The sequence below is a fragment of the Phascolarctos cinereus genome, unplaced genomic scaffold (assembly GCF_003287225.1).
Source record: "Phascolarctos cinereus isolate Bilbo 61053 unplaced genomic scaffold, phaCin_HiC Scaffold_9;HRSCAF=440, whole genome shotgun sequence".
Lineage (NCBI taxonomy): Eukaryota > Metazoa > Chordata > Mammalia > Diprotodontia > Phascolarctidae > Phascolarctos > Phascolarctos cinereus.
The window spans coordinates 42239690-42291033 of record NW_027556402.1 but is presented as its reverse complement, the minus strand read 5'-3'; the positions used below and the strand labels follow the sequence as shown (position 1 = coordinate 42291033).

The window sequence follows — 51344 nt, the reverse complement described above, 5'->3', positions numbered from 1 at the left end:
TTAAATGGTCACAAGCACAAAAAGAGTTCTTGCAAGAACTTAAAAAGGATTGTAAAAACCAAATAAAAGTGATTGAGGAAAAATTAGAAAAAATTCCATAGAGTAATCATAATTATTTTATAATTACAATTTTATCTCGAGTTTTATAATTGTACTCATAGTAAAATCTTATGTTTTATAATTATATAATATACATGTTAACTTGGAGCTTGGGGATAAATTATCATTGTAGTAATTGTAAGCACATAATGAATAAATCTGAAAGAATGTTCTAAGTAATATGTTAAATTACTCTAAGGGTTCATAACACATTTTTTGTTTGTTTTTCAAAGGGATTTGTAGAACAAAAAACATTGGGAATTATTGCACTACATGATAGCTGAGATCCATTCCAACTTTCAAATGTGTGAATTCTTTACTAAAGATTATTTTTGTGTTTTAGCGTGGTGTTGATCATAATAATAATAGCTATCAATTATAGGGTGCCTACTATGTGTCAGGCCCTATGCTAAGTGCTTTACAAATATTATCTCAGTCGACCCTTACAAGAACCCTAGAAGGTAGGTGATATAATTATCCCCATTTTATAGATGAGGAAACTGAGGCAAAGAGAAGTGAAGTGACTTGGTCAGGAACAGAAAGCTAGTAAGTGTCTGAGGTCACATTTGAACTCAGGTCTTCTTGATCTCAGGTCCAGATATCCAGCCTGTGCCACCTAGCTGCAATCATTATTTGAAATATTCATTATTTATTATTGGACTATTAATTAGATCTTGCTAATCTAAGAAAGTCTAATCGATGAATGTCAATTTTAATAAATTCCATATATATCTTATCAAAATAAAAAAATATTCATTGTTAAATTTGTGCTTGTAGTTTTTGTTGTTGAAGAACAAAATTGTTGAACAAAGGTTTGTTTATGAAACAAACCATTCCTTTTACCTAGACACCTGTGACCACAAAATAATACAGTTATCATTCTGATGTATACATAAAAAGCCAATTCTTTTTCCCACTTACGGAATTGAAGAATTTTGGTTAATTGGCCATAATTAATTAATAAATGGCCTTCATTGGCATTTCAGTCCAAACCAGAACCAGAAAGTATCTCTTCTCCAACATACTTGAGACCTTTTTCTTGCTATGAAGGTAGCATCACACCAAAGCAACAACCCAGCGTCATACATGGAGACAGTTGCAAATACTTTGAATTTTTTGGCCACACTTGCATTTGGGATTGAAGGACCATTACTAGTGCTATTCTTTTTTCAAACTAAAGTTTTCTAATTGGGAGGGAAGAAATAATAAAAATTCCTATCCAGTGACCACTGGGAAAAAAAAGCATTAGCATAAAAGAATTGGAAATTGAGGGGATGTCCATAAATAGAGGAATGGCTGAACAAGTTGTGGTATATGAATGTAATGGAATACTATTGTGCTGTAAGAAATGACGAACGGGTGGATTTCAGAAAAACCTGGAAAGACTTACGTGAACTGATGCTGAGTGAAGTGGGCAGAACCAGGAGAACATCGTACACAGTAATAGCAACATTGTGTGATGACCAACTTTGATACTTAGCTCTCCTCAGCAATACAATGATCCAAGACAATTCCAGAAGACTCATGATAGAAAATGCTATCCACATCCAGAGAAAAGACTATGGAATCTTAATGCAGATGGGAGCATGTTATTTTCTCTTTTTTTTTCTTATTTTATTTTTCATGGTTTTCCCTTTTGTTCTGATTCTTCTTTCACAACATGACTAATGTGGAAATATGTTTGTTATGATTGTACATGTATAGCCTATATTATATTTCATGCCATCTTGGGGAAGGGGAAGGGAGGGAGAGAGAAATCTCATAAAGTGAATGTTGAAAACTATCTTTATATGTAATTAAGAAAAATAAAATACTATTAAGTGGGGGGAAAGCATTAGCACAGAAAGATTGGTATGATTATATAAAATAAGGGTTTTTTTTAAATTTAAAATTACCTTTTTTTTAAATTTTAACATGTTTTTAAAACTTTGAGTTACAAATTTTCTCCCTTTCTCCGTCCCCACCCACCCTCATTGAAAAGGAAAGCGTCTCGATACAGGTTATAGGTGTGTAGTCATGCTAAACACTTTCATAGTAGTCCTGTTGTGAAAAACTAAGTACATTTCCCTTCATCCTATCCTACCCCCCATTTATTCTATTCTCTCTTTTGACCCTGTCGGTCCTCAGAAGTGTTTGCTTCTGATTATCCCTTCCCCTCTATCAATGCCCTGCTCTCTTGTCCCCTTCCCCCCTTATTTTACTGTAGGGTAAGATAGATTTCTATACCCCATTGTGTATGTTATTCCCTCCTTAAGCCAAATCAGATGAGAATAAGATTCACTCATTCCCTCTCACCTTTCCCCTACTTCCCCTCCACTGTAAACCTTTTCTCATCTGTTTCATGTGAAATAATTTACCCCATTCCACCTCTCCCTTTCTCCTTCTCCCTGTATAATCCTCTCTCAACCCTTAATTTTATAAATTAAGTTTTTAATCCATATATGACGATAAAAAAACTTGATATCTATGAACTAATTTATTGATCATCCTTTGTCCTGTTTTTTCCTTTTTCTTAATTAATGACATATGTGCCCATTCTGAATTCCACTAGATGGCAGCACTCAAGCAAGTTTAGAATCTTGAGAATACCTTTTTTTAAGCAAAAAGAAACCCAAACACTGGAGCAAAACTACAAATCCCGGCATGCACTTTGGAATCTTGTTTTCCTCCTGGGCAAAGATTGTAGCAGCTTATTTGCTAGTCAGTGCAGTTTATTTGCCTTACATGTGTGATTTGCCTTCGTGTGGTTTTAAGTGGAAATTTGTGGGAGAAAGTGATCCAAAGATTAAGAGGTAAGTTTGCATTACTTTTTTACTTTACCTGTTGTCCAGTTATTAACCTTTCAGGCTGAATGGGCATTGTAATGCTGTGTTAGATCTCTAGGGTTCTAGGCCTAAGCGAAATAACTTGTTTTCTCTTGTGCCAATGGAGCAGATTTTATCCATTGTGCAATAATGTGACATAACCTGAGCTGAGCCTTTACTACTAAGGGTATGTACCATCGATGTATGTTGGCTTCCTGTCTCATTCCCCAAACAACTAAAGAACCAAAGCTTTCCTGCTAGCTTTTCAAGTCTCCAGCTGCAAGCCACGTTTCCAGATAACCTAATGTCCTACTTCATCGAGCAGCCTAAGGGAGTCTGAAGAGGGCTCCTTCAACTTCCATTCCCATATTCCTACAGTTTCTTGACATCATTAACCATTCTCTTCTTATCCTTCCATCTTGGAAGAAAAGATTTTTTATTAGCTAAAGTCATTCTTAGAGGCATTCACCTTTGAGTCAGGATAACCTGAGTTCAAATTTGACCTTAGACACTTACTAGCTGTGGGACCCTGGTCAAGTCACTTAACCCTATCACCTCCAAAAACCAAACAAAAATAAATGAAGTAATCCTAAATTCTATACCTTTGATCTCATCCTCTCCCTCCTACTCCAAGACCTTATATGCTGGCCATGGGCATCTCAAGGGTGGGCAGGATGAAATATGTAATGCAAAATACATTGCTTTAGATAGTGCAAAGTGTTACCAGAGGTTTTGCCCCAGCAATCAGCCCTTCTCTCATGCTTATTCATTCCCTTGCCCCTCCACTGGCCACCTCCCATGATGGGGGATGGAGCCCAAGCCGAGATCTTTGCCCCTTGCCCCAAAGGGAATCTGGCTCCCCAGCCCTTCATCTCCCTTTGAAAGCCCTAGCCCCACCTTTAGATCTCATTCAGACTCCTTTCAAACTTCTTCCTTTCAGTTCCCTTCATTATCTATTCTAGTTGTTTATTTAATCTCTCAGACATTCTGATTGGAATTCTCACCTAGACCCTTTTACCAGCCCCTCCTCTGGTCACCCAAAGTTACTTTAGTGTATGTAAGATCCACCCTGGCCCCCATTTAAACGCTGAGGCTCTCATGCTCAAAAAAGGCTGAGACTTTCTCTTGCTCCCTCTCCCTAAGGCGCTACTAATGTTCAGATTCCTTAAGACTCTGGCCTGTATGGTTTATCTATGGTTTATTTCTCTGGCTGAAAGGTTTGGGTGAATTCATTCAGGCAGGGCGTGCATTGTAATCTCGGGGGTCCCAGCACTCCTAAACCTCTAGACCTCATCACCATCAGCTTATTTGTTCCCTTCTTTTCAGAGTCCAACTCTTCATGACCCAATTTGGGGTTTTCTTGTAGAGGATACTGGAATGATTTGCCATTTCCTTCTCCAGCTCATTTTACAGATGAGGCAACCAAGGCAGACAGGGGTTAAGTAAGTTACCCAAGGTCACCTAGGTAGTTAAGTGTCTGAGGTCAGATTTGAACTTAGGTCTTGGTGACTCCAGGCCAGCCACCTTGCGCCCTGACCCTAACCTCTCTTCTAAACTCTAGACTCCTATCCCTATGTACAAAGTTCCCTGGTGCCTCAAACCAAACTCTGCATCTTTTCCCCATAACTGGTGCCTCTGCCTAATCCATCACCTTGTGTTTCTTCTTAATCCTTAACACCCCTCCCCCAAAGTGTTAAAGTCCTATTTATCCATTACTGTGAACTCTGTTCTCCTCCAGGAAACTCCCTGATTCCTCCCTAAGCTCTCAAGGTAATGACTTTCCTTCACATAGGCCTTTGTTTGCACCATTTGAAGCCTATTATCTTCCATCTGTACCACCCTCCCACCCTGGAGCTGCCCTATAAAACCTGGGAGCAGGGGAGCTATTCCTCCTGGTGTAGAAACCAGTTGTTGAAACAGCTTTGGGAGAAAAACCTAAGAAGCAGGGGCAGGTAAGGACTGATGGCCTTGGGGCAGTAGGGTGGTTTGGGCTGGGGTCCTCTGACTCTTTTTTTCTAATTAATTAATTTATTTTTAGTTCTCAACATTCACTTCCACAAGATTTTGAGTTTTAAATTTTCTCCCCCTCCCTTTCTTCCCCCCCTCCCAAGAATCTGATATAGGTTCTGCTTATACATTCATATTAAGCATATTTTCACTTAGAACTAATAGGAGGAACCATAAGAAAGATGAAACAAAACAGAAGAAAATTAAAGAGCAAATAGTATGCCTCTATCTGCATTCACACTCTATAGTTCTTTTTCTGGATGTGGATAGCATTTCGTCATGAGTCTTTTGGAGTTGTCTTAGATCCTTGCATTGCTAAGAAGAGCTAAGTCTATCAAAGTCAATCATCACACAATGTGGCTGTTACTATGTATGATGTTCTCCTGGTTCTGTTTACCTCACTCTGCATCAGTTCATATAAGTCCAGGTTTTTCTGAAGTTCACCTGCTCGTTATTTCTTATAGCACAATAGTATTCCATCACATTCATATACCACAACTTGTTCAAACTGATGGGCATCCCTTCAATCCCCACAAAAAGAGCTGCTATAAATATTTTTGCACATGTGGGTCCTTTTCCTGTTTTTATGATCTCTTTGGTATTCTCTGACTATTTTTACCTTGGGGTTGTGAGGGAAGGGGTTGGTGGGCAATTCTTGGGACAAGGTAGCTCAGAGGATGAGTCTTATAAACGTCCTTGGGTTATTTCTCTGCAGCTACAAATGTGATAGAGTTTTTCTTCAGAGCTTATGCATGGATCTAAGCACAGAGAGCCAGCGGTGGTGCAGTGGATAGAGCACTAGGCCTGGAGTCAGGAGGACCTGAGTTCAAATCCAGCCTTGGACACTTCCTAGCTATGTGACTCTGGGCAAATCACTTCACCTCTGTTTGCCTCAGTTTCCTCATCTGCAAAATGGGGAAAATAATAGCACCTACCTGTGAGTGATCTGGGGACAAAGAGCGCCCTAGGATTAAAAATAATATTAAAGGTTACTTTCCCAGGCCCCTGAGGGGGTTTGAGGCTCATTCTGTAGCCCATCCTGTACCAAAAGAATAATTGCCTTTGTTTCTCTTACCCTGTGTTCCTTATCCTGTCATTCATCTTCCTCATCTTGTTTGTTCTTATCCTGTCCCTAATCTCCAACCCCCATAAAAAATCCTAAAAATATATCATCATTCTACAGGCTGTAAAGTTTTCTGTCTGTAGAGGCCTGGGTCTTTTCCTATATCGGCAGCCTTTGTTTAGCTCCTTGCTAACCTCAGGCCCTGAAGCTTTCACGAAATAAGGCTCCCAATGGCTACAGAGAAGGTCTAAGTGAATTCTTTCACACCTGAATCAGCTCTCCCAACTCTAAACCTCAACATGAGGAGGTAAGATTTGTGAGGATCAGTTGGAATAATACTTGTAAAGCGCTTAATACAGTGTCTGGCACAAAGGAGGTGCTATATGATATTGTTATTATTACCTGTGTGATTTGGGGCAAGTCACTTAGCTTCTGTTGGCCTAGTTTCCTCAACTGTAAAATGAGGATGATAATAGCACCTATCTTCTGTGGTTATGAGGATCAGATAAGATAATATTTATAAAGCTAGGCTTAATACAGGTATGGTGCCTGCACTCAATAAATAAATGCTTGTTTTCTTCCTACTCTCACAGATCTCACCAGGCAGGGAAGTTTTTGGTGGGAATGCCTAGAACAGGGGTGGGGTACCTGTGCCCTAGAGGGTCACACCTCTGGCCTAGAGCATTAGTTCTACACAGGGATAAAGCCTCAGTTCTTACAGAAGGGCTTTGGATAGAATCATCTACTCAGAGTGTATGCCATGTTGCCTTTATATTCACCTGTGTCTTAATGTCTCTAGATCATCCTGCAGACTGCGCCATGGGTCGACTTGATGGCAAGGTCATCGTTTTGACTGCTGCTGCACAAGGAATTGGTCGGGCAGCTGCTTTAGTAAGTTTCATATAATAGTGGTAATAATAGCTAGCATTTGTATAGCACTTTAAGGTTAACAAAGCACTCCATAAATATTTCATTTTATCCTCCCAATAATCCTGGGAGGTAGGTTTTATTATTATTATTTCCATTTTACAGTGATGCTGGCCTCCTGGCTGTTTCGTGAACAAGACACTCTTCTCTCCCAACTTCAGGCATTTTCTCTGGCCATCTCATATACCTGGAATGCTGTCCCTCCTTTGCTGGGAACACAGAGCTCCCTGGTTTCCTTTAAGTCCCAACTAAAATCCCACCTTCCACAGGAACCCTTCCCCTACCCCTCTTCATTTCAGCTCTTTCCTTTTTATTTCCTAGTTACCGTGTATATATATCTTGCTTTGTGTGTATTTGTTTGCCTATTATCTCCCCCATTAGATCGCAATCCTTGGAGGCAGGGACTGTCTTTTGCCTCTTTTTTGTATCCCTAGCACTTAGCACAGTGTCTGGCAAATAGTAGGTGCTTAATAAATGTTTATTGAATTAAATTTACAGATGAGGAAACAGAGAGAAGTTAAGTGACTTAAGGTCACCCAGCTAAGTGTATGAGGCGGGATTTGAACTCAGGTCTTCCTGACTCCTAGTTCAATACTATCCACTGTGTCTCTTAGCTGTCTTCAATTTTTTGCTTCTTATATCACAGTCATGTCCCAAGATATAGCCATATCTTATTTCAACTCCCTTTCCTTAAAGAGTTATGCAAGACTAAACAATAAAATAACCACAGCTAACATTCTACACTCAGATTTCCCATTTCTTTACCAGGAGGAAGTTGGTTTCATCTCCAGCTATTTGCTAGGACCAAGCAAGATTGGGCACTCTTTCAGGATGTTTTTGTTTGTTACTGTAGTTGATATGTATATCATTCTCCTAGCTCTGCCCTTCTTCACTCTGCATCAGTTCATAAAAGTCTTCCCAAGTTACATCTATTCATGATCATATTTCTATTTCTTATTATTTTCATCATGTTGATATTATACTCTATGGAATGAATCTCAGTCCTCCAAATAACTCTAATTACAGGCATACCGTATCCCTCCTAAATAAAATAAAATTGCCCCAACTGACATCTCACAATAAAATCAATAGAAAGTTAGAGCCATGCCTTTCATAATGTCATGAAACTTCATTGTACAAATCAGTCACAGATAGTCAGCAAAATATCTTTTAGTCCTTTGAATGTCAGTCTCCTATCACCATATTATTTATTGAAGTGATTAAAATTATTCTTAGGAAACTAATAGCCCCTATAAAAATTTTACCTGAGATGTTTGTGTTCTAATGTGATTTGAGTCAGGATTGCCTATGTGATCATGAGTAAATCATTCTACCTCTCTTCTTTTTCCTCAAGTATAAAAGCAACTACTGACTGTAATAATGTGCTACCAATATTTGTTTTCATTAATTCTTCCATTCTTTACCAACTGCTCCCCTTAAGCCAATATGTTAAATACAACTAATAACATCCTGACTCTTTGGAGATGTGACATTTAAAAAGTTCAAGAGACATAATTTCTGGATAATTAGCCATTTTATTAATAATCATAGCATTTTAATAAAAGAAGTCAATGGCATTCTCAAATGCCAGAAGACCTTCATGATGAGTGGGCTCAGTGCTTATATGTCCTTGGAAAAGTGGGTATTCTAGAGCGGCAATCAACTCTGATTGGTTAATGCTGAGAATGGATATTACAATGGGGGTTGGGGGCTGGACCTATTCTAATGAACTTTGATTATGTCATTTATTTCTAAATTACCCCAACCTTGGGCAATCTAATCAAAGAATTTATCCCTACCCAAACCTGAGTAGAACAAAATGGGATTAAGTCCTTGTACGGTTGGGTAGGGGTTTGACCAAGACTGAGAAGAGTTAATTCAATCTCATTATCAGTAATGTCCTTCAAAAGAGTGAACTTTGAAATAAAGACCATAGAAAAAGGGGACAACTCTGGAATTAATTTATTATTATTTATATTAAATTAAATAAATATTGATTAAGTTATTATTAATAATTTCTCTCAGAGATGTGGAGATAGGTTTTGACATGTTTATTAGATTAATTTTTTATTTTGGAAAGTCACCACTACTTTGCCTGAGCTTGTCTGTGTAAAATGAGAGTAAAATATTGGCCTTTAGAGCCATTTTGAGTTCAAGTGAGATTATGTAAATTAGCCAGGGGTGAATGTGGCTTTGCCCCAGGGTGCCAGAGGGAAAAGGAGGATAGGGAAAGAATTCCTCTAGCAGTAGTAAGTATCAGTCCACGTTGTTGACTTGCATGATTTTGTCTTACCACTATCTTCCCAAACCCTGTGCATAGTCCAGTCAGCACTAGTTTTACCAGGATGGGGGTGGCGATGGAGGTGGGGTGGAGGTACTACCTGTCTTTATCCCATCTCCTGGCATGACTTCACATACTGATTTTACCATCTTCTGGGGTACCAATACATTCTGTTCCCCTAATATCATCCCACCCCTCCTACCCTAGTCAGGGTATTCTGTGTTTGCCACCATTGGTGATCTCCAAATAAAGTTACCCTGAGTACCATCATTTCAAACTGTGATTCTAGTTAATGGGACTAGAGAGCTATGAGAAGATGAAACTCATGACTGCATTCTAATTTATATCATCTTTGCCCTGATCACACACTGATTTTATCATTGTGGAGAGCTCTAGGTGTGAAAATTCCCTTCACTGATGCAGCCAAGCAATTTTTCTGTAATTTACAGTTTGAGAACTTTCTGAGAAATTAAGGGACTAGCTAGTATGTGTCCAAGACAGAACTTGAACTCAGGTCTTCCTTACTCCAAGGCTTGGCCGCTATTGACTTTGCCACAGTAGTTCTCAGATATACGCATGATCATATGCACCTATAAAAATGATGAAACAACAGAGTTTTGATGTATGTGAAGGTTCTTCTGAGCTCTAAAGGGAAGGTCATTCCATGAATTCTTTCACCTGTTGCTTGAAATGTAGTCACCTGCGATGGCTCCGGAGGAGAAAGTGAACTAATGACTTTGCATAGCTGCATAGCTCTCCCTCACTCAAATCCAATTCAACTTCAAGTCATGTCATCCTCTCCCTGATGTCATGGTCCTCTTCAAGAGCAAAGGACAAACCACACAAATACCCACAACACACATAGTCACCTGCTCAGAAGGAAAATTGCTTGGAAGTTATTTACTGAGGATATCAGTGATTTCAAAAGGCCTTGATAATAGAGTAAGCCAATATGGAAAAACCAAAGTCCGTTATCCATATCTAACTTTTTCTTCTTAGTTCAACTGAAAATGAAATTTTCTCCAGCCTACAATCATTTGCAGTTTTTTTTTCTTTAGAAAAGCTGCAATAACAAAAAACTAAGGTCTTTCTTGGGAAAAAGGATTTCAGCTGGAAGTCAAACTTAAACTCATTTCATTAAGATTGTTGCTTCCCCATCAGCTGAAGTGGCCTGCTTTGTTATTCATAAAAGAGTGTGACATTGGTCACTGAAGAGAAGACCAGAGAGAAATGATTATTAAGTAACCAATTATTGGAGAAATCTAGGTTTGTTTGTTTTCTCCCTTCCTAGATCTTCCGTTTCTAGTAGGCCAAACCAGTGTTTGAAGGATACTGCTTTTGGATGAGATTTTTGGATGAAATTTTAGATCCTCAGTGGGAATTTTTGCCCTACCCAACTAGAAAAACTAACCAAGAATTTAATCTAAAGTCAATTCCAGCCCATTGTGTTCCACTCAGCCAGGTTTGAATAGAGATAGATTCTTTGTCTAGATTGCCTGAGGCTGGGGGTCTTCTAGGAGAGAGTGATCTGTCCTCTAACCCCTTACTAGAATAGGTCCACCTCTCATTATAATATTCATTTTTCTCATTAATTGTTAACTAATCAGAATTGATTGTCACCCTTAGGAACACCTACTCTTTCGAGGGCATATAAGTGTTAAGGGTGAATGGGTTCCGTGAGGGGTCTTGGGCATTTGAGAGTGCCACTAACCCTTTTATTAATTATAGCTAGCATGATTAATAAAATGATTAATTACTCAGAAACTGTTTCTTGAATTTTTTATATGTCACAAACCCTTTCAGTCTTGCGGGAAGTGGCCATGGAAGGAATACAATAACATATTTATGGATACTTGCTGACTTGAATCCAGGAGTTTTAATAGATTAAGTGACTTTGTTAACTCCAAACTATATTTTAACTTATTATAATCTTTTCCTTGTTGAAGATTTCCTATTAATGTTATCTCAGATTTTCCAGGGGCAGAAATGTCCGAGGACATAGCGGGACTATGCTGGTTTAGACATCTCTCTCCATCTTCTTCTGTCTCAATGAATCAGTGGACATTTAATAAGCACCTACTGTGCGCCAGGGACTGTGCTAAGCTCTTTGTCTCTCTGTTTTTTATCTGTCTATGCTACAAAATGCTTGGATATTTAGAATAATGTTAAATTAATAAAAATTGTTTTTGGGAGATTTATGATTAAAATGCAGAATGCATTATTAATATTTGTTTTTCTTCCACATTTGAAAAAGAGTTTAGCAGGGAGCTAGGGATCAGGGCAACCCTAGTGGCGATTGTCTTCTGATAGCTTAGAGAAATAAAATTGAAAATGAAATACAATGGGGTAGAGTTATGTCCATTCATGCAGGCAATTATTTGTGTATTGTGTCTAGGCCTTTGCCAAAGAAGGGGCCAAAGTCATAGCAACAGATATCAATGAATCCAAACTTCAAGAGCTAAATGAGCATCCAGGTAAGTACTGCCCAACACTGACCATCCTGAGTGTGTGTTTAAAAGTTTCTAACCTTTTGTTTTTTCCCTAAGGCTAAAAGTCATAGTAGTGCTAAAAGAATAATTTCAAGAGGCCATCCTGTCCAATCGCTTCATTTTACAGATAAGTAAACTGAGGCCCAGGAAGATTAAGCTCAAAGTCACTTGTAAGTAGTAGAAGCCTAATTTGAACCCACGTCCTCCGACTCTAGAGCAGCACTCTTTACATTTCATCAGACTATGTTTGTGTATTTGGATATGAATTGATATTAGGTACTTTATCAACTTTATGGGAAGCCAGGTGGCATAGTGTATAGAGTTCCCATCCTGGAGTCAGGAAGAATCATCTTCCTGAGTTCAAATCTGGTCTCAGACTTACTAGCTGTGTGATCCTGGGCAGGTCATTTAACCCTGTTTGCCTGTTTCCTCATCTGTCAAATGGGCTGGAGAAGGAAATGGCAAACTGCTCCAGTATCTTTGCCAAGAAAACCCCAATGGGGTCATGAAGAGTCAGACATGACTGAAATAACCAAACAACAACTTTATCAACTCATGATAATATCTTTCAATTTTATTTTTTGTCCCCCTTTCCACATGTCTCATAGTATAACAAACTCAGAAGGATTTCTAAACTCTTGATCTACATTTGGATTTATTGCTTTTGATATTCTAATAAATGATCGGTAGACTGGGCTTTGAAATCTTTGCTATGGAATAATTTTTATTGGAATGGTATTTGTAACAGGATTTAACCTAAACCATTTCTTGTTTCTTAAGACATTGTCATTATGACCCTGTGAAGCCCTGGTAACAAAAACCTTCAGACACTTTTTTTTTGTTGGCATTTATAAAAGATTTAGAAAGTGCTTTACAAATATTGCCTCATTTGAGCCTCACAACAACCCTGGGAGAAAAGTGATCCCCATTTTATAGATAAGGAAACTGAGGCAGACAGAGGTCAAGGAACTTGTCAGGGCCACCCAGGTAGTAAGTGTCTGAGGTCAGATTTAAACCCAGGTCTTCATGATCCCAGATTTGACACTCTATATCCTGCACCACTGAGCAGCCACTATGTCACCTAGCTATACAAATACATTTTGTGACTAACTTAAATAGTGTACAGTTTAATATCATTTCTAGTCATCTTAGCATTAGCAATGTACACTCTATCCTTCATAGTCAACAATAATGATTATAGCCCATATTCCTATATAACTCATTTTCGAGCCCTATTTTAGTTTGATTACCCAACAACCTGTGGGGCATGTAGTCTAAGTATCATTAGCCCCATTTTCCAGATGAGGAAGATGGAGTTCAGAGAAATTAAATGTCTCGTCCAAGGCCCATTTGGCAGAGCCAAGACTCAAAACTGTGTCTACTGAGTCCTAGAATGGGGCTTTATCCATGACACTGCTGCGCAAAAGGGTATGGGTGTGAGTTTTCAGTTAGTTATGTGTGTTGCTCTCTTCCCCCACTCCCCATATCTTTTGTTCAGACAGATGTTTTAATAAGACAGCAAGCCTAGAACAAACTAGGGCTGTGGAACACAGGGAAATAGAAGAGGCTTATTTGGTAATTAAATATATGACTTTGGTCTTTAATTAGAAGAGTCCTTTAATGAAGCTAACCAGCCATGGAATGACTAAAAGGCTCATTTAGTATACTTGTTTTCAAAGGTTTGCATCCAATCCAATAAGAGCTTATTAAATGCTTATGTAGCACTTAGCACAGTGCCAGGCACATAGTAGGTGCAAAGATAATGGAGTGGTTTGCCATTTCATCTCCAGCTCATTTGACAGATGAGGAAACTGAGGCAAACAAGGTTAAGTGACTTGCCCAAGGTCACACAGCCAGTATCTGAGGCCATATTTGAACTCATGTCTTCCTGATAGATCCAGTGCTCTATCCACTGTGCCACCTAGCTGCCCCTAGGTGGGCAGGGTACATGAAGCAAACTGGAGTCCAGGTTCCCCACCCTGAACTAGACTGTACTAAACTTTCATTCTAAATGAATTAGAAGCAAAGAAATTTTGCTGAAGTAATCCAAAGAAAAACAAGACTTTCTGGAGCAAATATTTTTTTTAATCCCTTCATCTACTAGTCTTTTTATTCTCCCTACCTCGTAAAAATCAAATCTAGATCTCTTCGAATATAATTCAGATGGCTTTTTAAAGATAGCTGGTTTTTCATTTCTGTGTAATTTAGAGTCCATCACACTGTTTCCTTCTCCTAAGTGCCTTCTATACTTCCCCTCCTCCTACTTTCTTCTTAACTTTTGACATTCTGGCTTCTGAACTAATTAACTGAAAGTGCTCTCTCCAAAGTCTAATTGTTCAACCTAATGCCTTTTCTCAATCTTCATTCTTCTTGACCTCTTCGTTATCTGACACTATTGACTGCTCTGTCTTCTAGAGGTACTCTAATGCTCTCTTCTCTAGGCTTTCATGACTGCTCTCTCTCTCTCTTGATTCTCCTCATACCTGTCTGACTGCTCCTTCTCGGTCTCCTTTGCCGGATCATCAACAAAGTCATGCCCAGTAACTGTCTTTATATCCCAAAGGTTTGGGGACTTTTCCCCAGATTCTCTTCTCTTATTTTCTGTATATATTTTGATAAATTTTGTGTCCTGGTTTTTTGTTTCATAGGCATTCAAACTCGAGTTCTTGATATAACAAAAAAGGAACAAATTGAGAAGTTCTCCAAGGAAATTGAGAGACTCGATGTTCTTTTTAATGTTGCTGGGTAATTCAGTCTTCCTTGACTTCCCCTAAATTCCTGAGAATTTTCTATGTTAAAATAACTTTCACTGCATGACACAATGGAAGTTTATCCTCCTGGGGGGAGAGTACTGGGGTGGGAAGTTATTTACAGAAATAACGGTGTATAAATACAAAAAGGCATCATTGAAAGGCAGGAGAGAAGAAAGGGCAAAGGAGAATAGAGAGGAAAGGGAAACAGAATAGAACAAAGAGGACTGGCCTGCTTTAGCCATGGTCAACATATCCAATATGGAGGTATGGTTAGGAGGCTGGCTAGATGGGCACTTTCTCAGAGCATTCGCATTTTACCAAAGATTCACAAGCAATCCAGCCATGGTCATTAACATGGCCTTGTTGTCTAAAGCAAATGAAAATATATATATTTGTCTAGGTATTTATTACCTGTAACTCTAATGTACTAGAGTTCTTTAAGCAAGCATCCTGGTTGCTGCCAGCCCATCCCAGGCCTTTTGACAGAGGGGACCCAAGAGAATAGTGCATTTAGAAGATTGGTTTTTTTTTGTTTTGTGTTTTTTAGGCAATTGGGGTTAAGTGACTTGCCCAAGGTCACACAGCTAGTAAGTGTCAAGTGTTTGGTCTGAGATCACATTTGAACTCAAGTTCTCCTGACTTCAGGGCCGGTACTCTAACCACTGCGCCACCTAGCTGCACCTTAGAAGATTGTGATACAGTGATTTAGAAGATTCTGTCAAAGATGTAACTGTAACAGACCTTGTGACATGAGGTCACCTTTATACCCTCGTCATAAGCTGCACTTAAAATTTTAAGCAACTTGCATCTCAGCCCAATGGACAAACTTTTCCCAGTGATTCCCATAACATAATGGAACACAAATGTGGATGTACAAGGAGGGATAACTGGACTGCCCAGCCCTGAGTTGCTCTGCCACAGTGAGGCTTCACCTGACTGTCTTGCTTTTTTGTCTCTAAACATGCCATCTTGCCAGCCCCAGGATTAAGAGCTAGTTTAGAGGGACATCGTCTTACATATCTCCATCAGGTGAGATCAGCCCATATCCTAGCTCTTTTTATAGGCCTTCCCTGACCCATACAACCCTTCCAAAAAACCTACATTTACAATTTATTTCATACAATTTAGCTCTTAATCATATATGTGTATACAAATAAAATTTAATAGTTTGATAGCTACTATATAATTTAATAGCTTAAAACTACACTAAGATTTTTGGAATACCCTGTATGTATATATATAAATTTACACAGATCTATAGCTATATCTCTGCATATATGTTTGTGTGTGTATGTGTGTGTGTATATATATATGTATGTATATATATGTGTGTGTGTATATATGTATATATACATATATATGTATATATATATATATATATATATATATATATATATATATATATATATATATATATATATATATATGGAGAGGTATCATTGTTTTGTATTGTCTATTGCTATTTCTTGTATCCTAATCTCTCCTTACCTAGCCTGAAAGTTTCTTGAAGGCGGGGACCATGTTTTATACTTCTGTACACACCATGTTCAGGTACATAGCTGACATTCAAATACTGGTAGACTAATATTCTACCTTTGGCTGTACTGTTCAGAGAACAGCAAATGGCCCATAGCTTGGAATACCATCATAAATTGATGCTTTAATTTAAGTCTTCATCTTTATAACCATATTTAAGCTTGCGATGACTTAAGGATGAATTACGATGATCATTATGTTGCATGAAAATACAATAATTGAATTTTAAAAAAAGAAAGAAGGGTATGGATTGTTTATTTTAATCACAGACATTAGACCTGGAAAGTGCCTTGGAGATCTTCTGGTCTAGCGCTTCATTTCATAGCTAGTAACTGAGTAACTGAGTCCCAGAGACCTGAAATGATTTAACCTAGTAGGTGGGGGGAGCCAGAACAAGAATCCACTTCTCAAGATTAAACTTATAAACTTATAATTTCCTGCTCAATGTTTTCCCTGTCTCAAATCTCTCTCCTCACAGCTGTCAAAGTGATTTTCCTTAAGAACGGGTTTGACTGCTCCACTCCCCTAATCAAAAACATTCATTGTCCTCCTATTAACTCTTACATCAAATACCAAATCCTTTGCCTACCGACTGAAGCTCTTCACAGACTGGTTATAGCCCATTATCCCTTTTCACATGCTCAACATTCCAGCCAGTCCCCCCATACCTCACCTCTGTCTCTTAGAATAAATAGCCAGCTGCCTTCAACATTCAGCTCTAATCCTAACTCTTAGATGACGTCTTTCCTGATCAACCTCAAGTTAGCATCCTCTTTGTCTTCATCGAAAGGTGTATGTGTGAACTCTATTTTCTTCAAAAGAATGTAAACAGGGGCAGTGAGGGTCTTTTTGTTTTCATCACTTAGCATAATACAGGTATTGATTGATTAATGTACATGACATCCAACCTGTTTCATAAATTATTCCATGACAATAAGCTGTATCTCTATCTAGACATCCATCTCTAATGATGTTAGCTAGCATTTATGTAGTGCTCTACATAAATTATCTCACATGATCCTCACAACAACCCCTGTAAGGTAGGGGCTATTAGAATTTTGATTTTACAGATGAGGAAACTGAGTCTGAAAGAGGTTAAGTAGCTTGTTTAGGGTCACCCAGGTAGCAAGTATCTGAGATGGGATTTGAACTCAGCTCTTCCTAACTCTAGGTCCAGAGCTCTATCCACTATGTCAACTAGCTGCAATTGTTAAGAACCTCAGGAATCCTGGCAAAGAGCCAGGGAATAGTAAGAATCTGAAAGAAATCCTGCCCAGCCCTGTCTTGTTTGGAAGACAGAGTTCACAAGGAGGTCTTCCAAGGTTTAAAAATGGCATTTTATGTGTATAATGGGGGGAAAAAAGAATGAGCCCTTCATTTTGTAACTATTTTTCCAGGTTCGTCCATCATGGAAGCATCCTGGAATGTGAGGAGAAAGACTGGGACTTTACCATGAATCTGAATGTCCGAAGCATGTTCTTGATGATTAAGGCATTTATTCCCAAAGTAAGCCTCCATCTGCCACTTTCCCAGCCCTGTAATTAGCATTGAATCGATATCCAAGTCCAGAAACCCACAGGGTGCACTTAATCTCTTTGCCAAGGCCAGCTCCTCTACCTATGACCTCAGTCCTGCTCCCTCCCATCTCATCATGGTGTTTACATCTTCTATCATTCCTTCTCTCTCTAATATTTAACTCCTTCTCTCTCTAATATTTAACTCTTCTTATCTATTAGCACTTTCCCCACCGTCCACAAATATATTAAGATCTTCCCTATCACATACACACAAAACCCTCCACATAGCCCTGCTGCGTCCGTAAGCCAACGTCTTATATCCTCCGCTGTCAACCTCCTTGAAAATGCTGTGTACGTTTGCTTCCTCCTCCTGTTCACCAGCTGCTCACTTTCCAATCCCTTTGTGATCTAGGTTCTGATGCCAGCAATCTACTGAAATCTCTTTCTCAAAAGTTACTAGTGATTTCAACTGCTAAATCCAGTAGTCTTTTCTTAGTTCTCGTCTTCTAACAGAATAGCCAGTGGGCCATTCCCAGAATTTAACACTCTGCCTCTAATCGCCATGTATATATTCGTCCAAGTCATTTCCCCTGCCTAGAATGCATTCCCTCTTCATCTCTATTTCTCTTAATCTTTTTTTCCCCCTTGGAGGATGTATAATCTTTTCTAGGAAGTATTTGCTGATGTCCTCAGTTATCAGTGTTCTCTTTCTCAAATACCATGTATTCCCTTCTCTGTGTACATTTTATATCATCGCCCAGCCCCAATTAAAATATAGCCTCCTTAAGGACAGAGACTTTTCCCCCCGTCTTTATAACCCCAGTTCATGGCACAGTATTTCACACATAGTAAGTCCTTGCTAAATGTTGTGCTGAGTTGAAATGGAAGTATCAGATCCAGCAAAATACAAGCCCTAGAGGCAGAGACCTTTTTCATTTTTATCTTTGTATTCTGGTAGTTAAATTCCTTGCCATACAGTAGGTGATTAATAAATGTTTCCATTCATACTTCTGTTATTTTAAAAATGCATTTTCTATCTTGCTGATCTCCTTACACATCATATTAGTGATACCACTGGGCAAGCTGGCTAGCAATGGTTTCATATACATGCCATTCCTTTCCCTTAGAAGTCAGGTGAGAAGCTATAAAATTGCTTTCCGCTGTTGACCGATAATTAAAAAATAAAATGTGTCCTTACAAAATGCACCTTTTGTAGCTAGGGCATTTTTAATCTCCAGAGTAGAATATATATCACATTATAGTTATCTGATTTTGCAGATGCTTGCCCAGAAATCTGGCACCATTATCAACATGTCTTCTGTGGCTTCCAGCATCAAAGGTAAATCTGTTGTCAATTTTCAGGGAATCACACTTCTTATTATAAAAGGTACTGATAGGGGCAACTAGGTGGTACAGTGGATAGAGCACTGGCCCTGGAGTCAGGAGGACCTGAGTTCAAATCCGACCTCAGACACATAACACTCGCTAGCTGTGTGACTATGGGCAAGTCACTTAACCCCAATTGCCTCACTAAAAAAAAAAAAAAGAAGGTGCTGGTGTATAGCCATCTCTCAGCCATGGTATTAGGAGGAGACAGATATATGGCAGAGATAACAGGCCTCTTCATGGAATGTAATCTCCTTGAGATTAGGGACCAATTCATTTCGTTTTTGTAGGCCCAACATCTAACACAGTGATAAATGATTGATTGATCACCCAGAAACCTCTTTATTATTCATAAGGGTGTTTTTTTCCTCCCTAAATATTAGAACTTTACCATGGCTATGAACAAGTTGAAAAATACTTTTTTGCCTTATCTTGCTCACCTTTTAATTGAGGTGGATGGAAATTCTGGAAGAACAGAAGTTGTGAATAACGGAAGAAAGATTAAGCAGTGATCTAAATCCACAGACTAGGAAATTCCTGAATTATTTATAATTCATTAAGCTTGTCTTTTGGAGACTTTGCATGTTCCCAAATCTATATTTGAATGCATTAATTAGTATAATAAATTAGTACAGACTAATTTAGTAACCATATCCTCTAAGTTTAAACAAATTCCTCCTTGTAAATAACCTATCTAGCCTGAGATGGCCGTTAAGTCTTTCTGACATCTCAAACATACTATTTAGTAAATGGGTACAACAGTCACATAGTTCTTGAATGGCCTGAGAACATTAACAACCTACCCCTGGCTTTTCTGACAGTCTACTAGAAACATCCTGCCCACCAAGAAATTATTGTACTAGGCCATTGGGCTTTTCCCCACTCCACATAAGGTGAGCACAGGAATTGTCTACCTCTAGCTCCCTGCCTCCCTATGAGCCTTGCCCCTTCAGGTGATGCTGCCCATGACCCGTCTCAGCTTGAGCTTCACCTGCCCCAGTCCTCATGGATTGTCAGGCCTTCAAAGTCCATGCAATCGCAGACCCTGAGCAATGGTGGAGATTCTTCTAGTACTTGGTCAATGCAATGGCTATAACCAGAGTATAAGAACTTGGAAATATCCACAAGCTCTATGCTCCAACTGATTAGAGCATTCTACCCCATGGTCAGGGGGAGGCCCACAGAATAAGGGATGGTGTGATGAGCCCTACAGGCGCTTGTTCACACCCACGAAAAAGGAATGGCACCCACTTGGTTCATGACGACAGAACACAGAACCTCATAATCATATGATCAGCACAAGGTGTTCATCTCAGATGTTCATTCCACTTATTCTATCTGGGTGGGAATTTACAAATATCTCCCATTCTGCCTCTCAGTGCATTGATAGCTCAACTTGACTGTGTGATGTCCCTTCTACCCAAGCCCTTTTCCACAATTAGCCTCATTGTATGTGTATTATCTTTTCCGTTTATGGCAGGTGGTGGTGTAGTGGATAGAGCACTGGGCCTGGAGTCAGGAAGATATGAGTTCAAATCTAGCCTCAGACACTTACTAGCTGTGTGACCTTGGACAAGTCACTTCACTCTGTCTCAGTTTCCTCAACCATAAAAAGTACTTAATACAGTGCCTGGCATGTATTGGCACTATATAAAGGCTTATTCCCTTCTCCCTATTTTCCTTTGCCTAGATCAGGCCTACACAATCTATGTCCTGCCAAAGGATTTTGGGAGGCCCCCAAAAAATGTAGAGGAAAACATCCTCCATAGACTGCCAGGAGAACCGTTGAGAAGTACTCCCATTGGAGGAACTTTTGAATTGTCATTGGTCATTCTAGTGAGGATACTATTCCCATTTTACAGATGAAGAAACTGAGTTTATATAACTTGGCCATGGTTGGACAACTGGTAAATGACTGAGCTAAAATTTTTGCCCAGGTCTCTTGAGTTTTGGAGTCCTGGTAAAGTATCTTCACCATCATTAGGAGTCCAGATGTACTGACCTTTAACTCCTGACCTATTTATTGCATCATCCCTTCCATTCGTATCATCAGTCAGATGTGCAATCTCATTAATGTGGGTGTTTCCTCCACAGATGGGGATCAAATTGTATTCATGCCTACTTCTCTTTTCTCCTTTTTTTTTTTTGGTGAGGCAGTCGGGGTTAAGTGACTTGCCCAGGGTCATACAGTAAGTGTCAAGTGTCTGAGGCTGGATTTGAACTCAGGTCCTCCTGACTCCAAGGCCAGAGCTCTATCCACCTAGATGCCCCCATGCCTACTTCTCTCTAGTGACTCCTGTTCATGTCTTCCCATAAGCTTTCCATAAGGGCAAATCTACATGCTCTTCATTGAGAGGAAGAAAGGACATCAATGGAATCTTCAGGCTAACCATGGATTAACCTTTGCTGCTTCCACACAACCTGTTTTCTTTTATACTCATACACTTCTTTGACATCCTTTAAGCCATTTCTCCTTATCTGTAAAGTGTTGTAGCTTCCTTATGAGCATCATATGTCTCCTCATTGCCCTATGTTTTCATACTACACCAAGAAATATTAAAAAGTTCCCCCTTATTGTGCCCCTCTGCCTGCCCACCCCAGGCCTACCTTGTCTACCTTTAGTCCCATCTGACTAAAGCTACAATGATCATGTGAAATGAGTGGGGGTGCTGGCTCTATTCAACACATACAGTTTGTTTTTCTAGCCCATTGCCTACTCAGCTATTCATTGCCCTCCAGCCCTGGAAACTATTAAGTTGTAAAGGGAAAGCAAGAAAGAGTACAAAAGATGGAGCAAAGGTTTATGTATTCTCTTTCTAATAAATAGCATCATGATTTTGCTTTCTTGGCCTTCTGAATATTGGTCTTCGCCTTCAGGAGTTGTCAACAGATGCGTATACAGCGCGTCCAAAGCGGCAGTGATTGGACTGACAAAATCCGTGGCCGCCGATTTCATCCACCAGGGTATCAGGTGCAACTGTGTGTGTCCGGGTAAGTGATGAGTCAGAACACTCTGCAAACTTGGAGTCTAGGCTAGGCCACAGCCTATAAAGAAATCTATATGGCCACACTTTAAAATATATTCTGTGTTGTATTATTAGTTTTTTTTAAATGATCAAAGGAAGGAACTTGTTTTAAAGGATGAAAAAGGGATTTGGCCCACTTAACAAATGTTTGGAACAGAGTTTTTATTTATTTTTTGGAATAGAGTTTTTAATAGCTATTTCCATGATCTCATCAATATGAGTATTCCCTCAACCCTGAACTTTCCATCATGACTTCTCTCATCTTTGATTTCTTCTTAGCTACTCTTTCATCCCCTACTATCTAGAACTATACTTAGGGTCTCCCCAACCACTCAAAAACTTCACTCGATTCTACTTTCTTCTAAACTGATTTCTTTATTTCTCTCCATTCTTTTCCTTCCTGATCCCCAGAGTCTTCTACTCCTTTTGCCTCCATTACTCAGCACCCATTGATTTCTCATCCTATTGCAATATGGTTTCTCACCTCAGATACTATTGAACCTGCTCTGTCACACATTGCCAATGACCTTTTTTTTTAATATGTACTTTTTTTTACTGAAAAAAATCATTCATAAATTAATAACATACAAAAATATATAAACGCATGAGTAAATAAGATAATGACAAAGGACTACTTTTGTGAAAAGTATGTGATCTGCTGTTTGTTTTTTAAAACATCTTTAGAGTTCAGTGCAAAAATGTGCCCCTGGCACCTCTTAAAAATATAAAGGACAAGTTCAAAGTACTTTTCAAAAACATGACAGTTTACCAGCTTTCTCAAGAACAGTTTCCTGCACCCTCATATGAGCTGATAAGTACGACAACCTAAAATACTACATTTTCTAGATACTAATTGAGTCCCCAAGAGACAAAGAAACAAAACCAGTCAGATTTGGCCAATCACACCCACAGCCCTCGGGGTGTGGGAATCATACCCATGGAACCAGACCCATGCAACAGCACATACTTATGTAAACCATGAAAGCTGTGGAAGTAGAAAGCAAACTAAGTTAAATGAAGAAAAAGGAAAACATGAAGCACTCTTCAGAGAGGATTTCCAGTCACAATATATAAATAGACTTTATGTTTAAAAAAAAATCTGTGCTTTCCAGAACAGCCATTTGGGGAGATTTTTTTCAGGTCCTATAGAAATCAGCGAGTTGCACACAAAGTAACTTTAAGCTGCATCAACCAAGATGCAGTTTGGAATTGGGTCTCAAAAAATAGGAGATATGCAGAGAGCACTTTCATTCTCATACTTCAGAAGCTTTCTCTGACTGTTGGTCAATATTCTCCTTTTAGCTGTGCTTTGCTCACTGACGTGTTTGTCACTGGCTGAATTTTAAGGACTTCAAATGTTTGTAATGATAAAATAACCAAAACAACTCTTCTGAAAAGAAAAAAAGAGCAAAAAGCAAAAGTGAAGAGGAACCACTGAAGCCATTGATAATTTAGGAATAAACTTGAATGACTAGTTGATTTCCAGAGCCCCAAAATCTCGATAGAGCAAAGGTGGGAAAGAGTGTCCAAGAAAGAGAGTCTGGGGCACGTGGGCAAGTTTTTGCTCTGGCTCTGGGCAGGCACAGTCAAGTTTCACACCCTCCAGGGGTGGGGGAAGTGATTAAGAAAGAGGGGCCAGAATAAAAGTCAACGTCAAAAATCAGGGCCAGGAAGGAGAAACGGAGGAGATGTTAGCTACAAAAGATAGGAAACAGACAAATCCGATATTTTGTTCCTTTTTGAAATGTCTCCCCAAAAAGCCAGAATTTCAGTGATAAATGATACACTGCAATGAAATTTGAACTAAGCCTGGCGCCTGTCCACTAAATAAGTGATTGAATATGTAAACTGTCTGCTTGAATCCCAGTCAACAGTAAAATTAAATTAAAAAAGAAAAAAGAAGAGGCAATTTACACGGCTTATTTACACTTCCTCTTTCAGAAGCCATAGTTATATATCTCTACATACCCTCCCTCTCCCCCCCCAAAGTAATTAAAAAACAAAACAAAAACTCCACCAATATAGCAGGATAGATGAGGAGCGGTTCATTTGCTCTTCCATAAAGGCAGCTGCCCTTGTAGTGGGGTTGGTTCTTTGCCTCCAGAAGCAAAGAAGATGAAGATGTCATTCAGAAGAATGAGCTCCGTGGCAGGACATCGGCCGTGTCTGATCACGGTTCTGGTCCTGGAGATTGTGGCTGAGACAGGACATAGGGATTGGAGAGGTGGAGAGAAGAGCAGCAGGACAGACCACCATCACTGGAAAAGAGAAAGCAAGTCCTGATGAGTGAGGCTCCCAAACTTGCAACACAATCCAACTAGGGCTGGAGAGCGAAGACATTTTGTGCGGGCATTTTGCAATAGCATTCTTCAAACCCTGTGATCCTTCATTAGCCCATGTATTCCTGTTCTCTTCCAGGTTGTCTTGGTGACAGGTAAAGCAAACTTATCTTCTCTCCTTTTAATATTCATTCACCTGAGCTAGCTCTGGAGTCAAGTTTACAGTTATTTTTTTGTACAAGGTGTCATATGTGATGTTCAAAAATTAGTTCAAGTTATTGAAACCATCCAGAGCTTGTCTTTCCTTTGACTTCCTCAGGAACCCATGCCTCCCTAGAAACTTCACTTTTCCTCCATGGTGGGAAGGGATAGATTTATACTTCCCAGTGTCCCCTTCTGGCTGGCTCACTGAGTAGCCTGCATTCTGTACTCTGTTCCAGAGGTCATTGTCTTCTCCACCCCAACCCCAGAATGCATTAGGAAAGCCATTAATTTTCTGAAACTGCTCTACTGTTAAGCCACTCACTCCACTAAAAAACATTATAAGGAAGCAGATACATATATTTATCCAGCTTGGTTGCAAAGTGCCTTGGCATTTGCCCACATCCGTAACAGTTACAACCATTTTCTGGTATGTGGTCCACATGGTGAAAAATCAAACAATCCCAATTCAAGTCTCTCATTGCTTCATGAAAGCCAACATTAAAAAGCATGGCATGATTGAAGGGTTGAGTACCAGCTTGTTCAATAACATAGAATGCAAACTGCAGGTGCTGGCGTCATAGAACAGGAATCAAGTGCCGGAAAAGAAGAGGGAGATGCTCATAACGGTTTCTGAATGGAATAAAGATTGCCACCTTCCAAAGAGGCATGCAATCACTGGGCTTCCAGTGACCTCCAAGTTTGATGGCAGGGTCTCTAGAGAAGATTCTGACTTCACTTGTGTTTATATCTATTGGGCCCTTCATAGAAAAGGGAGTCTTTTAGGGCAGGTATGGTTTGCAAAATATGGAAAGTCTTCAGGAAGAAAAGTTGTGGTTTGCAGAAAGGTTTCACTGTGATTCAAGTCAAGAGGATAATCTGAGTCATTTACACTGCTATTGTTACTGGCACATGCCCTCCGAGCCACCTGCTCATACCCCTGAGTACCTATTCTCATGTTGTCTCGGATCAGGATACCCTGGGCTTGCATCATGAAGAGGTAGGTGCTCATCACACCAGGAGCCACATACATGAAGTAGAGCAAGATTGTGGACAGAGAGAAGATGAGTGCAGCCAGCAGCTCCGCATGGTGCAGCCATCCTGAGTGGGGCTGGGGTTAGGGCCCAGCCAGACGGGCCACGCCACCCCTCACATCAGAGCCGTCTCCTCCATGGCCGGGCCACATGAACAGATTGGGGCACATTGATCATTTAATTACTAAATCTGATGGCCTTTTATGTGTTCATATACCTTGAAGTTTTTGACACTGTTGACCACATCTTCTTCCTGGACATTTGTCCTCCCTTGGCATCTGTGCCCTGTTGTCTCCTGGTTCAGCTTGGGTCTGACCTCAGTCTCATTTGCTGGTCCATCATCCATGTCCCATCCTTCCCATGGCTGTCTTCAACCCTTTTCTCATTCCATGCTCTTTCCTTCTATCTAATCTGTTCAGTTATTATCTTTATGCAGATGTCTCCTGATCTATATTTCTAACCCACCCTAATCTCTATGATTCTAGTCCCATATTATCAGTTGTCAGTTGGACTTCTAAATCTGGAAGTCCCAATGGCACCTCTAACTCAATGTCAAACATTTCACATTTATTTAATGCTTTAAGGTTTACCAAGCAATTTCTTGACAACAGCACAGTGAGGGAAATAGAAATATTTTTTTTGGCAGGGGGGTGGGGAGGAGGGGATTTTCTAGATCTGTGAGATTTCACTGGTGTAGTGAACTCCCTTCAACTCCAGATCAACAAAATGTTTAGAACTTATCATCTTTCTTCTGGAACCCGTCCTTTATTTAAACTTTGCTATTTCTCTTGAGAGCAGCACCATCCTCTCTGGTACCCAGGTTCTCAACTTTAGAATCATCCTCCTATTGCTTTTAGATTTCTTTGGACCTCTCCACCACCTTCCTGCCCTAGGAAACTTATCATTGGGAAACCTCATTACCCTATAAGATTTCATCAGCCTTACTTTGATCCTCACATCTCATTAGCACCCTCTCATTCCACCTTATGACTGGATGGTAGAATGATGGGCTCCTGGGACTCCATTGAAGGAGGGGGCCCAGCCCAACCTTCACCCCACTTCCTATCAGCTACACAGCTTCTGGACTTCTTTGGACTTCTCTATCATGCAAAGAGTACCTTCTCCCTGCCCTTTTAGTTTCTTTTTGTGTGTTGTCTTTCCACCTAGATTGTAAGTTCCTTGAGGGCAGCAATTGTCTTTCTTTTTATTTGTATTTGTATCCCCTTCACTTAGCACTGTGGCTGGCACAAAGTAAGTGCTTAATAAATGTTTTTGATTATTGACTATCTTAGACCCTTCCTTCTCTTTCACTGTCCCCTTACATCCAGGCAGTTGCCAAATCTTATTGATTTTTACGTCCACAATGGACCTCATCCATTACCTTCTCTCTACTGACGTGGCCACCACTCTGGTTCAGGCTCTCATCACCTCTCACCTAAACTGTTATCATAGTTTAGGTGTTATCATAACCTCCTAATCAACCTCCTGCCTCCATTCTTTCCATCCTCCAATCTCTCCACACAGCTGCCAAAAAATATTCCTAAGGAACGGGTTTGACTGCTCCCCTGCTTTAAAAAACCTTTAGCCAATACAAAGCCTATTTTTTAAGGAACTCCATATCCCCAGCCTCTCATTCCGGACTTATCTCAGATTTCTCCCTTTCACATACTCTATATTCCAGCCAAACTGGATTCTTAGCCTTTCCCTGAACCTCACATTTCATCTCCTACTTCCATTTTCCCCTCCTCCTGCCATACTCTCATTCCCTTTTGCCTAGAATATGCTTCCTCTTAAAAACTGCTTAGATGTCTCTGAAAGTCAAGACATATTAATGTGATTTGGAGGCTCTTGTTAAGTCATGACAACAAGCATTTATCATGTGGCAGGCATGGTGCTAAGAAGTACAGAGATAGGGAGGTCAGAAGCAACCTCTATACATTTCCCCTGTTCTTATGTCTCATCTTGGTGTGCCAGTAACCCCGGTTGCCTGAAATCTATACCAGTAAAGCATAAACTCTGGTAGGTTCTATCAAACAGGAAAGCCTAATCTCAGCAGCAAACTGTCTGCTATTGGAGGACCACTGAAGTCAAGAATGGAGAAGTCACGTTTTCATGTAACTCATGTTATATACAAAGCACTTTCACATTCGTTTTCTCTTTGATCCCAACAGTAGGTTTCCTCATTTTTTAAGTTAGGAAATTGACACTCAAAGAGGTTAAATGACTTCACGTGGTCCATGGTCCTATGGCTACTAATGATGGAGCCAGGTCTTCTAATACTCAGTCTAGTGAAAGGTTTGAACCTAAGGGGTTTTTTTCCCTCTTTTAATCCCATTCTAACTCAAATATTATGCAGCTTCTAAGAATAAGGTAGTTAATGTAGCTGTTGCCACCCTATCTAAGGAGGATCCTGTGATTTCATTGATATAAAGATTTCCCAGATGAGAAAATTCACTCTACCAATGTAGGTTGTCTTTCTCCAAAACTTATGGTCTTAGAGAGTTGTCTAGTAGAAGTGTCAAACTTGCACTCACAAAACTCTGGTGGGAGGTCAATCCCACTAAAATGTAATAGAGAAATGTTTAACAAAATAAATGAAAAGACAGTAGAAGACAAATAATGTTAATTTGTGGTTTTCTATGTAAGTACACAGCTTATAGGGATCTATTTTAATTTAGTTTGAGACCCCTGAGCTCTGAGAGGTTGTAACTTGCCCGGGGTCACATAGTCAGGAGGTTTTGAAACCAGGACTTAAACTCATGTCTTTCTGGCTCTCCAACTATTATGTCATACTGCCTTTCTCCTCTACTGAGGAATTCTATTTTTCTATAAAAAGCACGGGTACTTAGAGCATATGTTAGAGAGGCAGCATGTCATAACAGAAGTGCTAGATATGAAGTCAGAAGACCTGAGTTCAAATTCCAACTCTACTACATCTTAGTTGGACTTCTCTGTGCCACAGTTACTTTATCTATAAAATGAGGGAATTGTAATGAAAATATTTCTCATCCCACATGGTACCAACTAAGGTTTGTGCATAAACTAAGATTACATACATTGTTAGAAGAAGTCATTGTATCATGTGTTTTTGGTTATTTATCTTTCTCACAAGAAAAAGTATATGGGGAAGGCAGAAATAATTGGGAAATAACAGCAAAAGTTGTCATTAAAATAAAATGAGAGTGTAAGAGAGAGAGAGAGAGCGTTCTATTAATTATCCCACTCCACTTAAAAGTAATTACCTTTTTAAGGTAAGAATGCTTCTTGATTGAATTAATTGATCTAGACTGAGTGTGAATAGGGTCTGTATACCTCCTTGAAACAATCAAAGCCATTGCATTTTGGGACACTCCTATGGAACTTAGACTGAAAGGAACTCCGGTAAGTTCTACCCAACAGGAAAGACTTTGAATATAGTCTCAGCAATGTCTTCCATTGGAGGGCAAGTATAGTAAGAAGTAAAGAGGTCAAGTTTGAATGCAACTTTATTTTATATTTTACAAAGCACTGTCTCAGAACCTGGAGGCAGCTAGTTTGTACAATGGATAGAGTGTTGGAATTGGAGTCAGGAAGATGGAAGTTCAAATCCTCAGCTACTTAATAAATGTGTGACTTTTGATAGGTCATTCAACCTCTATCACTCTCAGTTTCTTCTTCATAATAATAACACCCACTCCACAGGGTTGTTATAGAAATCAAATAAGATAACATGTACAATGATTTGCAAACCTTAAAGCATTATATAAATACTAGTAGCTATAATGGTTGTAGATTCCAAGACTCTGGAAGTTTAAGGGGAAGGAAAAGAATCAGATCTGAGTCAATGTGGAAGAAAGTAGCCCAAGAGGAACAAGCTAAAAGAGAAAGAGAAGGAAGGAGACAGGTTGTGGCAGGGAGGGGAGTTATTGAAGAGGACCAGTAGTCCTCCTGGCATCTTAGAATAAATGATTCAGGTTGTTGCCCCTGCTGTGTCCACTTACTCAAGGACTGAAAGTCCGCTCATTCCCCAACTTCTGCTGGAGTGATTGTCTAGCCACAGACAATCTAATATAATCTCTTTCATTACTCAAATGTTTTCAGTGACTTGAATTTTGTCTCAATCACAAAGAGACCAATGGATTAACTAGAGATAGAAATATAAATTAAAGCAGGGAGCCTAATCTTTGTGTAAAGACTGGAATTTTCCTAACTTGGGGTTCAGGGATATTGTAGTTGAATTCATGACTTCATTTAAAATAAATATCCTAAAGCCTCAGAGAAGGGGGAACCATGTGGACCTCAGGGGCCATCATATTGCTCCTAGCCCAGCTAATGATTATTATAAGGTATTACAAGAAGATTTGGATTCATCACGTCCAACATGTCTTGTAGCTCTGAATCTATAACTTTGTGAATCTCTGTTTCTTGTAGTTATCCTTATCTAAAGAAAGCTGACCTGTGGGGCTGAGCTACTTTAAATTGGACATGCAATTGGTGGTGCTGCCAGGACAGCCAGCAGTGTATTAGTACATAGCACTTAATTTCTTTTAAACCACAGCAGATCTCACATAGCTTTGGTTAACATTTATTGATTAAAGTAGGCAGCAATGCACATACACCCCTTAAAGGGTCAGAATTCTCTGAATTTAAGCAAATTATTTTCCTTGAAGGAAGAGTTAAATTAATTGCTGTCAGTATTTAGAGTAAGAAGAGGAGCTGTAATTCATCATATTTCAAGTATCTAGGGGCATGCAACTATTTGTAGGTGCTCATTATACAGGGAAATAGGTAACAAAAGATGTTTGGAGAATGTGACTTTTATAGCAAGTGGTATTTTCGAAAGCTTTTAGATTGGTTATAATGGAATGATTCATTAAATTGGAAAACATAAGAATGAACACCTTAAAACTGAAGAGGTATAATCATGCCTGGAAAGACCTTAGAGATGTGAGTATAGAGATAACCAATTAAGGACTGTATGGAAAATACCTGAGTGGAACTGAGAATCATGTCAGTTCATTACCTGCTGTGATGTCATACAGCAGAAGTAGTGTGTTCTCTTGATTAGGATATTAAAATGAAGCCAGGGATCTGCATAGTAGTTTTCATTTAATGTTCATTTTGCACCAGCAAGCATAATCAAATATGAAAGTAACAAAGATTGGTTAGCTGTATATTGTGAGCAAGAAGGGACTATGCTAGGTACTGGAGAGGACAGAAGGATCACTTTCCTCATCTATGAGATGAGGGGGTCTTCTAGATCTAAACAGATGATTCTATAACCATACCACCTCAAGAATGCAGTGTTGACAGGCTAATGCGTGTCTTAAGTTAAATTCAAGATTATATGAGGAAACACCTATACTTGGCCTCCTATTTGTGCCAATACTAAAATGGAATCATAATGGAAAGACTGCCAGACATGAGGTCAGGAGAGGTAGGTTGCAGGGGTGAGCTGGAACCAGGTTGCAAAAGCTCATTGTTAAATTGTCAGCGTGAGCTTTAAAAAATCAGAAACTGACAAATCAGGAGTTGATTCATTTTTTGTTGGTTGTCTAGACTTAACAAAGTGATGGAGAAAAATGTTAATAATGTAGATTAAACTGAAAAGTACACCGTGCACACATTCCCCCTAACCCCCTCCCCCCAAAAAAACCTGCTAAATATTTACCAGCACATCCCTAGGCAAGTCTTTATCTTGCTCTGACACTTGACCAGCTGTTTGACTATGAGCAAATCATTTAACCTCCTGAAGTTCCAGTTCCAAGGATATTTTCAATCCCTAAATGACAAGGTTGCTGTGAGTTTTAGAATCCTTGAAGTGTTATATAAATGTGAGTTGTTTATTATCACTTCTGGCATGTGACCATTTATGGCCCTGGGTTTATCGGGAGACTAAAAACTTACCTCCTAACTCCAGGTCCAATGCAGCAGATTCCTGGGTCTGAGCTTTCATGGTCCACCTATGAAAGCTAATTCCAGTGTGGAGTAGTTAGTACAGTAGTAGTCAGCAGTCAGTAGTAGTTTTGATGTCCATCTTCCCACCCTTATTCAAGACAGATGATCAGTTTTAGAACAGTTTTGTGATATTTCCCTAAGGGTACATATTATATAGCCAATTCATGGATTTTCCCACTGGAAAAGTTTGGCGTTGTGATAGAGAGCAAAGCTCCATTCAGAAGACCAGCTTCAAGGCCCCTACAATACGCTCTGAACAAGTCTCTTCACTTCTTAGCACCCCAGACCCTTCTGTAAGATGGTGAGATGTCAACCAGGTGCTGATCTACATTGGGAGAGGGGAATTCCCTACACTGTTGAACTCTCAGGTCTGATCCAAAGGAAAAAGAGAAACCATTGCCTCTAAAATCAGATTAGATTTGTTCACTCCTTTTCAGCTGACCCTTGCCAAAGTCCTCCCCTCACGAGGGTGAATTATAGCGTTAGTCTTATAAGAACAATGGTTCATGCTGTGAGTCATGTCTTCCAATTTTATTATCCTTTTTCCAGGCCTGATTATTTCTGGCTCTAAGATCTAAAATTGTATTCAATTTCAAATGATAATGAAGTTGAACACAGTGACAGGAACTGAACTGCTAAGGTAAAAAAAATGTAAAAACCTTCTAAAATGGACGCCATTAGAGCCAAATTCATGATAACTAAACATGTTGCAGGGTTTTTGCTTAGCAAACTCTTTCTTTAATGGGAATGCAGATTTGCAAGCTAGATTACCGACATTTAAGGACTTTGAACCCTTGTCATTTGGTTAAAGGAACTGAGCATGTTTAATGTGAAGAAGTGTGACTCCGATTAGTTTTTATTTGTATGCATTTAAGGGTTTTTGTGCTCAGTTCTGGGAACCTTAGTTTAATGATATTGATAAGCCTGTCCTGGGAGGGCAACCAGGGCTGAAGGGCTTTGAACCCTTGTCGTTTGGTTAAAGGAACTGAGCATGTTTAGTGTGAAGAAGAAAAGACTGAGGGGGACAAGGCTGAAGAGGAATAGATATGCTGTACTTGGCCCCAAAGAGCAGAACCAAAAGTATTGGGTGAAAGCTGCAAGGAGGCAGAGTCAGGCTTCCTAATAATCAGAAATCCCAAAGTGGAATGGTTTGCCTTGGCAGTTGGTTGGTGCCTCCTTCTTGGAAGTTCTTTTGGGGACGAGCTGGATTAGATGGACTCTTGAGATCTTTTCCAGCTTTGAAATCCTATGCTTCTGTGTTTCTGTTTTTGAAGTATTAAGTCATCCTAATTGTTTGAGAACCTCTCAAATAAATAAGATTTTAATTAGTGTTTCCATTATTTATATGTTAGACATTTTAAAAGCATTTAAAGTTATTGAGGGATTGATTCTCATAGTATCTGAAGGATAACAAAGGCATGGAAAAACATCTTAGGCCTCATTACTATGTTTAAAAAAGTAAAAAAGCTACTAATAGAATATTATTAAATACTGTCCTATGAGCTGATTTTCCCAGCTCTATAAAAATTTTATGAGAATTATCTGCACACGCAGGGAGGACATCCCTAATAAGTATATTTGAAGGGAACAGACAAAGCGCAGTAAGCCTCATCTTTTACCATTTCCTCTCTTTACGCAGTTGATTGAAAGGTTCCGAAAATAGCAGCCCACCCCATTGTGCATATGGTTAATGTATGTTGTCTATAAGGCAAAAAATGTCTCTCTATAGTCTTTCCTCCCCCAAGGTGTCTCCAGTACTTATGTCAACATTATACAAGATTCCTTGAAAGACATAAAAACAGATAGGTAACTCGTTTGATGATCTACTGATAAAAGGGGTTGTGTACTCTCCAAAGCTGATTGCCATGGTCACAGAGGAGATCCAGTGTATAATGAAAGTGAGAGATAGATTTCTTATTCAGGGATTCTTAATCTGAGGCTCATGAACTTTAGCATTTCGTATATATATATATATATATCACTCTTTTGATATAATTGGCTTCCTTTGAAATTTTATGTATTTTATTTTATGCATTTATGCTTTCATAGAGTACTTTTGGTTCTGCTCTTTGGAGTCAAACAGAGCATATCTATTCCTCTTCTGCCTTGTCCCCCTCAGTCTTCTCTTCTTCATGCTAAACATTATTCTGGGAAGGGGGCCATAGGTTTCACTGGACTACCAAAGGAGCTCATGTCATGATAATTAGCATTTATACAGTGCTATTTGATCCCCACAACACCCCTGTGAGGTGAATGCTATTATTATCACCATTTTATAGATCAAGTAAATAAGGCTGCAGGAGGTTAAGCAACTTACATTGGGTTGGTCACACAATTAGGAAATGTCTGAAGAAGGATTTGAAATCAGGTGTGTTAGTGGTGGAGACATTCAGGTGTTCTTGTTGGAGACTATAAATGGACAATAAATTTAATCTAGAGTTGAATGGGAGAAATCAGGCAGAAAAATGTCAAGGTCATCTTTGCCAGAGGTGCCAAGTACATGCCCCCCCCCCCAGCCAGCTGAACCAGATTAAAATGGAATTGGGAAACAACAAAATAAATAAAAATACAATAAAACATAGATAACATTACACTTTAAACCTCAATGTGTTGCTTTGCAGGTATCCTTAAGTGGTTAGTGGCCTCCTTTCTATTTGATTTTGACACTTCTGGTCTTAAGATGTTGACTACAATCTTAATAAGCCTTAACAAAAGTATACCTTTTTAATACCAATATTCTTTTAACAAGTTTTATAGTTTTAAGGCTTGAAATTCTAGTCTCTGAAAAAGTGGAAATAAGTATCACCTCGTGGGCAATAGTAATAGATGATAAACAGAGAATTGCAAAGGGGAAGCAGTCGATGAATAAGCATTGATTAGGCCCCAGAGTAAAGGATATCACCAGCAGCCGGGTGGCATAGTGGATAGCACACCTCAGACTCTGTGTTTGGCCTGTGGGCAAGTATTCAAGCACTTTCAGCCTCAGTTTCCTCATCTATGAAATGGGCATGATAATATCTACATTGACCTCCCAGGGTTGTTGTTAGAACCACATGAAATAATGTATGTAAAACTCTTTGCAAATTTTAAAGCACTGTATAATGCTAGCTATCATTATTATCAAAGAAATGTATCAGCAAAAAGAAGAGGTGGTTAGGTTGCATGAGTGAGGGATAGCCCATGGGTAGACCACGTGCTCCAGTGGTAGACTCTCAATGTCAAGATCAATTGAGGATTCCCCAGCATGTTGAGTTATACTCTGACGCCCACCTTGTGATGAACTTTTGGGAGGACATGAACAAGAGTTGCATGGATGGGTTATTAATTGCATCAGTTAATCTACCTTTTATTATTGAAAGTACTTAAACGTGGTTAAAAAAGGTTTTTTGAAAAAATTTATTTTTATAGAAGTTAAAAAAAAATCAAAGTCTCTAGCCCTAGAGCTGGAAGGGACCACAGAAACTATTTCATTAAGGAGTTCTTAACCTTCTTGTGTATTACAGATCCTTTCTCAGTCTGGTGAAACCTGTGGGTTCCTTCTCAGAATGTTTTTAAATGCATAAAATAAAACAGGATTCTAAGTTAAACTAATTATATTGAAATAGTTATCAAAATATATTTTTCAATTTTTTTATTAATTTATTTTTAGTTTTCAACATTCACTTCCATAAGCTTTTGAGTTTTAAATTTTCTCCACCTCCCTCCCCAAGATGGCATGCAATCTGATATACATTCGTATTAAACATATTTTCACATTAGTCATGTTATAAAGAAGAATTAGAACCAATAGGAGGAACCACAAGAAAGAAGAAACAAAACAAAACGGAAGGGGAAAAAAAGAGCAAATAGTATGCTTTGATCTGCATTCAAACTCCATAGTTCTTCCTTTGGATGTGGATAGCATTTTCCATCATGAGACTTTTGGAGAAGTCTTATATCCTTGCACTACTAAAAAAAAAAAAGCCAAGTCTATAAAAGTTAGTCATCACACAACATGGCTGTTACTGTGTACGATGTTCTCCTGGTTCTTCTCACTTCATTCAGCATCAGCCCATACAAGTCTTTCCAGGTTTTTCTGAAGTCTGCCTGCTCAGCATTTCTTATAACACAATAGTATTCCATTACATTCATATACCACCAAAATATTTTTGAAAAACAAGTTCATGAGTCTCAGGTTAACTCCTACTCTAGTTCAACCTTCTAATTTTGGAGATGATGAAACTGAGGCCTGGGAGAGGTGGCTTGCTGAAGGTTAAACAGGAGGATTTGGATCCAGGACCAAACCCCTGATTTCAGAGCTGTTCTTTTTTCCACGGTGCCACACTGCTTCCTTTACATTTTTGAAATGCGGAGTTTTATTTACAAGTTAATGGAACTTGTGTATTAGTCTACAGAAAGTAATTGTACCTCTCAGTAAGCAACTCCCTTCCCTACCTGGTGAAACCTGTGGTCTTTATGGTCTTTATTACTTAGACTAATATTCTAGGTAGAGGCCCAGTGCCAGGCTGAGAGGTGGGTTTACTGGCTTTGCCTCTGCATCATCTCTTTCTCTCCTTTGCTTACCTCTAACCATTCTTTTCCACTCCCATCAGGGGATGATCCTTAAATCATCTTTCCTGTTCTCCAGCCTCTCTGCTTTACCATCTCTACAATTAGGCTCTCCTCCAGCAGGTGGCAGCCACTCTTTTCATGAAGGAACCAAGCCACTCACCTGGCTAGAATGGGACCAAGTCTTCAAAACTTTTAAGTGTAAACTAAAAGGTTTTTTTAGATCTATGATTCATTCAATTTTTCTTTTTTTAACTGACTCAGACATCAACTTCTTCCCGAGTAGTTTTAATTAGTGAGGTTTTATGGGAAAGAAAGGCAAAGCCTTAAAAAAAAATCTTCCGCTTAATTGTTCTCTAGTACTCATACCAATCATAACAAATGTCTGGGTATCCAGTTACCAGAAAGGTAGAGCAGGGCAACATTTACAGAGATCTGTGTAGTATGGGAATGTTTTCTTTGTGATAGCCAAGTAACTGCTGCTGTGGTCAAAGTGAAGGCTAGCCTGTCTCCTAGAAGAGAAAGTGAAGAGGTTCAGGGAAGTAATATGTCCCTTAATATAAAAACAAAACAGAAAAAAGATCTGAAGAGGGAGAAGGCAATGTTGACCTTTGTGAGGGAATGAGAGGACAGAAGAATGAAATAGAGGAGAAAGGGAATAATAATAATATTGATAATAATAGCTAACATTTATAAAATGCTTTAAAGATAGCAAAGTGCCATACATAGATTATCTCACTGATTCTCACAACAATCCTGTAGGGTAGGTGCTATTATTATTCTCATTTTACAAATGAAGAAACTGAAGCTGAGGCAGGTTCATTGACTTAGGGTCACACAGCTAAAAAAGGATTTGTGAGGCAGAATTTGAACTGGTCATTTCAAAGTATTAGATAAGTCTCTCTTCCAGGGGAGGAGGAAGCTGGACTCTCTCAGGAGTAAGCAGCTGCTTGTCCTCTAAGGAATGATGATGTGGATCTGATTGAAAGGTGTTGTCAACAGAGAGGTCACCAGTTAAGGGTTAGAGTAGAAAGGGATAATGACCCTGCAGAGACACATGGAGGCAGGAGATTGACCTGACATTAACAATTGAGGTCTGCTGTCTTGTATCCAACATGTATCAGAATCTCCCAAGACTTGTCCAACTGAATGACTACTCTCCACTTGTGAGTAGTCATGAAATCACAAATGATAATGCCCAAAGAAATCTACAGAGTATTTCTAAGGATTATGAAATATTGGGTAAGAAACTGGTTCTTAGATTTGTAGAAGTAGAATGAGTTCTAGAAACTTCAAGTTGGAAAGAAATTTGGGGGTCATATAGTCCATCCTCCAATAGGGTAAGGATTATTGGGGTCACAGGAAAGGAGCATTATAATAAATATGACTACTCTACTAACTCAGTAGTACTGTTAATGTTTAATTCCTATAATTGCCATGGTTTACAAACATATCATTCATAACTAATACTATTTAGTGCACATCTGTGGGGAAAGTCAGCCCAGGAAGGTTTGGAAACCATGCAAAAAAGGAATTCTGATGAGGAGGGGGAAAATTGTAATGATGGAGATCAGGAGTTCTTCATTTTTCTTATATCACAGACCCATTTGGCAGTCGGTTGAAGCCTGTGAGATCCCTTTTCAGAATCATGTTTTCAAATATGCAAAATAAAATATATAAGTTTATAAGAGAAAGCAATTAAATTTAAATGTTATTAAAACATTTTTTTAAAATAGGTTTATGAATCTCAGAGTAAGAACCCCTGACCTAAAGAGGCAGGGAAATCATGTCAACTTTCTTTTTTTAATACGTGCTCAGAAGATTTTAAGAAAGAGGAAGAAAGAACGTCTACAAGTATGGTATTTTCCTATAAGAATGATGTCAGGTGTATTAAAGTTCAGAATTTCTAGCTAGGAATGTGGAAGACAAACAAGGGGGGAGGGGAGAATTTTTGTTACGTTAGGGAAAAAGAAGAAAATTTCAAAAGGCATAGAAATATGCCTCTGAATAGTTGGGATGCTGATAATGGACAAAAGTGAGAATTTCATTTGTTTTTTGCTCCTGCCAAGGAAAATTATCTTTGTACTGGAAAGAACAGAAATGCCTAATAAGGAATTGAGACTGAAGGAAAGAGCGGAGAGATAATAAGGAAGCATCCAACTGCCCCTGATGAATTCCTATCACCAGGCTCAATGAATTATGTCCTAGGGCACAGAAATAATTAATGCAGGGTTTCTTAATTTTTCTTTTGTTGTGGACTCCTTTGACATTCTAGTTAAACCTATGGACCACCTTTCAGAATAATGGATCTTTAAAATTATAAATTGAAGGAAATGTTAAATTTCAATTAGAGGTTAGTGAAAATAAAAATGTCATTTTTCTGGACTCCCTTGAAATCTATGCATATCAAATTAAGAACCCCCTAACTAATGAACAAGATGGCGATCTTAAACAAGATGTGATCTTAAAAAAAACAAATGTGGAAGGATGGGAGAGACAGCTGTAGGAGTAGAGCAGAGAAAACATCTTAACTCATAAAAAAAAAAGGAGGTGAAATCGGAAAACTGTAGGCTGGTGAACTTGACTTTTGTTCTGGACAAAATTCTTATACCTATTAATTATGAAAAAAGTACTTGAATATGTCTAGAAAAGGAAGCAATCACAAAGAGAGGTAGCATGTATGGCTTCAATGAGAACTGGTCTTTTGTGTAGTTTTCTAAATTAATTTTTTTTTCACTTAGTATGTATTTACTTTCTCTTTTCACTGAAGAAAGAAAAACAAAATCCTGTAACAAATACACAGAATCAAGCAAATTGCCATATTGGCCACACCCCAAAATGCATCTCATTCTACATATTTAATACTTTACTTCTCTATCTTTATCATTGGTCCTCTGGAATCAAGGTTGATCACTGCACTGATCTTAAGTTTTTTCAAAGTTGTTTTCTCTGCCTAAACATTCCTTTCTCAATAATATTCTATCCATTCTTTTATCATAATTTGTTCAGCCATTGCCCAGTTGATGGGCACCCCCTTAGTTTCCAGTTCTTTGCAACCACAAAAAGAGCTGCTATAAATATTTTTGCATGTATGGGCCCTTTTCTTTTTCCTTTCATCTCTTCGGTGTCTAGGCCTAATAGTGGTATATTGCTGTATTGTAGTGTAGTAACTTTTGGGGCATGGTTCCAAATTTCTTTCTTTTTAAAAACTCTTATTTATTTTTCTTAATTACACGTAAACCCTGAATTTCTTTCCAGAATAGCTGGAACAATTCACAGTTCTACCAATAGTGCATTAATGTATTTCTTTTCCCTCAGTTCTTTACTATTACTTCATCACCTGTGTATTATCTAGTACTTTACCTTATTTTGAAATGTCCAACGCAGAGCCTTACAAAGTCATCCAGTCAATAGGTCCAAAACCAATATATTCTTTGAGGTTTGCTTCCCATCTATAAGCATCAGTTCTACAATAACCAGATTGCTATGTATAGTGCACAGGGACAGTTTCATAATATCACTTCAGAAATGACCAGCAGAATTTCAGGCATATCACTATAGCATCATTTAATCAACTACTCTAGATTATAAGAGTTTTATTAGGAAATTTTGATGTAAAATTATGACAACAAAAAAAAAGAAAGAAAGAAAATTAAAAGTTTTCTATGAATCCTTGCAATGCTAGACTAGATGATCTTGGTTTGACGCAAAACTCTAATCAGGCTGACTCAATTTAAAAAATATCCCAGGCAAGCCCCCCACAGGTCCCTACATGATTCTCATGGACCCCTTGCCATCTCCCCAGTTGAATGCCCTGTGTTGAACCATGGTCATTGTCTTCTGAGAATGGATATTCTTGATCTCCATCCCTGCAGGACTCCTACACCTCTCATGCTATTTTTGTGGAAGTGATAGATGCGGGCTAACTCTATATTTAACACATTGTATGACAGAAAGAGTCAAAGATCTGGGCCTAGAGCATGACAAGATCACTGATTTAGAGCTAGGGCTACAAGAGTTCCTGATGGGGGCATAAGCTGGTACCCAATCCTCCCCATTATAATCCTGGAAGACGCCAGTAGTCAGCACCTTAAACGTCAGAGCTTTGAAGTACATGTATATATGCCTGCCCTGGAAGACACCTTCAGACAGAGCAGGAAAATTTCCACAAGAAGAGAGGTACCAACCCACAGTCATCTATTTAAAGCAATAAGTGTGCATTTCCCACATCCCTGGTAGTACCCCCCAAGTCTAAAAAGAAGCTAATGGGTGAAGACTATTTCACCCTCTAAACTCTAGGTCACCACCTCTGTGGCTACTTCAGGAGCTTAATGAAGCCTTGGAACTGAAAGGAGCCCACAGTGAGAAAGAACCTGAGGGGAGCTCTCTGCATCTCAGCCAATTGAAGACCACAAGAAGAGATTCCACCCCTGTCAAGGCAAAAGACTTTTCGTAAAAAGTAAAGTTCCTGGGGTAGCTAGGTGGTGCAGTGGAGAGAGCTCTGACCTTAGAGTCAGGAGAACTTGAGTTCAAATCCAGCCTCAGACAATTGACACTTACTAGTTGTGTGACCCTGGGCAAGTCACTTAACCCTGATTGCCTCACCAAAAAGCAAACAAGCAAAATATATATATGTATGTATGTATGTGTGTGTGTGTGTGTGTATGTGTGTGTGTGTGTGTGTGTGTGTATATATATATGTATATATATATATATGTGTGTGTGTGTGTGTGTATGTATATATATATATATACACACATATATATATGTATATATATATGTGTGTGTGTGTGTGTGTGTGTATATATATATATATATATAAAGTAAAGTTTCTGACTCTGACATAAACACCTCCACCCCACAGACCCTCTGTTTCTTATTTCCCACATGCAACCTCTCCTCTGAAGTCTCACCTTTAGATATTATCACTGTTCAGCCCTCCCCCTTCTTCCAGCCTCAAAAATATTAAGGTTTTCCTTGCTAAAACAAATATATTAAGGGGGAGTAGAGCCAGAATCTTTGTTCAGTCTTCTCTCCACTAGGCCATATAAAGGCACTTATTCTCACCAGTGGAAAAGGACTTCAGAGCTTTAAATGGCTAACGTGATATTGAAGTTACATTTACCAATATTGTTTGTCAATGTCCTAACTGAGGGCTCCGCTGAATCTATCACCTTCGTTTAGGAACTGTTGATACACCTTCTCTGCATGACAGAATCCAGGCTAGCCCAGACCCCAAAAAGGTAATTATGCTTTTCTCAATAATTTTTGTTTTATATCTCTTGGCAAAACCTAGCCCTTCCCTGAATCTCTGCTACCCTCATTAACAGTGACTGAATGATCCAGTTTAGTGGCTTGGAATAAAAAGTGTAATGGAACCAAGGTTTAAGGATGCTTTTCTGCATCATGCATCATTGATCGCTGCCATGAGACCACGTATAGGCTCCTTTTACTATGCTTGCTTTGACATGATACAAAGTTCATGTACGTGTTTCAGTTTGGGTGGTTGATTATTCCTGCAAATGATCTGTGTCCACAGGCAATGGATGATTTCTTAAAGAGACAGAAGATGGGAAGACTAGCAACAGCAGAAGAAGTGGCCCTGTTGTGTGTGTACTTGGCCTCTGATGAAGTGAGTGCTTCCTCCTCCTGGGGAATGTGGCCCCCATCCCTGGCAATCTGCCCACCAAACATGATGTTTTCAGGGAACTTGCAAAGTTCATGGTACCGTAGTAACCCAAAAAGGCCAAGGAAAAGCCAGTGAACTCATTGTTTTGATTCAGGCCTTTACTTCTTCCTCACCGCTTTTCACAAAGTGAAATTAAGGATTGAAAACAATAAGGCAGTCATCACATGGTACTCCAGATGTAGAGCTGGGAAGGATCTTAGAGGTCATCAAGTCTAAACTCATTTTGCAGATGAGGAAACTGAGATTCAGAAAGTTTAAGCAACTTGTCCAGGTCACACAGTTACTAAATAACCAAGGCAGGACTTGAACTCAGATCTTGCTGCCTCCTACCTCCCGTGCTCTAACCAGTGCACCACCAAGCTGCCTCCCATGACAAGTAACAAAAATTACACAATTAACCTCTTGTGTAATAAGGACTTTGGGGTTAGCCAGTTTGAAAGAACCATTTTAATTATGCCCAGGGGATAGTTTTGGCTCAGAAGATTTATAACTTGGGGGGGGGGTCAGGATACAGTGTATGGAGTGCTTTGTTTAGGAAAATTCCACCGCTCAGTTTTCATGAATTCCAACCAGTGTGTCATCATGCATGGAAATGACTACTATTTTTCTTCCACTCTATATTGACTGCTTCCTGTCCATTTTTTCCTTAATAACTAGTATTCATTTTTTAAGTGGTATGGACCTTGGAAGAAGAAAATGATCTTGTAAGACTACAAGATTCTTTCCCTCTTTATATCACATCTTTTATTGTTAAGTGATAAGAGAACACAGCATCATCAACTATCATACTAACTCAGTGGTCAAGGAGCTAGACATGGAAAAGAAAACGTAGGCTTGAGGGGAGGGTGGGATGGTAGAATTGGTACCTCATGGCAAGGAATTACCTTATAGTATTTGGTTATCAGAAAGACTTAACACTGATTTAAGTGAAAAAGAAGAGGTCATCTGGTGTTGTAGAAAGAGGATTTGGGTTCACATTCACCATTCTGAAACTTGGTATGCAATGTTGGACAAGTTGTTGACCTCTAGGCCTCAAGTTTGTCATCTGCAAAATGAAAGGGTTAGATTCAGAGAATTTAGGGAGTCTCTAAAGTCCTCTTCAGAGTTAAATATATGATCCTGTGATCTTATATTTTCTCCAAAACTTAGATATGAAAGGAAGTGATCAGATAGATTCCTTAGAAAATTATAAATGGAATAGGCACTTTGGAGTTTTCTTCTACCTCTTCAGTACTTCAGTGACCTGTGACTTTAATAGTATGAGTATTGTCTCCATTGATGTAAATCACCACTTCTCTTTGACTAAGTAGAAGGTCTTAGTAGTAAGCTGTTAGGGCTCAAAAATTGATCACCCCACAGACAATCTGGTGTTGTGTCCAACCTTAATTAGGCAGGTCTCAGACAGGTCTATCACCAAACCCAACCCTGAAGACTTTCCAGATGAGTAGGGCCTTCAGGATTACATTCTGCTTTGAGCCTCTAAGGTCACCTCCACGTCACAGGGAGGCATCAGAGGAGAGCGCTAGCATAAGGTCACTTCTCCATAGACTATAAAAATGGATGACTACTTTATTACTAGAAGGGACAGTAGAAGCTGCATGAAGAATGGAAAGCTGGATGCTCCCCATATGTCTGGCATCCCTTTAAGATAGATCTAAAAGAATATTTTTTTTGTTTTATTTTTAGGCCACTAGGGTTAAGTGACTTGCCCAGGGTCACACAGCTAGTAAGTGTTATGTGTCTGAGGCCGGGTCTGAACTCGGGTCCTCCTGACTTCAGGGCTGGTGCTCTATCCACTGTGCCACCTAGCTGCCCCTAAAAGAATATTTTGAAAATTGGGCAGCAGTTGAATTGCATCTACAGTACAGTAGGCCTTTGAGGGAGGGTAGAAAAAAAGAATCTAGCTTGTTTACATCTCATTTATGTCTTTCTCCTGATATATGTGTCTTAAAGAAATTCTATTTTCTCAAATATGTATTCATATTATACATAATATTCTATATTATGTAATAAACATAATATCTGGCATTATAAAATATATTTTCTTAAATTGTGTAAAACTATTATTTTAGACTTAAGACCCTGTTCATATAGGGATAGGGCCTGGATTTGTGATTTCATTATTATAGATAACTTCCAGATGAAGATGCTCCCTCTACCAGTGCAAGTAAGCTCTTTCTCTGCAACTTATAATTTAGAGAGTTACCTGGCACACTGAGAAGTTAAGTGACTTACCAAGGGTCATATAGTCAGAATATGTAAAAGTTTGCATTTGAACTGATTCTTCCTAGCTTTGAAACTGGCTCTCATTAATTCAGAATTTTGATAATCAAAATATAAATGGAATGTTTTGCCATTACTTAGCAAACTCTTTGATGAGTACAAACTAATAATGAAAGTAAGTTAAGTATAAATTTAAGAGGTCCACCTTTTTACACATTCTTGGGGCCTTAAAAGATCCATTTACATACAAATCGCTAATATTCTCATTTTAAATCATGCTTCTTTAATCATAAAAGCAGTTTTACCTCATTGCCCTTTACTTTTCCCAAAGTGAAATTAAGGGTGGGAAACAATAAAGTGGTCATCACACAGATCCTAGACGTAGAGCTGGGAAGGACCTTAAAAACCATGAAGTGCAACCCATGTATTTTCAGATGAAGATGCTTGTGAGATAATACTTTGTGAGCCTAGGATGAGTTATTACACGTACTTAAAATAGACCTTTGCACACGTACATATATATGTGTGTGTATGTATGTATACATGTAGTTCCAATATAAAATCACTCTATTACTGTCCTCCCCTTATCTATTGAATAAGATGAACCTTCCAGAACTGTGCTACAGAGTACCATCCTTTCAAGTCTCAGTGGTACTTGTGAACTCAGATTTGTCACCTTGCACTAGAATGCCTCTGTTAACATTTAACAATAATAATGATAGCTAGCATTTATATAACACTTTAGGGTTTACAAAGTACTTTATATATGATTAAGTCATTAAATACATCTGTACTCCTGGAAGAGTTTGCTAAGCAGAGATAAAACATTCCATTCATGTCCAGATTATCATACTTTCTGAGTTAATGAGAGCCTGTCTCAAATTTTCTACATTTGTATATAAACATAGGAAGCCGTAGGTTTTTACAAAATCTCGGAATTTCAAGGTTGGAAGTAACCTTGGCAGCCATCAAATCCAACTCACACCAAAAAAAAGAATCCCCACTGCAGCACAGCCAATGAATCATCACCTTTGCTTGAAGACCTCCCATGAGGGAGAAGCCTCTAGCCCCAGATCCTATTCCACTTTGGAATAATTACAATTATTAGGAAGGTTTCAGGGGGCGGAGCCAAGATGGTGGAGTGAAAGCAGTGACTTGCTTGAGCTCTCCCCCAAACCCCTCCAAATACTCATAAAAAATGGCTCTAAACAAATTCTGAAGCCGCAGAACCCACAAAAAGACAGAGTGAAACAAATTTCCAGCTCAAGACAACCTGGATGATTGATCAGAAAGGGGTATCACGCTGGACTGGGAGTGCAGCACAGTGCAGCGAGGGTGCACAGGCCGTAGCAAACCTGGAGCAGGCCTCAGAGGACTGAATGGCAGGCAGCTGTGGTGGTTTCCAGACTCCTCAATTCATGAATGCCAAAGACAACTTAGAAGGTCAGTGGGAAAAGTCTGTTTCTGCAGTGCTCAGAGAGGAAGGCAGGGTTTCAGCTCCATTCCCCAAGAGCGTAGCCCTGGGTGGGAGGGCAGCTGCTTCCCTAGCTTCCGGCCCACAGACTGAGGGGGAATCCAGTGGCTGATCAGAGAGGGATTGCAGGGATCTCTTTGCCAGTGCGGAGGCAAGAATCTCTTGCTTTGCCCATGTTTAGATCTGGGTCACAGTTCTGGGCGGTGGTGCTGGGGTGAGAAGGAGCGCTGCCGTGGAGCAATTTGTAGTGACTGTGGAAAGGAACCCATCCTCACAGTTACAGGACAGAAAGGAGTAAACAAATCGCCCCTTATCATACCACCTTGGAAGAACTGAAAACTTACAGGTCCCTACAGGTATCTCTGAAAACAGCTACACAAACCCCTGAAGCTTGGGACAGTACACTCTCCACATTGGAAGCAGACTCTTACCTTAACAAAGAGTTTAAAACTCAAGTAATTGGCCAGGATCATGAGCAAGCAGCACAAAAAGAGTCAGACTATATTATCTTACTTTGGTGAAAAAGAAGATCAAAATATACAACCAGAAGAAGACAACAAAGTCAAAGTTCCTACATCCAAAGCCTCCAAGAAAAATATGAATCAGTCTCAGGCCCTGGAAGAGCTCAAAAGGGATTTTGAGAAGCAAGTAAGGGAAGTAGAGGAAAAACTGGGAAGAGAAATGAGAGTGATGCAAGAAAATCATGAAAAACAAGTCAACAGCTTGCTAAAGGAGACCCAAAAAAATACTGAAGAAAATAACACCTTAAAAAATGCCTAACCCAAATGGCAAAAGAGGTCCAAAAAGCCAATGAGGAAAAAAATGCCTTAAAAAGAAAATTGGCCAAATGGAAAAGGAAGTCCAAAAGCTTACTGAAGAAAATACTTCCTTAAAAATTAGGATAGAGCAATTGGAAGCTAGTGACTTTATAAGAAATCAAGACACTGTAAAACAAATCCAAAAGAATGAAAAATTAGAAAACAATGTGAAATATCTCATTGGAAAAACAACTGACCTGGAAAATAGATCCAGGAGAGAGAATTTAAAAATTATTGGACTATCTGAAAGCCATGATCAAAAAAAGCCTAGACATCATCTTTCAAGAAATTATCAAGGAAAACTGCCCTGATATAGTAGAACCAGAGGGCAAAATAGAAATGGAAAGAATCCACAGATCTCCTCCTGAAAGAGATCCCCAAAGGAAAACTCCTAGGAATATTGTAGGCAAATTCCAGAGTTCCCAGGTCAAGGAGAAAATATTACAAGCTGCCAGAAGGAAACGATTGAAGTACTGTGGAAACATAATCAGGATAACACAAGATTTAGCAGCTTCTACATTAAAGGGCCACAGGGCATGGAATATAATATTCCGGAGGGCAAAGGAGATAGGATTACAACCAAGAATCACCTACCCAGCAAAACTGAGTATAGTCAATCCTTCGGAGGAAAAAATGGTCATTCAGTGAAATAGAGGACTTTCAAACATTCCTGATGAAAAGACCAGAGCTGAATAGAAAATTTGACTTTCAAATACAAGACTCAAGTGGAATACGAAGAGGTAAACAGGAAAGAGAAATCATAAGGGACTTATTAAGATTGATTGAACTGTTTACATTCCTGCATGGAAAGATGATATTTATAACTCATGAGACCTTTGTCAGTATTAGGGTAGTTGGAGGAAAAAAATTATATGTATGTATAGATAGATAGATAGAGGGCACAGGGTGAGTTGAAGATTAAGGAGTCATATCTGGAGAATAAAGTTAAGGGATAAGAGAGTTATACTCGGAGAAGAAGAAAGGGAGAGGTAGAATGGGGTAAATTATCTCACAAAAACAAAAAACCAGAAAAGTCTTTTATAATGGAGGGGAAGCAGGGGAAGGTGAGAGGGAATGAATGAATCTTATTCTCATAGGATTTGGCTTAAGGAGGGAATAACATACACATTCAATTGGGTATGGAAATCTGTCTTACCCTACAGGAAAATAGGGGGAGAAGGGGACAAGAAAGTAGGGGGATGATAGAGAGGAGGGCTGATTGGGAAAGGGGGTAATCAGAAGCAAATACTTCTGAGGAGGGACAGGGTCAAAAGAAAGAATAGAATAAATGGGAGGGCAGGATAGGATTAAGGGAAATAGAGTTAGTTTTTCACAACATGTCTACTATGGAAGTGTTTTGCATAACTGTACATGTACAACCTATATTGAGTTGCTTGCCTTTTCAATGAGGGTGGGTGGGGAAGGAGGAAGAGAGAAAATTTGAAACCTAAAGTTTTAAAAACATATGTTTAAAAAAAATGTTGTCACATGCTACTGGGAAATAAGAAATACAGGAGATGGGGTATGGAAGTCTATCCTGCCCTACAGGAAAATAGAAGGGGAAGGGGATAAGAGAAGGGGGGAGAGATAGAAGAGAGGACAGACTACGGGAAGGGATATTCAGAATGCATGCCATATTGGGGTGGAGGGAGAGGTGAGATGGGGTGAAACTTCAGAAGTCAAAAACTTGTGGAAGTGAATGTTGAAAACTAAAAATAAACTTATATTTAAAAAAAAAAGGAAGGTTTCCTGAGCTTAAACTTTTTGTAACTTTCCATCCTCCTACTTCTGTCCTCGGGACACAAATAGGGTAAGTCTAATCCCTCTTGCATATGACAACTATTCAACTCCTTATAGGCACCTATTGTGTTCCCACTGAGTCTTCTCTCTTCTAGGCTAAACATCTCTAGTTCCTTTAATTGATCTTTATTTGATATAATCTATTTAAGAGATTTTTCACCTTTTTTGATTGCCTTCCTGGATCCTCTGTGGCTTATTAATATCTGAACTGTGGCATTCAGCACTCACAGCATCACAGATCAAGAGCTAGGGATTTTTTAGGCCAGCTAGCCCAACCCCTTCATTTTATAGATGAGGAAAATGAAACAAGAGAGGTTAAGTGACTTGGCCACCGTTACACAGGTAGTAAGAGTTGGAGGCTGGAGTCCAATTCAGATCCTATGCTCACTCATGTATGCCTTCATTGTATACCATCCATATTAGTGATAAAATGGATGTGTTTCATATATATAATATTATATAATGCATAATAATTATGTGATTATACTATATATATTACATGTAATATATAATGTGTGTATGTGTGTGTATGTATATGTATATATTTGAGTTTGACCATTTAACCGCTTCCAAATCCACCTTATTATGCTTTCTAGCCTGCATCTGTTCATCCTCTCTAAAAACATCTTATCAAAATTGTTTTTCCTTGTGTCTTAAGACTTTCTTTTTTGAGAGCTTCTCTGGTTTTTCCCATAGAATTATAGTTTATGGGACCTTGCTTATCCATTCTTTGACCCCTCTGAAATCTTCTCTCCCAAAATCTAAGATGCATGCCTAACTCTGCCTCACTTTCCCCTACTTCTCTATCACAAACTCGAGGAAAGAGCAGTCACTTCCCCCCAAAATTCCTATCATTTCTACTCCAGCAATTACTTCCCTCTTGTAGGTAAGGACCAGGCCCAGATTACAATTTCCCTTTGTTGATCCTATAAAGAATGGAGTTATTACCAAGACAAGTCAGTAAGTTAGCATATGCTCTGCTTTTGGCAAAAGAAGCACTCCAATTAATGTTAAAGGGGTCTAATGCTGTTGCTATAGTACCATTACCAAGATGGCTTATTTCCTCTTTTATATTGGATTTGTCATGGCAGCCAAGGCTATCAACCTAAGCCTTAAAGTTTCAGGACTCCATGACTGTTCCTTATATGACCTCTAATCAGTCCCGGTCATCTCACTTTTCTGAATTTCTTTATTCATAAATCTACAGATGATGCTGCACCTCTTTTTACACAACGTGGCACCCCCAATTCATTGGGCAGAGTGCATGAATCAAAGTAAACAAACTGTCTTTGAGAATCATAGGCGCCAAGCAGAATTTAGGAATTCCTGATTATTGTGCAAAACCACATAGGTTCAAAAGCTTGCTGTCAGCTAGCTCTGAAGTAATTTGGGTTTCACAATGGAAAGAAAGCATTTTATCTTTATCATACAGGCAATTTTCAGGGAAAGTTGTAGTGACTTCAAGTTAAAAACATGTAAATACCAAGGCTCGCCCAAACATGAGACCTTAGCAACATGGGATTGACTCAGAAAGTCATGTGCTGAGTTACTGACATTAATTCTTGGGTTTTAATTGCTAAGAGTGTTTTGAGTAATTTTGTGTGTGTGTGTGTTGAGAGAGAAATGCCAGGTAACAAATCTGTTTAATCCTTCTTATGCCCTGTTTTTGTCATTGCAGTCTGCCTACATGACTGGTAATGAAGTCATCATTGATGGAGGCTGGAGCTTGTGATTTCTGAATTGTAACAGTGGAAAAGAAGCCTCTTCCCAGTTACACTGAGCTTGGACATGAATAGTAAACACCTGACAAATTTATGTAGCACTTTATAGTTTTAAAATGATACATTTAAATTTCATTGCTACATGATAATGTTGAATTTAATTAGTAATTTTTTTATTCTTCATATGAACATACTCAAAGTGATAGTTAAATTGATTCAATTAGAAGGCATCTAATCTGTTACACAATTCTGAAATGTTCTTGGTCTTCTGTCCTCCTGAACTTTTTAGATACTCAGAATAAAATTATGTTGTGCTCAGTTGTTTTTGTAAGCTATGTGTCATTTAAAAAAAATTTCAATTAAAAGTAGCTCAGAATAGAATTAATATATTCATTGTCCTACATGATTTTGGAAGCCCTGGTGACCCCAGAAACAATGTAGGGAATTTTAGGGTACCATGGTTGTCCAGATACACATTAGTCCCCAGCCAGTGTATTCTCTACCAACACATCAGGCAAGAAACAAATACCAAAGAGAAAAGCATTGAATGAGTACACGACAGGAAAGTTAACAAGGGAAAATCACATAGTAGAATCATTCTCCACCTCCCCATTATGTTAGGGGACAATTTCCTGTTACTCTTCACACTTCCACACTTATTAATTACACCTGCCATTGCTGCTTAGTCCCCTTTCATAGCTGAGATTCCTCTCTGTCTTCAGAGCTACCATTTGCCAGAGCCTACATCTGCTGTTTTTCTCAGGGAGTGTTATTATAATCACTACATTTTTAGGTCTTCGGTAAATCCAGCACATCTGAATAGCACAGAAGGCCCCCTTCAGGTGATGGAAAAGTCCCTTTTCTGAATTTAATTACCCCTTCTCAAGAGGAGCTATCCCATCTCTCCTTCCTGATTAGTTTAGGGCTAGTAAATTCCTTTTAACTCTAGTCATGCCCCTGACATATAGTGTTCAGGACCATGCAAATTTATCTTGAAACTTCAAAAAGCTTTTGGGAGGCACTTGGGGAGGGACTGATGGGAAGGTATCTTTGTCCTGTATTCCAGCTACAGGGGCAAAACCATTCCTTTATTTTCTCCACAGTAAAAATTTGCAAATCACACCAGGTACACAAGTACAGTTTATATATGCACCTCAAATATTCCTTAATTTGCATACTGCAGAGTTATAGCTACATTAACCCAAGATCATGGGTTACATGGAGGTAAGCACTTCCTAGTGTAGAAACTACAATTGTATATAGTATAACAAATTCATAGATCAATGTGTGGTAAATAAAAATCACAATTTATTTATGATAGAATATATATACAGCCATATGTAATGTATATTTTAGGGGCAGCATCATATGCATGCATAAAGATTAAGGGCTGACTCCATTCAGCCTTTACCAACCCCCTTTCTACCACCCTTTGCAGAATTTTTCTCCTGGGTTTGCAAGGTATAAAGAAGTTAAACACTTTCCTCCCTGTTCAGCTTCAGGCCAGGGATTTGGGAAAGTTCAATTCTTGCTCTCTGAATAATGTAACACCCACGTTGGGTAGTGCCCTGAAAGATAGCCCTGTGCTGCATATGATTTCACACTTGTAAGAACTGATGCAGAGTGAAGTGAGCAGAACCAGGACAATTTATACTATTACATCAATGTTACAAAAATGAACAATTTTAGACTTGTCTAAACTAAAAATTGAAATAAACCAAACCAAACTAGA

The 51344-nt window shown here is 39.0% G+C and overlaps 1 protein-coding gene and 1 pseudogene across 8 annotated transcripts; one reads left to right on the top strand and one right to left on the bottom strand.

Annotated features, from left to right (window-relative positions):
* Positions 1-2762: 2762 nt before the first annotated feature.
* BDH2 (3-hydroxybutyrate dehydrogenase 2) lies at positions 2763-49930 on the top strand. 8 transcript variants are annotated; one of them, XM_078148080.1, is made up of 13 exons: positions 2763-2891; positions 4696-4855; positions 5626-5847; positions 6094-6280; positions 6773-6864; positions 11577-11655; positions 14319-14415; positions 17357-17465; positions 18755-18815; positions 21740-21853; positions 41072-41130; positions 41427-41519; positions 49570-49930. In XM_078148080.1, the coding sequence occupies exons 5-13, from the start codon at positions 6793-6795 to the stop codon at positions 49621-49623; spliced, it is 738 nt and encodes a 245-aa protein (XP_078004206.1). In that variant the 5' UTR covers positions 2763-2891; positions 4696-4855; positions 5626-5847; positions 6094-6280; positions 6773-6792; the 3' UTR covers positions 49624-49930. The 8 variants fall into 8 exon arrangements, with proteins under 8 accessions (XP_078004206.1, XP_078004207.1, XP_020864047.1 ...); XM_078148081.1 differs by lacking the exon at positions 5626-5847 and adding an exon at positions 3034-3090; XM_021008388.1 differs by lacking the exon at positions 5626-5847.
* Positions 24228-25395, bottom strand: LOC110223080 (beta-1,4-galactosyltransferase 5 pseudogene; annotated as a pseudogene).
* Positions 49931-51344: the final 1414 nt, after the last annotated feature.

Excerpts from the sequence above, each read along its gene's own strand:
- BDH2 (XM_021008387.2), top strand. The coding sequence starts at position 6,763 with ATGTCTCTAGATCATCCTGCAGACTGCGCCATGGGTCGACTTGATGGC. Across the intron at positions 17,466-18,754 it reads TTAAGGCATTTATTCCCAAA|ATGCTTGCCCAGAAATCTGG; the intron begins GTAAGCCTCCAT and ends CTGATTTTGCAG. Across the intron at positions 21,854-41,071 it reads GTGCAACTGTGTGTGTCCGG|GAACTGTTGATACACCTTCT; the intron begins GTAAGTGATGAG and ends ACCTTCGTTTAG.